Genomic DNA, 72089 nt, shown 5'->3' with positions numbered 1-72089 from the left:
CTATGAGCACCCCCTCTCGCCCGATCCGAAGATCGGCCCCTACTAACCGTGATATCCGTTTTTGAAAACGTTATGTGTTCTTATCCCGATTATTAGCCTAGAATTACTACGTTATGCGCACGACAAACAAGTATAGACTAGATTGCCTAATTTGGAAATAAGCATTGCATATTCATTTATTTTTAAAAAAAAAACGCTTTTGAATTTGCTACTCACAAGTAGGCTAAAACACAGATTTCAACGAGTTATCCCAACTCAAACAATCCAACCTTCAGCCACGGGCAATCAATCAATAATATCACGTAAGCATTTAGCCGCATGGCAAGCATACTGTCATGTTAACATCCACACGCATGCGGCATGCTAAAGCATAAAAATACTTACATCGTACTCCGTGCCAAAACAATAAACTAGTTAGCAAACATGCATGACCCTAGTCCATGTTAAGTGGCTAATGCATCGCATACAAAATGCAATTAGGATAGGCTCGGCTAATCCTAAAATGGCATGTGAAATGCAATCATTTGATGCACGTATTCAAGTTAGATTTGAAATACTAATGCAATTAGCATGATGTGCCGAGCCCGGTGCATGCAAGACAAAGGTATGGATGCACGCATGCATTGCATAAGGTATGCTAATTTAAACATGCCTTAATCTACCATCATAAGCAGGTAAATAAAAGGGAAGAAATATGTGGGGTTTGGAAGACATGCACACACACGCACCCACACTTATTACAAATTTGCCCCCGCTTGGAGGGACCAAAAGAATAATACAAATTAACTAACTCGCAAGCTAATTGATTATTACAAACCAACTAAATTAATTAAGCAGATTAATTAATCTAAGAGAAACAATAAACAGCAGCCTCGAGGAGAAGGCTCGAATGCACGCGTGCTCGGGTCCTGCTCGGAAGTGCACTGCCATGCATAGACTGCCTCTATTTTCCCTGCTCTGCCCCTCTGAAGACTACCAAAGTCTCAGAATTGCTTCCCTGGACATTGGGAGACACCACCGGCTGAGTAGAATTTCCACCGGCAGTAGGATGTGGTCATCAGCTGTTGATGAAGCTATCGGCCACCAATTGATTGCCGGTCGGCACTCTATGCAGTCGATCGGCAGAAAGTGCCTGCAGAACCTGTTTGACAGCAGCAAAGGACAGAGCCTTGTATGGCAATGCAATTCAAGCAATGTATGCCCTAACCACACCCCTTATCATGTGTATGACTCAAAGGGACATGATCCTTGGTTCTCGGACCATCAATCGCGCATTTCAATACGTGATGGCCCAAAGAATCAAGTGTGCACTTTGATTTCAAATATAATGCACGCAAACACATAAGGGCCCAATCCCTGTCACTAAATCAAAGGACAAGGCATGCATGTTCAATGCAACCTAAGCATGTTAACTAACATGCAACATGGTATAAAAGGGAGCATACAAACATGCAATGCACATTAGGTACACAACCTAAGCAACAAGGCAAACAAGCATGCCACAACTATGCAAACTACTTAGAGCATGCAAGATGTAATCTAATCATGCAACATGCTAGTAATTTGACCAAGGGAATGCATGCCAAATGCAAATGATTTCAAGCATGCAACACATGCAACCAAAGCATGCAAACATGAGATAATGTAATAGCACTTGAATGGCATACAAGGGATGGACTTACACTAATTGGACGGCTCTAAGTTAGGTCCAAAACAGTGGCCAAAGCTTAAGAAGATGGGACCAAACACACATACACACATGCACATGTTAAGGCCTAAACACTTAAGCATCAAAGGGCATCTTTTAAGCACACTTAAAAGGGAATAATCATGGACATGGGGCATGCATTAAGCTCTGAAAATCATGCAAGAACATGGTGCCAAACCAAGCAAACAAGATAGGCTAAACATGCAACAAATGGCCCAAGCATTCAAGGCAAGCTAATGAAGTATTGAACTACACTTGATATGACCACACATGGCAAGACTTAAATGACCAAAAACAGAGTTTTAGCACATAAAACAAAGCCCAAAAGACCACTTAGTTGGCATCTAAATGGCTTGAATTCAAAAGCATGCACAATGACCAAAACATGGAGCATACAACACAAGCTTTCATAGCATTAAAGAGGTGTCCAAGGCAAGCATACAAGCATGTCAAAGGGACTGAAATGATGCTACAAATGGTGCCAAACCACTGAAATAAAGCAAGTAATGCATGCTACACACTCACACACTTAAGGCCAACAAACCAAAAATGCAAAGGGGGTATATAATGCATGTCATGGCCGACCAAAATGACTAAAGACAGACCTCAAACATGGCAAAATAAGCACAAAAACTTCACAAAGCTAGGCCTAAAACATGCTAGAACAATAGTTTACAACCTAAGGCATGTTAAGGCCTAAACATGGCATTACAAGGTAGGTATGCTAAGCATGCATGGTGTACCAAAACCAACTAAAAATAGAGGCATATTATGACATAATAAGCACAAAAATCAGCTAAGGCATGGTCAACAAGAGCCTAAGCTAGGTGCTCCCTCAAGAGGCCAAAAATGGTCCTTTTCAAGGACAACAAGGAGAGGGGGTGGCCCTCTCCTTCTTGGGACCTCAAGGCACCATCATCACCTCTAAAATCCCTCAAGATTTTAGTGGTGAGGAGGCCCAAACACCAAGGTCTCGGAGCTCACACAAAATGGCACAAAATGGAGCCTTACAAGGCTTAAGAGGGGTCAAACAACCTCAAACCACAAAATACTCTAAACAAACTATTTAGAGGGCCTAAAAACAGAACTTTTTTATGTTATATACTAAACACAAAAACAATTGCAAGATAGGAAAAAATACAATGCAAGAAAGGGGTAAAAAGGAGCAAGTTTCTTACCCTTGAAGACTTTCTTCACAACTGAAGCTCTAGCAGCTTCTTCAGCTCCAAACCAGCTTCAAAACCTCCAAAACAACCCTCAAGAGGCCTCAGCTCCAAGGGATGGTGTAATGGTGGGTGCTTGTGAGCAAAACTAAGACAAAACACACACACTAAGCTCAAGAAAGAGAGAGAGAGATATAGGATAGATACAAATTCCTAACCCTAATATCAAAACTCTCTAAAATGTTGTCTAACCCTAAATCCAAGAGAGGAGACTCTCTCTTATAGAGCTCTCTCTTGTAAAGCTTGTCAAATAAGCTTGTCAAGAGAGAAATCCCTCTATACACGTGTATGGAGGGGAGCAGAGGGGGTGCCAGCTATCACAGCTGGCACAAAATATCTACCAAAAGTAGATGAACAGTGATCGGTCATTCAAAATTGCCATTTTGGCAAAATAAATGACCGACCGGCAACAAAGAGTGCCGACCGGCAATATACATTGCCGATGGCATAAAATCACTGGCCGGTGGCCTCAAGCCATGGCCGGTGATGTGTGGGGATGCCTCACAAGGCATTCCCTGCCCCTCCAAGGCAAAACACAAGTGTTTGGTGTAAAACCAGACACAACACGGTCGAGTCGAGAGATCCTGAGGCAAGGCGTGCAACCGAAACCTCCAGGAACTCAAGACGAACACAAACAAGGGTAATCACCAAGTGTTCCAATGGTGACGTCCAAGTCTTGAGGACGGTCAGAAATGAGGTGTCTACAGTGTGATGCATGTCTTCCAACCCCACGTCTTTCTCCCTTTTATTTACCAGCTTATGATGGTTAGTTTAAGGCACGTTTCAATTAGCAAACTTATGCTCGCATGTTTGCATCCATTTATCTATCTTGCATGCACCGGGCTCGGCGCATCATACTAACTGCATTGTATTTCAATTCTAAGTTGAATACGTGTATCTGTTGTTGCATTTCATATGCCATTTTAGAATAGCTGAGCCTATCTTAGTTGTATTTTTGCATGTGTTGCATTAGGCATTTCAGCATAGTTAGGATTCGTGCATGATTTCTAATTAGCTTCTTTCTTTGGCTTGGAGTACTCGATAAGTATTTATGCTTTAGCATCCTTGCATGCGTGTGAGTGACTGCCATGATAGCATGCTTACCATGAGGCTATTTGCTTATGTGATACAACTGCCTGAATGCCTGTGGGTGAAGGTTGGGTTATTTGAATTGGAACAATTCACCAATTGAGAGTTTTGAGCCCACTTGAGAGTGACAAAATCATGTTTTCTAAGCCCACTTGAGGGTGCAAATCCACGTCTTAGCCTACTTGCGAGTGGCACCTTCAAACCATTTTTTAAAATGAACATGAGATGTTTTGTTCCAATTCAAGCGACCCAGTCTATACTTGTATGCTGTGCGCATCACATAGTAATTCTAGGTTAATAACCGGGATAAGAGCACATATGTTTTCAAAACTCGATATCATGGTTAGTAGAGGCTGATCTTTGATCGGGCGAGCGGGGGTGCTCATGAAGTAACCTTCCCCAATCGTACCCAAGTTCCCGAGCCGAGGCAACTTTAGTGATGACGAACATGTGGCCTTAGGCAACGAGTCAGGATTTCCTAAATTCTTCAAAATAAAATATTTAGGTGGCGACTCTGTATCTGGCAAAGCAGTCCATGTTTGGCACTTCTTTCTAAAAATCAGTTTTTCAAAACGATTTGCCGAATTTGAACTCTTTGATGATTCATCGGTCTTGCATTGCACTCTGCGAGATTAGATACAGGACCGTGACATTGAGTCCTGAACTGTAGTGAACCCCAAATGAACAAAACGAGATTTTTCCCAAGACGTTTAGGGACGTCTACACTCGGCCATTAAACAAGTTGGGCATAACACCAACATTTCATCTTGGGCGAGCAACATCAGCTCGGCCCTTAAACAAGTTGGGCAAAACACTAACTGTTTGCACGGCCTGTCTTCACATGGGCAAGTAAAAATCAGCTCGGCCCTGCGCAAGTTGGCCTCTTTGCCCCTGCCATCCATAGTGGCTCAATATTCTTATGATGTCATTGTACAGAAACACATAACATAAGAAAAATGTAGGGGTATCTTTCATTACATGTCAGCGATTTACATCAAATGCCAAAAGGCTAAAGGTTCAAAATGCTAAGGAACAAAAATGAATACATTTCAAAAGTAAAAAAATTTAAGATTAGCTGCATTCCATGGTCTGGGGATAGCTTTACCATCTAAGTCTTCCAGATGGTATGCCCCTTTGCCTGCCAGGCCAGTTACCTTATACGGGCCTTCCCAATTTGCACTGAGTTTGCCTTCGCCAGGGACTACCGTGTTGCCCATCACCTTTCTCAAGACCCAGTCCCCGATCTTGAATAGCCTTGGATGTGCCTTGTTGTATTTCCTGGACAGTTCTTGCTGATAGGCTGCTATGTGGATCAGAGCCCGTTCCCTTCTTTCTTCAGCAAGATCAAGTTCCAAGGCCACTGCTTCATTTTTCAAGTCTGGCTGGAATCTTTCAGACCGGATGGTTGGCATGCCGATTTCCAGTGGGATAACGGCCTCCATGCCATAGGCCATAGCAAATGGTGTTTCCCCGGTAGAGCGTCTTGGCGTGGTGCGGTATGCCCAAAGTACATTGGAGAGTTCTTCAACCCACTTCCCTTTGGCTTTCTCTAGCTGCTTCTTCAACCCGTCCAGGATAGTCTTGTTTGAGGCTTCTACTTGACCATTCGACTGAGGGTAGGCCGGCATCGAGTTGTAGAACTCAATCCTTAACTCCTCGCAAAATTCGTGAAAAAGTTTACCATCAAATTGGGTGCCATTATCTGAGATGAGGGCCTTCGGTATACCGAAGCGAGTGATGACATTTTTCCAAACGAACATCTTCACATATTTTTCCTTTATGGTCGCCAATGGCTCGGCCTCAACCCACTTAGTGAAGTAGTCGGTAGCAACGATGAAAAACTTGCGATTGCGTGGAGCTGTTGGGAGTAGTCCCACAATATCCAACCCCCAAAGCGTGAACGACCAAGGACTTGTAAGGGGGAGCAGCTCTCTAGCCAGTTGATGGATTTGGTGAGCAAATTTTTGACATTTTTCACACCTACGAACGTATTTCTGCGCATCCGCCTGCATGCATGGCCACCAATAACCTTTGGAAATTACTCGGTAAGCTAAAGACCTTTCCCCAATATGACTCCCGCAGATGCCTTCATGAATCTCATAGAGGAAAGCCTCCACCTTATCGGGGTTGACGCACTTCAGATACGGTCCGATGAAAGACTTCTTGTATAAGGCTCCAGATGGAGAGAGCCAAAACTATTCTGACTTGGCCTGGATTTTGTTGGCCGCCTTCTTGTCTTATTATAGAATTCTATCTTTTAGGAAGGCGATGATGAGGTCCATCTAGGATGGTCCCAAGTCGGTGCAGAGTACTTCGGATACTTCTGGTTTCTCAATGCTTGGCCGAGGTAGGAATTCTATCATCAAAGGATTGGGGAAAACTGTTTGCGTAGATGCAAGGCTGGCCAGTTTGTTAGCCGTGTTGTTTTCTTCGCGGTTAATTTGTTTCACTCTTATCGCGGTGAACTTTTTGATTTCCGCGCGCACTAGTGCCTGATACTTAGCCATTCTTTCACCCCTGGCTTCATACTCCCCAGAGACCTGATTGACCACCAGTTTTGAGTCACTGAATACCATAAGAGCCGACGCTTTCATTCTTAATGCGTTTCTCAATCTGGAAAGGAGGGCCTCGTATTCCGCCTCATTATTGGACGCCAGGAAGTCGAGCGTAATTGTTTGCTCAATAACCAGCATGTCCGAGGAAGTCAGCACGATACCCAGCCTGGCACCATGTCTGTTGGAGGCCCCATCGACGAAGAGCTTCCATATCTCGCCGATAAATAACTTCCAGCAATCTGATGGGTTTTGGGAGCTTCTCAACTCCAAGGTACTGGTTGGTTCATTCTGGTCTCTTTCCACGTCTTGGTCGGGCCTATTTTGCGATAAGTTATTTGGCTTCTCCATGTGGGCTTCCATGTGCTCTTCTTCCATTTGTGGTCCGCTACTTGTCCCAGTTGCCTGAACCGAGGGCTGCGCCAAATCCGCGCTAGCTAAATCAACCGGGCAAACCGGATGCATTCCATCGGCAAATTCTGCCACAAAGTCGGTAAAAGCTTAAGCCTTGATTACGGTACACGGTTAGAACTTGATGTCGTATTGCCCCAATTCGACGGCCCATTTCAAAATTCTCCCGGTAAAGTCCGCCTTTTCAAAGAGCACCTTAAGTGGAAACTCGGTTAGCACAACTATTGTGTGGACATGGAAATAGTGTGCCAGTTTTCTGGAGGCCATCATCAGGGCTATGGCCAATTTTTCTAGCGGCAGATATTTTGATTCAGTAGAGAGCAAGGTCTTACTTACGTAGAAGATGGGAAGGTGCTAGATGCCTTCTGCACGGACTAGGATAGCGCTCACCACATGTTAAGAGACCGCCAAGTAGAGATACAATTCTTCGCCTGGTTTCGGTGTGACTAGGATAGGTGCTGAGGAAAGGTATGCTTTCAGGTCTGCCAACGCACGGTCACATTCGTCATCCCAGAAGAACTTGGCCTTCAAAGTTTTGAAGAAGGGCCTCCAACGATCTGAAGACCGGCTTATAAATCTATTCAGCGCGGCTGCCATCCCCGCAAGATGCTGCACGTCCTTCATGGAGTTTGGGCGCACCAGCTCTTGTATCACCTTGATTTGGGAAGGGTCGGCTTCGATTCCACGATTCGTGACCAAAAAACCCAAAAACTTTCCGGTGCCAACTCCGAAGGCGCACTTGGAGGCATTCAAACGAAGCTTGTGGTGCTTCAGTATGGCGAACATCTCTACCAGGTCGGCAAGGTGCTGGGACTTTTCCTTGCTCTTTACCACCATATCATCGATATAAGCTTCCATAGTGTGGCCTAGAAGGGGAGCGAACATCTTGGATACCATCCTCTGAAAAGTTGCCCCGGCATTTTTTAGTCCGAATGGCATGACTTTGTAACAATACAGGCCTTTTGGAGTAGTGAATGAAGTAATCTCTCAGTCTGGTTCACACATGGCTATTTGGTGGTACCCATGATACGCATCCAGGAAGCTAAACCTCTGATGGCCAGTGGTTAAATCTACTAGCTAGTCGATTCTCAAGAGAGGAAAGCTATCCTTTGGACACGTGCGGTTAACCGTCTTATAGTCAACGCACACCCGCCACTTACCATTTTTCTTCGGCACCACTACCGTGTTAGAGATCCACTGAGGATATTTCACTTCTTCTATTGCTCCCGCTTCCAACAAGTTCTTGACCTTCTCCGCCACTATCTCGGCATGGTGCAAGGCTGAGCATCGCATCCTCTGGATGACCGGCCGCGCAGTTGGGTAGACATTCAACTAATGGCAAATGAAGCTAGGGCCGACGCCAGGCATATCGTACGGCGTCCATGCAAAAACTTCCATGTTGGAAACCAAGAAGTCAACATAATCGAGTCGCTCGGCGCTAGACAAAGATGATCCCAAAAGAAAGAACTTAGTTGGATCGTTTTCGTCGATGCGCACCTCAACCAGATCTTCGACCGATTTCTCCTCGGCCTTTCTTCTTACGTCTTCCAGGACTTCCTTTCCCTCTGAGCCCTCTATCATTTGGACGAACCCATTGGCGGCTCAGTTGCCATTCACCGTAACGAAGCATTGTTTTGCCATTACCTGGTCTCCTCAAACCTCTTCTATCTGTCCGGTTGGCGCCAGGAAGCACAGAACCTGATGGTAGGTTGACACTACTACTTGCATGGCGTGCAACCAGCCACTGCCCAAGATTAGGTTATAGGTGAATGGAACCTTAAGTACCCAAAATTCCACTTGCTTCGTGACTGATCCTGCTCTGACCGGCAGTATGATCTTTCCGATCGGCTATTCTGGTTGTGAGTTAAAGCTAACCAATGGAGACGTTGCAGGGGCCAAGTCCTTGTCCTCCAACTTCATTTGTTTAAACCCGTCATAATACATGATTTCGACCGAGCTCCCCTGGTCAATCAAAATCCTCTTGATGTCGAAGTCTTTAACGCAAAAAGTCACTACCAAGGCGTCGTTGTGGGGCATTTGAATTCTCTCAAAGTCCTTGCTTGAGAAGGTAAGGATATCTTTTTCTTCAGTCTTTCCTCTCTTCACAGCGGGCTAAACAGAGAGCACCTCCCTCATGTGCTCGGCTTTTTTAATCATCCCTCTCAGCTCGCAGACCCTTGCTGGTTCAATGATGCCATGGATGACATTGATCACGCCTTGTGGTGCTGCGTTCAGGGCGGCTAGGCCGTTTGGCTCAGTTTGTCCCAATGGAGCGGCTTTCATACCCCCATCTATATACTGGTCCAGATGTCCCGCCGCCACCAGCTCCTGTAGATGTTGTTTGAGCGACAAACAATCCTCCGTTCGGTGCCCCCGTTCCTCATAGAAGGTGCAGCAATATCTTGAGTTGAAGCCTCTCTGTGTACTCCCCAACTTGACCGGCCAACAGACGAAAGGTTCATCTCGAATTTCACTCAAGATGCGGTAAATAGGGATTTTAAAGACCGTGGTAATAACGATTCGCGCTTTCAATTTTCTCTTGGCATCTTCCTCTTCATCACGGGGGGTGTTTGCTCGGTCGTCTCTGCGACCTTTGTTTCTATCATCGCGGTTTAAACCACGACGTTGATCTTTTGACCGGTCGTTTGGGCGCTTTCAATTTTGATGATAGTTGTTAGTATAGGGATTGTTAAATTATTTTTATATAAAATAAATATAAATAATAAAGCAAATAAAAAAAATAGAAAAACATTAAACATTAATGTTTTAAAAAAAATGCCCAACATGTGAAAATTTAAAAATAAAATAAAAATAAAATAAAATAATTTCCATAAAAAAATAAAACAAATAAAATAATGATTTTTACTTAATAAAAAATTAAACACTAATGTTAAAAAAAATGCCCGACATGCAAAAAATAAAATAAAAAATAAATAAAAATAAAAAATTTCTAGTCTGTCGGACTATTTTTCTAATACTAAGTCCTGGAGGCCCATTCGAATCCCCTTAGAGAGACCCATTTTAATCCGGAACTCATTATCAATCCCCTTCCTATCTCTCAAAATAAATACAATATTAATGAATCTCAACTCACACTACAAGAAAAATGAGATTTAACGGCGTTTGTTTTACGGCGTTTTTTAAAGCGCTACTTTTTTTAATTTTTAACAACGTTTTATAACCGTCACATATTTTTTTAATTAAAACTACACCGTTTTATAAATGAAGGCGTTTAAAAACGCCTCCAAATGCTGTGGATACACGCGCTTCCTCCGTGCTCTTTTTGAGACCCTTATTTTGATTCCGTGCGAGAGAAACTCAGAATGCTACAACTCTCTCTCTCTCTCAATCCTCTCGAAGCTCCATCGAAGCTCCATCTGCACCCGCGATTTCGAAGCTTCAGAGCAATTTCGAAGCTCCATCGCCATCACCATCTGCTCTCTCTCTCTCTCTCTCTCTCTCGATTTAGATCTACTAAGCTCCATTTTTCCAAATTTCGAGGTAGCGAGATCCACCGTTTCTCTCTCTCTCTAGATCCATGAAATCAATAGAGAGATCTATGAAATCAATGTTTGAAGGCATTCTTACTTGATCCTTATTTGCAGGGACTCAGAGATTCGGTGATTTCAGAGCGATTTCGATTTCCAAGCTCCAGCGCCACCATCATCTGCACCTGCGATTTTGATTTCACTAAGGTGAGCTCCACCGTGTCTCCCTCTCTCTCTATATATATATACCTACACTTTCTCTCTCTAAAACTCTCTCTTCTCGTCTTCCAGAAGCTCAGATCTGAACTCTGAACTTTAATCGGTACTCTCTCTCGCTCGCTCGCTCTATTTCTTTCGAATTTTGCTGCATGTATAACATTTGAGTTCTTGGATTTGTGATTCAAAACTCCGTCTTCAAATCCCTCTTTTCTTTCATTTCTTATCTGTATATATATATATATATATATGTATGTATGGTTTGATTTGTGTTCTCAGTCTCAGATTGCATCTTATAAAGAGGGGTTCGGTTTGATCTTGTTCTTGTTCGGTTTGATCTATGTCTCTCTTTTTCCCTTCTCCTTCCCCTTCCCTTCTCCATTCTTATGTGCCTGATTAGATGGGTTGATTATGTTAGAAAAGACCAACGATAAAGTGGGAGGGTTGCAGGGTTCTAGATAATGAGGGGCTGACTCAAAGGATAATGTTTGGTTAAAGTAAAAAGTATTTCAGCTCATTCAGTACAGGGCTGGAAATTGTTGTTGAGTTGTCTATGATAATAACTTTCTTACTTTGACTAACAAATTCTAATGCTTGTATTAGGAGATGTTTCATCTTCTTTTATGATTTAATATTTCTCCCAAAGCTCCAGATAACATGATATTAGTGGCGAAGTTATTTGCTACTGTTATATGTTTGCATCGTGCTCAGTTGATGAGATCCATTTAATGACAGAATAACAAAATTTAATGCCCCATCTTCCATGTTTTCCCGGTTTTTAATTACTCTACCATTGGCTCTCTATATACATATGCCTTTTAGAAATCCCCTATAGTCATAGAAGTATTAATTATGTGTATCTGTGTTGTTCCCTGCCAAACATCATGTTTTGTTTTACTTTTTGTTATTTATTGTCAAACTTGAGCCATTTTTGTGTTTGATTTGTAGAATCTGTTAAGTGGATCTCTGTCTGTCTGTCAAATAGTTTAACTGATACAAATGTTGCCTTGTTACATATTTTACCTTTAGCCTTATGTTGCATCTGAACCAAGACCTTGAACAAGATGAATCTCGAAGTTTCAGGCATCAATTGAGTTCATCAATAACCAACTCCCCTCCAGGTAATGCCTTCTGGGATTAATTTCCCTTATTTTTCAGTTTGTGAGAGTGTTAGTGTCTTCTCGTTTGAGTTATAATTTCTTGATCCTTTTTCTAGTTTATTTATCTGCTTTTTGACTTAAAAACTGAGTTGCTACCCACATTCCTGGCAGGTAGCTGGCCTCAGTTTGGCAGCCCTATAGAGCATAATCCTCTGCAAACTCTTAGCCATTCCCCTGGTTTCAGTTCTATGAGCCCTACAATTGGTAATAATTATCAAACATAGTCCAAAAATTGATCCAATATACCCAACAGTACCTTTCTAAGCCAATTAAGAATCAGAGAGAAGCTAGGCCCAATAAAGGTGGTATATGTCATTATAGGTGGTATTTGATAGCACATGTATATACTACATTTGTGAGAGACAGAGAGAGAGAGAGAGCAGGGGAAGTTCACAGTTGGGAGAGAGAGCGATATAGAGAGAAACATAGGCGGAGAAGGATCATGGTATTGGACGTGAGTTGTTATCCTATGCGGTTAGGTTTATAGTACTGCTGACTCTGTTTGGTTTAGAGTTTAGGTTTTAGATCTATTAAGACATGATGTTTGCTTAATGTTTAATAGTGAGTCAATTCAACAAATAAAAGAATAGATAACATGTAGAAAAGAGAGATGTGAAGTACTGGTCCAGAGCCTGTGATCACTCTATTTCTGAGTGCAGATTGCACAAGCTCTGTGATCACTTTGATGCTTCAATATACAGATTGCAAAGTGGTCCAGAGCCTCCCCATTAGGACTAACTATTATACTGGTCCATGGAAGAATTCTTGCTGCTCACCAATCAAATGGCATAAAGTAGATGAGTTGGTGAGGCATGTGATGGATATGAGACATTAATGTAAGATTCTGCCAATAATGAAAGATTTTTCATATTACATACTTCATTGATTGTCTTTGCATTATCAGCTGCTTATGTGTCTTGGTCTCTTAGCTTGCCAAAGTCCTACATTATAAGCAATATATGGTTTAATTTCTCAACAACATAGCTGTAATTATATTGAGCTATATATGGTATTTTGCTCACTTAAGTGCATTTCTTGCAGTTCATTGGGAATTATCAAGAAACCATTGGCATCTTATTTTTTTGCTGGTAAGGGCAAACTTATTTTTTTCTTTCTCATGTTCTCTATTAAATGAAATTAGATTAGTGAAGTTTAAATGACCAAAAGATGAATTTATTATTTATGTAAATTTAGAATATCGTACTGGTTTTCTTGAGTTTCAAACTCAACTTCTTATTTCATGCCCTTTCTTCTGAAGTCTCAGTACAAATAGTGGACTAGACACTCAATCATGCACATGCCACTTTTATTGAGGGACAAATAAATTAAATTGTGGCTGATGGGGATCTAGCCACTTGAATATACTCAATGGCAGGGACATGCTAGTTATTTTACAGCATTGGCTATTTAATAAAGGATTGAAGCATTTAAATAAGATAACCTTGTTATTGTTTTGTTTTGGTAAATCTGATTTCAGTATATGTTCTGATGCAGACGTGTAGACCAGTGAAGATTAACAATGAACTCTCTCATCAATTTGAATTTAACTCATCCAAGCTTGAAATTTATGTTATAAGCAGGAATATATTTTTGAGTTGGGGATAATTTTCTTGGTAGTAATTTGCCATCTCTTGTATAGTTGGATCCATCATTATAGCTCAACACTTTTCTCTACTAATGTCTTTGCTAAAACATGATTTTTGGATATGTTATTTTGTGTTTAATGGTGATTAGATATTAAATTGAATGGAAAAGTGAATTAATGTTGCATTTTGAATGGGAATTATTATTTCATACTAGTGCTATTTTTTAGTTTTATTTATAAGTATTTTTTGGTTCAATCACATAAAATTAGCACAATTTAAAAATAAAAATAAAAAAGGCTGTCACGGCGTTTCTAAAAACGTAGCTAAAGGATTTTTTAAAAAGAGATATGACGGCGTTTTAAAAACGTCGCTAAATAGCATGGTGACGTGACGGAACTATTAGTAGAACTTTTAGCGGCGTTTTTAGAAAACGCCGCCTATAGTCATATAGCGACGTTTTTGAAGCGCCACAAAGTTATAGCGACGGCCGCATCTTCGGCGTTTGGTGCTAAACGTCACGAAAGGATTTTATGGCGTTTTTTAGACCTATAGCGGCGTTTTTTAAACGCCGCTAAAACCCTCATTTCCAGCAGTGTCACTACCATTCTCAATTTTTCCTTTAATTCTCCAAACAAACAGGCCTTAGTGTATTAGTCCTACAATCGCAAAGACATGCCAAATCACCAGTGTGTTGCCAAGTGTTTGCGCTATTCACGCTGCTCGGGCCCAACTCTTTGGCACGCATCGATGGTACAAATATTTTGAAGAAATAAAAATAAATAAATAAATAAATAAGGAACGTCAAGTAAAAAAACACATGAAAAAGCCTAAAACAATTTGGCTTAACCTGCTTACTAAATAAATGATTTTGAGCTCAATTTTTGTATTCCTTTTCAAAGATGCTCAAGTTCAAACTTAACTTATTTATATAATTGAGTTAGCTTGAGCTAAACTTGAATTTATAAAAAAATTGACCAAGCTCAAGCTGAATTATTTAAATTTGACTTGAATTGAACTAGAACTATTAAAAAACAAGTTTGAACACTTAAAAATTCGATTTAATTATGTTCATTTGTAATCCTAATTAAAACTGAACTCTTTGGCGCACATCAATGGTACAACTATTTTGATGACATTAAAAAAAATTAAGAATAATAATAATAAGTTTTTCAAAAAATAAACAAACCAACACATGTAAAAGCCTGAAATAATTTAGCCATTCCAACTACTAATGTCCACATTAGTTTTGCATTTTTTAATGGCACGTCTTATTTGCAAAACTTACAATTATTATGTCCCATTAGGCTTACTGACTTTCTAATTATTATTGGACTTAGTGGTCAATATAATATAATAATTCTTATATTTGTAATTACTTTCATATCAATTGATAACAATAAAGAAAAATTATTATTATTATTTTGATATACAAATACTTCACACACACTAAACAACATATTTGTAATGTCCTGTAAACTTTCTCTTAATTATGTAATTGGCTTGCACTAATTGCCTAATTATCTTACTATTTATGATTAAATGACAAGAGTACTTGACTCGACTAATTTAGTAGGCTATTTAATTGCAATTATTTTAGATTGAATTGAAGCCATTTACATGTATATATTATCAATATAATACTGGCCTTAATAGACCCACTTTGCAATTGATTACCTCTGCATTAATTGGGCTTTGGATATTAAGCCCATGATTTCAGAATATTTATTTGAGGCTTGTATTATCTTAGTATCATGTACGGGACAATATAATTTTACATATATATAATATAATTTTTATAATAATTAATTGAAAACTAATTGTTACTTATGTTTAAAATAAATTGGAAGAACAGATCATTAGATGTTTTGCCAAGGGTGGAAAGGGTTTCACCCTGATGTGTTAATCTAATAATTAATATTTGTTGATAAATAAATAAATAAATCAATCAATAGATTGTTAATCAAATAGAATTAACAACACTAAGTCCCACTAAATAAATAATAATAATAATAAACTAATTTTTAGATTTATACAACTTACCATGAAAAGCTCAACCAATAAAATCTTTTTCAACCTCATCTACAAAAGCCCTGAGGTTCATATCCACGGACCCACCTTCCTTTACAGCTTCTTTTGCCAAATCCCTCCATTTCTTGGCATTTTTGTTCATTTCTTTCCCCTTCTCTCCACCACCCATAACCACTTCTATGCACCTCTGGATCTCTTCACCTTCCATTATTCCTTCTTCATTCATTGTTACCCTCACTCCTGTCTTGAATACATCTTCTATAAGTTTTGCATTCGTTGGTTGATCAAATGACTGTGGGAAACATACCATCGGAACACCAAATACCAAGCATTCCAATGAAGAATTCCACCCACAATGTGAAACGAAGCACCCTAAAGATGGGTGTGCAAGGACCTCCACTTGACAACACCACGGCACAATCATCCCTAGTTGATCGAGTTCTTCTCTACAGCTTAGTTCATCTTCTTCTTTCTCACCATTTTCTGTAGCCCTTAAGACCCACAAGAAAGGTCGATGGCTTTCCAACAACCCGCGTGCTATCTCCTCCACTTGTCGCTTTGATAATATTGCCATGCTTCCAAATGATACATAAACAACCGATGATTCTAGCTTTGAATCCAACCACTCAAGATAATCCCTTGATTTTTGGAATAGGTCGGCCCCAAAAGAAGTATTAGAAGGATGTTTCCTATCCAAGAATGCAGATGGGACTAATGGACCTATTGCAATCAAGTTGAGCTTCTCAATGGCTCTTAAGACCTCCGGTTCTAATGCATCGAATGTGTTTACCAGTATTCTAGGGTTGGCTTCTTCGTTAAGCGTATCTAGCAGTTCTTTGATTGATAGCAGTAAACCTTTGTACGGTTTTGAGTCCGAGTCAGGGTTTGAATGGACAAGAAAAGAGGGAAGGTCACGGCTGGAGAGCTGTGGGAGTACCAGTAATTCAACCAAGCAGGAAGGATCATTGGTAATACTTCTAATGATGTCACCATAACCATTGAAGTAATAGAAGTAGATATGGAAAAGGGTTGCTGGTTGAGGCCAAAGAAGTGTGGATGGGATGTGAAAGGATTGAGCCACTTTGGCTACCCATGCTTGAAGCGGGGTGTAGATCAAACCTGTGACAGGGTTGCCTTCCTCGGCGCTGGCAGTGATGAGTTGGGCTAGTTTTTTAGAACCGCGATCATTGAGCTCAGAGATAAAGTGTTCATAGTCAATATGGCCGAATTTGAAGCCATCATCGTAGCCATCGGAGAAGAAAACAAAGGTTAGGCCTTCTGGGGTCATGCTGGTTTTGGCCATGCAACGATGGGCAGAGATACAGGTGACTATGGTGACCTTGACACCCATTCTTATGAGCTGATTGGCTAATTGGAGTGCAGGATTGATAGCCCCTTGGGATGGAGAAGGAACGAGGAGGATGTGTTTGTGCACCATGTTGGCTCTACTCAATGTAAAGAATGATAAAAGTATCTATTTTGGTGTTGCTACAAATGATGAAATATATGTACGAAAAGCCTTAAGTACCACAAATTGAGATAGAAAAATGACTCAGAATGTGCAACTATGGGTGGGATTTAAATAGTGAAGTGTGGGTTTATGTATTGATTCTATTCCAAATGTGGATCTAATCACGTCCATGTAGCTTCCATACCCACGAGACTATGGCTGACATTTAGGCCACGTTTTGAGATAGGCTATTTTACTTTAAAAGTTGAAAAATCATTATAAATTATCAAATTATTATTATTATTTTTTTTACATATTTTTTTTTATAAAATGTTAAAAATCAATTAAAATAATCAATTCTCAAACCATCCCTTTGGGGTCATTCGGGATGTGGGTTTGAAATTAATTTAGCAATAAAGAGAAAATAGACTATTTTAACTAATAAGATAAAATATTATATTTAAAGCATAATTATTTCATTTTTTTCTTTTACAATCACCAAATCAACTAAAAAAAAGACAATCATCATACTAAATATAACTTTTTTAACTAAAATAAAATAGCCAAAAATTAAACCAAAAAAAGTTCATCCCAAAGGCCACTATAATATATAAGAGTTTTAGAGACCAAATGTTTTGGTCTTTAAAAATAAAAATTTTATTACAAAAGATATTTAAGGATCAATTTTTATCGTCATAAGGATAGTCACTAAAAAATTGTTCCGAAAAATTCATTCTTAAATTCAGTTTTTAAAACTTTAATTTTTTTTTTTTTAGTAGGCTTAGTCTCATCGTCTAATTTAACTTATAATCAACTATCACATTTAACATATGAGAAATTTCAATTCACTGAGTCTTTGAAAAATATCTTTTTTTTTGGAAGTGCGTGCCTAGCCTTCCACTGGAGTTTGGTTAACACCAAGCAAACGTTTGCCATGACGCATTTAAGGAATTATTCTTTATTGATAGCCTTTTGTTTTTTAGTTGTGTAAATTACACTGGTACCCTTCGAGATTTGACTTAATTACAGTCTATTCCTTAATATTTTAGAAATTACATTCTCACTTTTATAATTAATAGTTTCATTTCTTAAACTTCCTACTTATATAGAAGGTAATAACTTCTACAACAATGATAGAGACCACTAATTTTGGAACTCTAAAAAGACCACTAATGACATGACACTCAATAAAAAAAGAAAAAAAATACAATACCAAAACTAAAACATCAAATCATTCTTGGTGGGGCCCACTGCCACATCATTAGTGATAGCACTAATTAGTGCTCTCACTCATTTTTCTAACTTCCAAAAGAAAAATACAAAAAATTATATTGAAAAAAAAAAGTAAAGCAAAGAAAAGAGAAAAAAAAAAAACAAAGAAAGTAAAGCAAAGTAAAAAAAGATAGAGTGCATAAGTTCAATATTTTCATTCTGTTTAAATAATTATAATAACAAGAGATTAATGTAATTTTTTAAACGTTATGAAATGATATGTATTAAATTTAAATTTCAAATGGTTTAAGTGTAATTTATCTTTTTTAATTTGTTTTATATTTGGGTTATTGTCTTCTATAATCACTCTTCCAGGTCTGCTGATATTGACATAGATATATATTGGTATTAATGTTACAATCACAAAGACATGCCAAATCATCACTCTGCTGTCAAGTGTTTGAGTTATTCGGCTGGAGTTGATCTCTTCGGCACATCGATGCTACAAATATTTTGACAAATAATAATAATAAGCTTTTAAGAAAAATGAGCAAACAAACACATGGAAAAGTGTGGAATAATTCAGCCGTTCCAATCCAACTACTACTGTCCACGTTTTTATTTCAATTTTTAATAACATGTCCCATTAGTAAGACTTAGTTATTATCTTATAACCCAATAACCCATGATGTCTCACGAGTATTTAAAAAATTATTGGAGGATTTCTCACAATTTGATTTTGGATTAGAGGGCGTTGTTTGAACTCATGAAATTACTACAGGTCTTATTTCTGTAAAGCACTTTATATATTTCATTCACATAAAAAATTAAGTTGATCGGATACTCATAACCTATTTAATTTTATCCCGTTTGTCACAAAAAAATAAACAATTGTATTTTTAAAAATAAACAATCAATTTTTTTTTTATGAAAAATGCAATAAATTGAATAGATTAAAATTATTACATCGACCTTTTTTTTTTTGTTGATAAAATACATAAAGCGCCCGACAAAATAAATGATTTAAGTTATTAAAATGAGATCCATGGTGGATTATACAGGCCCAAATAACTCCCTCTCATTTGGACCGGAGGAAATCTACCTCCAAACTATAATACACATCAATAAATTAAGTCTCATTAGTGGTGATTGTTGGGTTTGAACTTGCGTCTTATAAACTTTTTCTCTTAATTAAGTAATTGACTTGCACTAATTGCCTAATTATCTTACTATTTATGATTAAATGATACTAGTACTTGACTCAATTAATTAGTATGCTATTTAATTGCAATTATTTTAGATTGAATGGAGGCCATTTAATTGGCCTTAGTAGACCCACTTTGCAATTGATTACCTCTGCATTAATTGGGCTTTGGATATTAAGCCCATGATTTCAGAATATTTATTTGGGCTATGTATTGTCTTAGTATTATGTACTGGACAATTTTTATAGGTAGATTTTTGACCCAATACCCATGACCCACCCAATTAGAGTTTGTGTAGAGACTTGGAATTTTTTCATATCTCTTGTTTAAAATGAATTGGAAGAACAATGAATGGAAATATATATTGCAAACTACACCAAATTTTAATTTTTTTCAAATAAAATAAAATAATTATCTTTAGTAAACAAGAACCAAGAGAGAAAAAAATAAATTCACTAACCAGTTCTACGGAGACAAATAAATCTCTTACCATGGATTTCTTACTGAAAATGTTCTTTAACCTTGTCAACAAAAGTTCTAAGGTTCTTGTCTAAGAATCTACCTTCCTTTGCAGCTTATTTTGCCAAATCCTTTAATTTCTTAGCATTCGTACTCATTTCTTCCCCTTCCTCTCCACCTTCCATAACCATTTCTATGCACCTATTGATCTCATTACATTCAACTATTCGTTCTTCATTCACTCTAACCCTTACCCTGGTCTTGAACACATCTTCTATAAGTTTTGCATTTGTTGGTTGATCTGAAAATTGCAGAAAACCCACCATTGGAACACCACAAACCTGTTAAGATTCAAATGTTTTATTTTATATTTATTAATATTTATTGGAAGCTTTAGTCATGGGTAGGTTTGACCGAGTCATTGGGTATTTGGTTATATGATTTCGTGGCTGAGAAAGTGGTATGTGTGATCCTATTTTATAGGAGTTGTGGTTAGTGCTAAGATGTAGTGTTCTGATGTAAAGCCTATTTATAGGTCCTTTCCTTTATCAATAAAATACAGAGCTTTACCATTTCAACACATCTCTTTTTGCTTTTGTTTTAACTTGCTATCAGTTTGTTTTAACTCTGTATTAGTGGTATCAAAGCAAAAATGTGTGAAAGAAAGCAAGAGAGAAAGAGAAAGAGTTCCCAAACAGCATCGATGGCTTCCGATTCAAATTTTGTGCAGGCAGCGATCCCACATTTTGATGGTCACTATGACCATTGGAGTATGCTCATGGAGAATTTTCTACGGTCAAAAGAGTATTGGCCGATCATTGAATTTGGAGTTGTAGAACCAACAACAAATACAGTCTTGACAGATACCTAGAAAACAGAGTTGGAAAGGAGAACGCTCAAAGATTTGAAGGCAAAAAATTACCTTTTTCAGGCAATTAATCGTCCCATCTTGAAAACAATTCTTAGCAAAGAAACTTCTAAAGATATTTGGGATTCCATGAAGCAAAAATATCAAGGCTCTGCTAGAGTGAAGCGTGCACAGCTTCAAGCTTTGAGAAGAGATTTTGAGACTCTACAAATGAAGAATGGGGAATCTGTCACCAGCTACTGTGCCAGGACTATGGAGATTAGCAACAAAATACAATTTCATGGTGAGAAGATGGACGATGTCATCATTGTGGGAAGATATTGCGTTCCCTAACCCTAACATTTGATTATGTCGTGTGTTCAATTGAAGAATCAAAAGACATAGATGCATTATCTCTTGATGAACTGCAGAGCTCCTTGCTGGCCCATGAACAGAAGATGAACCGAAGTTCAACATTAAAGGAGCAAGCTTTAAAGGCTTCTACCTCTACTCATTTCTCCAACTCTAGAGGAAGAGGTAGAGGTTGAGGTAGGGGAAGGGGAGATCAAGGCAATAGAGATGGCAGCAGGTATTTCAAAGGCAATGATGATCAATTTCAAGAAAAATACAGAGGACGAGATCACCATTTTGAAAAATCCAAGGTAGAGTGCTTTAGATGTCCTAAATTCGGACATTATTGTTCTGAATGTTATATTAGGATGCCTAAAGACAAAGAAAAGGAAGCGTAATCAAATTTTGCCGAAAAGAAGGAAGTGGAAACTTTGTTAATGGCTGTTCAAGCTAATCAGGAACCTGAGTCTGATGTTTGGTATGTAGATACGGGTTGCAGTAACCACATGTGTGGAAGTAAGTCTTCTTTTTCTTATTTAAATGAACGCTTTCATTCTACAGTAAGTTTTGCTGATTGTTCCACTGTGACAGTGCAGGGAAAGGGTGATATTGCGATAAGAACCAAGAATGGTTTTGTAGAAACAATCTCTAATGTTCTTTACGTTCCTAACTTGAAAAGTAATTTGTTAAGTGTTGGTCAATTGCAAGAAAAAGGTTACGTAATCACTATTCAAAAGGGTGTTTGTGAGATTTATGATCCTACTAGAGGTGCTATTGCTATTGTACAAATGAGTTCAAATAGGTTGTTTCTATAGCGATTCAGGTTTTTCCCCGACTTTCATTGTTTCCGGACTCGGGTTTAGTGGTTGTATGATGTTGTCTGTATCTTGTTTCCATTCTTTAATTCCTTATATTTGAGTTTTGGGATGTGTTGGCCGAGTTTGGAACAAGTTGGTTGTGAGTTGGTGCAAGGGGTTGCTATTCAGGTTTTGGTCTCTTCGCTCGAGCGAGCCTTGTTTGGTGTGTTTCTTCGCTTGAGCGAGAACTCTTGCGCTCAAGCGTGCGTCTGCGTCTCTGTAAGACTTGAAGGTTGGTGTTCTTCGCTCGAGCAAGCATTCTTGCACTCGAGCGAGCCCTGTGTTATTTGTTCCTTCACTCGAGCGAGAACTCTTGCGCTCGAGCGTATGTCTATGTTGGTTGCAGACCTGAAGCTTCTCATTGTTCGCTCGAGCAAGGTCCTTGTTATGTCTGGTCGCTCGAGCAACAACTCCTTCGCTCGAGCGAGCCTCGCATATATCAGTTCGCAGTAGCGTGATTTTTATCACTTTTTCATCTCCTTTTCACTCCAAACCCTAAATCTGGCTATCTCTCTCTCTACAAATACACTTAGATCTTGGGTCTCTCTACCCTAGTCCCTTTGTTAAAAAGGTAGAGCATTGTACGAGCTTCATTTTGATTTGAAGAAATTCAAGTTTGGAGCATCTTCAATTTTCACTCTTCATCTCCTTTGAGTTTCTCCATTTGAGGTAGGGATAATCTACTCCTTAATATGAGTTTTGACATAAATATTGGTCATTTTGTATAAATGGTGGGATTTGAAAATTTTGGGTAAAGTTAGGGTTGAGTTTGAAATTATAAAAGAGGGGTTTCCTATTGTTGGGTTCCATATGAATGTGGGGTCATGGAAATGGAGCTGTTTGTGTATAATGGGTGAAATTTGGCCTTGGGTGCAATATTTGAGAAAGGGGAAAAATGCCCTAATTTGAATTATATAAACTATTTGTATAAATGATGAAATGAATTGTGGAAATATGAAATTGGTTTAAGAATCATGAAATTGGAGGAAATTGTGATAAAATGGTGTAGTTAGATTGATAAATCACTCACCTATGGAAAATATGATAAATTATCTGTTGATAAAGTTATTTATCTGTCTAGATATATCTGTTTTGGGCTATCGGTGGAGGATAGCCATGATTGTTGTAGAAACTGCATGATGATTAGGTGAATTGAAACTAATCAATTGGAATATGTCATTGAATATGACGGTTGGATATAAATATTGAATATGTGATTGAATTGGTCATTGTATATGGCATCGTGTTTTAATACATTGTATATGTATCTTTGTTTGGGAGGAGATAGGGGATGTACTCCATTATTTAGGAGGAGATAGGGGATGGACTCCATTGATAATTAAGTTGGCCGGAGTGTCTAGGGTGAAAGTCCCGAAATCTTATATATATATTTGGGTGCCGGTTCCCTCGGACGTAGTTTCGTAAAATGGCAAGTGAATGGAAGTGTATGAATGATGTTTATGATTGAAGTGTTGATAATATGAGTTGTAGTCTCATTTTGAATTGTTTGGATAAATAAATGGAAGTGGATTGAAATATAGATGTAAATGTTGATTAGTTATGAAAAGAATGTAAGTTGGTTTACAAGTGTTAAACATTTATCAAATACTAATGTTTTAATTAATTCTCATATTTGGTTTAGCATATCTCTACTGGGCATTGGCTCACCCTACTTGTGTCACTATTTTTCAAGTACAGGAGACATGTCGCCTCCAAGGTCTTAGCTTGGGAGGTTTAGGAGTTAAAGGTTCCATGTTTTGTTATTTTGTTTTGATGATTAAATGTAAATTCAAGCCGAGAGCTTTATATGTAAAGAGTTAAAACTCTTCTTTTGTTGTGACCAAGTTATTACTTGGAAAGATGTAAGCCCGTAGGGCATTCATTTTGTTGCTAACATGTACTATTGTTTGTAAAGAAGACTCTGATGAATAGAAATATAATATTTCTTCTATGTTCATGGATTATATGAATGGTTGTCTTATACTTTATTTTGAGGGCGTTACAGTTTCCATTGAAGATTGAAAGTGTGCAATCTTGTTTGATGGCTGAAGTAAAAGATCCTTCTTGGTTATGGCATTTTCGTTATGGCCACTTGAGTTTTGGTGGATTGAAGACCCTCCAACAGAAAAATATGGTGACAGGTCTTCCTTAGATTAGTATTCTTTCCCAAGTTTGTGAAGAATGTGTTGTTGGCAAACAACATCGTTCTCAATTTCCCCAAGGGAAATCATGGCGAGCAAAAGGTGTTTTGGAGCTAATTCATTCCAATATGTGTGGCACGATAACACCAATCTCTAATGGAGGTAAAAGATACCTAATTACCTTCATTGATGATTATACTCGAAAAACTTGGGTTTATTTTTTACAGGAAAAATCAGAAGATTTTTGTGCATTTAAAAGCTTCAAGCCTCGTGTGGAAAATAAACAAGAAACACCATTAAGACCCTCCGAACAGATCATGGTGGAGAATATTACTCAACCGAATTTGAAAATTTTTGTGAAGTTCATGGCATTCAAAGAGAGCTGATAACTGGTTATACACCACAACAAAATGGTGTATCAGAGAGGAAAAACAGAACCATCTTCAATATGGTGAGAAGCTTGTTGGCAAGAGGGAGAATTCCAAAACCTTTTTGGCCTGAAGCAGTAAATTGGAGTATTCACATCTTGAACAGAAGTCTTACATTTTCTGTTCAAAATATGACACCAGAGGAGGCTTGGAGTGAAAAGAGACCAGCTGTAGATTATTTTAAAATTTTTGGTTGCATCGCTTATGCACATATCCCGGATGAGAAAATGAAGAAACTAGATGATAAGGGGGGGAAAGTGTGTCTTTCTTGGTGTTAGTGAAGTATCCAAAGTGTATAAATTGTTTAATCCACTAACCAAGAAGATTGTGACCAGTCGGGACGTTGTCCTTGATGAGGAAAACACTTGGCAGTAACCTACTCAAGTTCTTTTTGACAATGATTCTGAAAGAGAGCCAACTCCAGCAGTCATTATGCCTGAAAATTCATCAGACGCAACTCCAACAACTGTTGAAATTTTGCCAACAGTAGCAGAAGCTACTGATACAGCAACTCAATCTCTTCGTCGTATTCGAAAAAGGCCCGCATGAATGGAAGACTATGAGGTAAATGAAACTGAATTTGAAGATCCAATCACTCATTTTGCTTTATTTTCAGATTGTGATCCTACAACTTTTGAAAGTGCTGTCAAAGAAGCAAAATGGCGGAAGGTGATGGATGATGAAATTGATGCCATTGAAAGAAATAATACTTGGGAGCTTACTGATCTTCTGAAATGGTACAAAACCATTGGTGTAAAGTGGGTCTTCAAAACAAAACTAAAGGAAAATGGTGAAATTGACAAATATAAGGCGTGTTTGGTAGCTAAGGGATACAAGCAGGAATATGGGATCGATTATACAGAAGTTTTTGCTCCCGTTGCAAGACATGATACAATCAAATTGGTGATCGCATTGGCAGCATAGAACTCGTAGCCTATTTTCCAACTAGATGTCAAATCGGCATTCTTGCATGGGAACTTGGAGGAACAGGCATTTGCAGAACAACCCCTTGGTCATATTAAGATCGAAAGTGAACATAAAGTGTATAGATTAAAAAAAGCTCTTTATGGATTAAAACAAGCTCCACGAGCTTGGTATAGTCGTATTGAGGCTTATTTTTTGAAAGAAGGCTTTCACAAATGTCCATATGAGCACACACTTTTTGTTAAAATTGGAGATAAGGGAAAACTGCTCATTGTCTGCTTATATGTAAACGATCTTATATTTACTAGAAATGATGGTGTCATGTTTAAAGAATTCAAGAAATCTATGATGGTTGAATTTGAAATGTCTGACCTTGGTATGATGCATTACTTCCTTGGCATAGAAGTAGTGCAATCAGCTAATGGGATCTTTATATCTCAAAAGAAGTATGTGCAAGATATTTTGGACAGGTTTCGGATGAAGGATTGCAATCCTATAAGCACGCCAACTGAGTTTGGCTTGATGCTAAACAAAGATCATGAAGGGAAGAAGGTGGATAGTACACTTTACAAGCAAATTGTTGGTAGTTTGATGTATTTAACTGCAACAAGACCGGACATAATGTATTCTGTGAATTTAATAAGTAAATATATGGAGAATCCAACATAAATGCCTTTGTTAGCTACCAAGAGAATCCTTCGTTACTTGCAAGGAACTAGAGATTTTGGGTTATTCTCAAGGTTCTGAAAAGCGGTTGCGGTCTCCGTAACGGTGGCGGTGGCGTGGTTGCGGGGTATAAAGGCCGCAGTGTAACGGTTACGGTTACTGGAACTGTGAATTTTTTTATTTTTTGCACAATTTGCAAAAAACTTACTGATACGCATATTTTTTTTTTAGAATCATATTTATTAGGTTTTAAAATAAATTTTGATAAATTTTTTATAATTTTTAAGTATGATCCAATATATTTTATATTTTTAAATCACTAGAAAATGAATTTTTTTACATTTTATTTCAATAATTAATGACTTTATAAGTCATAAATCTATATTACACTTATGGCAAAAAATTCTTTTATTGGACTTAGATGTATAAAATTATTTTTAATTATTATACTTGTAGACGCATATGTACATTTTAACTCAAATAATTTTAAAAAAGCATACATCCTTAATTGAAGAACTTGACAAAGTACATAACATCATACCATAAATCACAAATAACAGAGAGTACATTTTACATAATGTTACTACTAAAATTACATAATGTCACCACCAAAATGAGTGACATGGTGCATCTTAGGATTCAGATTGTTGAGCTTGATTGTTGCTGCTACCTTCACCCCACCAAAATGAGTGACGTGGTGCATCTTAGGAATCAGATTGTTGAGCTTGATTGCTACTACCTTCACCCCATCCAGTAGGAAATATATAAGTAAATGTGCTCATCATGTTATCCCTTTCTGTTTCGTGCATTGGGAGAGAAAATGGATACCTTGGCTGAAAAGGATCAACATACTCTTCTTGGGCTTGTTGATAATTTGGCAAACCGTATCCTAGAGGACCATGTTGTTGAGGGGGCCAAGGATAGTTTTGTTGAGGTGGGTAAGGATAGCTCTGGCTATCACTGCTATAGGATGGATAAGGGTGATATAGATAACTATAACTACTATCAAATGAATCAAGTTGTTATTCTCTACTTCTTATTCTTCTTTCATTCCTACGTGTATCACTACTACGAAACCTCCTAGGTAGTTTGGGTAAAGGTGCAACAGGTTCTCCAATACCCTAATGTTCCCTAACATCACATAATCCAAATCCTCCAATAAAATCTTCATTTCCTGCACCAAAACTAGTACCATCATCGCCATCACCGCCATTGTCACCGCCACCACCACCACCGCCACTATGAGAAGTGCCTTCACCATCACCATTATCACCTCCTCCATCAGATGGTGTTAAACCACCATTATTATCACTTTGAGTTGGAGTAGGAGTTGAGCTTTGAGAAGTGCGTCGAGCTTGATATCTATGGGTGCCACCACCATCGTTTCCATCGCTGCCATCGCCATTGCTGTCGTCGTCGCCACCACCATCATCATCTGAGACCAAATCTCGCCATTCAAAATTATCCATACCATCTAGTAAAGGATTTTCTCTTCCTTCTATCCATGGACTTATTGGATCGTCTTCTTCAAATATGTAATCCAAGTTAATAGGATTAAAACTCCTATCAATCTCCTCTTAGCTGCTTCTTTTAACGTGTCTCAATTTTAATCTCATGTTGTAGGTGATGAAGACTAATCTTTGAATTTTCTTATATTTCAATCTATTCCTCTTCTTTGTATGGATGAGACTAAAAGTACTCCAATTACGTTCATAGTGAGATGATGTGGTGGTCTGACTTAACATTTTCACAGCTATTTTTTGAAGTTCAGGAGCACAACTGCCATGAATAATACACCACTCAGCTGCAAAAAATTACATTACATTAGACATAAATCAAAATATGATAGAAAATTATTTAAGTATTTATATATTGTAAATTTGTAATTTTGAAAATAAAACCTGAATTTGATTGTTTCCATGCTCTTTGTGCTAAAGGAGTGCCAAAAGTTTCCTATTTATCTCGAAACAGCAACAAGTAAAATTTGGAGAATCATTACAAGTAACATTTGTCGAAACAGCAACAACTACAATTTGGAGAATCATTACAAGTAACATTTGCAAAATAGATTATTACTATTAAAATTTAAATAAGTGGTACGTACTTGATTTGTTAATTTCACTTGAACATCTATATTAGGCTTCAGTCTGGTAATTACTTTTTTAAGTTCATCTATCACTTCTCTTATCATTTCATTGGATGAGGTAACACCATATTGGAATTGAGGATTTAAAAAATATCCTTCAAAAATAAGAAGACAATTAATAATTGTAAATAAATATACATTTTATAATTGAAATCGTAAAACTTACCAGCCGCATACAAATCTTGATGCAATTGAAAAGACCATCGAGTATCAATAATTTTCCAATAATCGGTGTAGTAGCGACAATCTCTTTTAATTGCCAACTTTATATATGAAACCCATTGTTGGCTTCTCATCCCCATCAACCAACCTCAATACTCTAACTAGGGGCTCATGAACTTTACAAAGCTCTGTTGCTTTCTGCCAAAACTCCTTTCCCAAAATAATTTTTTTCACATTGTAAGGCTGCCCAGTCTTTGCCTTCCTCCATCGAGAATTCTTCCACTCATCACTATTAAACATAGCTCTCAATTGTTGTTTATATCTAACAATACTCTCAATAGTAATAAAATTTGTAGCAAATCAAGTGATGGCAGGTCGAATCAATTCTCTATCTCCAATGAATTTTCTAATTAAATCCAACACCCATCCACTATTATAAATGAAATTGGTGATAGTTTTATCATCTTCAATCACATTTGCTACACTTTTCTTATTGGCTATGTCTTTTAGCATGAGATCGATACAATGTGTTGAACAAGCTGTCCAATATAAATGATTTCTTTTTCTCATTAACATTTTACCGGCAGCTTTTAGTACAGGTTCATTATCAGTTACCACTTGAACAACATATTGTTCTCTAATTTCATCAACTTTATCTAACAACTCAAAATAATATTCAGCAGTCCTACTAATAATATTAGAGGCATCAATTGATTTGTGAAATATAGTACATCTATTGCAGTACACTAAGAAGTTGATAATGTGTTGCCGAGTTAGACTGCTCCAACCATCACACATGATGGATACACCTCTCTCTGCCCAAATTCCCTTGAATGATCTTATTCATTCTGTCAATTCATCATGCTCCATGCCCAAATATACTTCAGAAACTTCATAAGCACTAGGACCCTTTACTTCTGGCCCTACTTCAGCAGCAACATCAAGCTTGGGTTGTGTATACTTTGAATCAACTGCATTGAATGGAATACAATTATAGAGCATAAACTCGGACACTGTCCGTCCCAATCTCTCTCTCAACTTCTGTAAATTCATTGTAGAGATTTTTCACTGCTTTATACTCTTGCTCTTTTGGAGTTCTACATCCATTGCCCTAAACCTTGCTTCAGGAGCATTGGGCTTAATCCAATTACGTCCACTCTCACCAGTTTCACGCACGGATTGTGATCGACGAAAAACATTAACAATACCTGACCCTTTTGGCATTCTTTGACCACTACCCCTTGCACCAGAACTCCCACCTACATCGTATTGTGAACTATGACTTGCAACACCTCGTCTAAATTGTTGTCTTTCCTCCCATTGTTGTTGTGAACGAATACTTGCTTGTCTAGCCCTGGTCATCTCTGGATCAGAGTCACAGTCATCATCTCGAAGATCTATAAAATTTCTCCCTTCATCCTCATCATAAAGATCATCTCCTCTAATATCTGCTTCTAATTCAGCTTTTCTCTTTTGTTTGTCTGCTTTACTAATTTTCTTGTTTTGTAAATGTTTCATCATTTCTTGCATCACGTCTCAATTAACATTAGGACAAGAATGCACTTGCCCCGTTTGATGTACTAAATGTTGTTTGAAACGTGTAATCCCACCTTTAATGTGATGTCCACAAAATTTACAAATAATATGATGCCTAGTGTCTTCAACTTGAGTTCCAAATTTCCAATCAATATCATCACTTGGGGGTTCATCATTAGCACCTTTTTGTCGTGACGTTTTTGAATTTGAATTCTGCGTCATTGATACATTTTTTTTAATTTATTTTAAATGTTTACAAAATTATTTTTCAGCAAAACTTGAACTAACTAAATAAACAATATTTACATTTATTAAATGAAATGATTGTAAAAAAAATGCAACCACTATTTATACATTTAGTTTTTATATGCTAATGTAATCATATAAAAATTTAAAAATAAATTATAAAGATTTTTTTTTTGAACTATTGATTTTTTTTTTAAAGAAAATTTAGCCATAAAAATTGTTGGCACAACACATTACAATTTAACATTAAAAATATTTAAAATTAAATACTAAATAAAATAATTATAAAAAAATGCAACCACTATTTATACATTTGGATTATACATGCTAATGTAATCATATAAAAATTTAAAAATAAATTATAAAGATATTTTTAAAAAAAGAAAATTTTGCCATAAAAATTGTTGTCACAACAAATTTTGTCATTAAAAAAATAAAAATTTGTTGTCACAATACATTACAATAACAAAATAAAAAAAATATTTATAATTAAATGTTAAATTAAATGATTATAAAAAAAATTCAACCACTATTTATACATTTGGATTTTACATGCTAATGTAATTAGGAATAAAGACATTTTTCATGCCATTGTTTGAGCTATTGTTTTTATTTTTATTTTTTTATTTTATAGAAAGACATTTTAAAAAAAAAAATTGTGCCATCAAAATTGTTGTCACAGCACATTACAATAACAAAATTAAAAAAAAAATATTTCGAATTAAATACTAAGTAAAATAGATATAAAAAAATGCAACCACTATTTATACATTTCGATTTTACATGCTAATGTAATCATATAAAAATTAAAAAATGAATTATAAAGAATTTTTTTTGAGGTATTGATTTTTTTTTTATAAATATTTTTAAAATAAAATTGTGCCTTTAACAGTGTTGTAATAACAAAATAAAAAATATTTATAATTAAATATTAAATGAAATGATTATAAAAAAAAAATACAACCACTATTTATGCACTTGGAGTTTACATGCTAATATAATCATATAAAAATTAAAAAATAAATTATAAAGAATTTTTTTTTGAGGTATTGATTTTTTAAAATATATATATATTTAAAAAAAAAATTGTGCCTTTAACAGTGTTGTAATAACAAAATAAAAAAATATTTATAATTAAATATTAAATGAAATGATTATAAAAAAAAATGCAACCACTATTTATACATTTAGAGTTTACATGCTAATATAATCATATAAAAATTAAAAAAAAATTATAAAGAATTTTTTTGAGGTATTGATTTTTTTTTTCTTTTAAAAAGATATTTTAAAAAAAATAGTGACTTCAACATTGTTGTCACAACACATTACAATAACAAAATAAAAAATATTTATAATTAAATATTAAATGAAATGATTATAAAAAAAAAAATACAATCACTATTTATACATTTGGAGTTTACATGTTAATATAATCATATAAAAATTAAAAAATAAATTATAAAGAATTTTTTTTAAGGTATTGATTTTTTTTTCTTTAAAAAGATATTTAAAAAAAAATAGTGACTTCAACATTGTTGTCACAACACATTACAATAACAAAATAAAAAATATTTATAATTAAATATTAAATGAAATGATTATAAAAAAAAATGCAATCACTATTTATACATTTGAAGTTTACATGCTAATGTAATCATATAAAAATTAAAAAATAAATTGTAAAGAAAAAAATTCATACATAGTTATTTTTTGGACTTCAATCACTTGAGTATTTGTTATCTTTTTGAATAACCTGCAAGAAAAAAAAAAATTCAATAAAAACTGGCATATATAAAATGTATTAATATAATTATAGGTGTTATGATTTTTAGATATTATAAAAAAAATCAAATAATTATATATAAAATACTAAAAATAAGTGCATAGCTCTCTCTCTATATATATATATATATATTTAAATTAAAATTATTAAATATATCACATAAATTTTGTAGGCTTTACAAAATTTAAAGCCTGGAGATCATTGTTTAAAAAAAAAAAAATGGCAGTTAGAGACCACACACAAAGAAAAACAATTGCTATATATCTTTCCAAGGTCAATAAATGATATATATCTTTCCCAGGAAGCTAGCCAGAAAGGCAGCTGAACAAACAAAATAATAAAAAAAGGCAATAGATCAAACTATACACTTACTTCGTCTTCAACACAAAAGGGCAGCCGGAGAGTCACTGGTTTCAACATAGAACAGAGACAGCCTTGAAGACTCAACACAGGTTCATCTCTTCCCTCTTCCTTCTTCTCTTTTCTCTCTCTCTATTTCTCACTCATCCGTATTTCAAATCTGAAAATTTGTGGATGGCCGATACACCTATGGAATCTCACTTCAAAGTGGTTCACGGGCTGTAAAGACGAAAGACGAAAAACAAAAGCTCAATTATAATAAAGGTATGTACAACATCTTCAGCCTTTTCTTTTGTTTTTTTTTTTTTTTTGTGAAAAGAATCAGCTAAAAAATCCCTGTAACGTGCGTAATGAGCCGTTACGGCCATTACAGCACCGTTACGACTGCTACGGCGGCCGTAACGGCTGATACACCTATGAATTTCAATCACACCGCAAAATCGGGGGTAACGCGTGGTGCCTACTGCCGCAACCGTTACGTAACACCGCATTTTTAAACCTTGGTTATTCTACAAAAATGGTGAAAAGTTAGAGTTGTTCGGGTTTACTGACAATGATTATACAGGAGATCAAGATGATAGAAGGAGCACTTCGGGCTATGTTTTTACATTGGGCATAGGGGCTATTTCGTGGTCTTCTAAGAGTAACCAATTGTCACCTTGTTAACTACAGAAGCTGAATTTATTGCTGCAACAACTTGTGCTTGTCAAGCTATCTGGTTGAGAAGAATTCTTGAAGAGCTATAGTTCGAGCAAGTTGAAGCTACTACAGTTTTTTGTGACAACAACTCAGCAATCAAACTCTCCAAGAATCCTGTGTTACATGGAAGAAGCAAACATATTGATGTGAAATATTATTTTTTGAGAGATCTCAGCAATAATGGAACAATCAAATTGGTTTATTCTCAAAGTGAAGATCAAGTTGCAGATATACAGACCAAGCCACTCAAGTTGGCTACATTTGTGAAGTTGCGTGGTCTACTTGGAGTTTGTTCACGTGCTGCTGTAAAGGAGGACTTTGCAGAGGGGTTTTTTTTTTTTTAAACTGATTTTTGTAGATTTCAGTTTAAGAGAGGGTGTTAAGATTCAAATGTTTTATTTTATATTTATTAATATTTATTGGAAGCTCTAGTCATTGGTAGGTTTGACCGAGTCTTTGGGTATTTGGTTATTTGATTTCGTGGCTGAGAAAGTGGTATGTGTGGTCCTATTTTATAGGAGTTGTGGTTAGTGCTAGGATGTAGTGTTCTGATGTAAAGCCTATTTATAGGTCCTTTCTTTATCAATAAAATATAGAGCATTACCATTTCAACACATCTCTCTTTGCTTTTGTTTTAACTTTGTATCAGTTTGTTTTAACTCTGTACACTTTCCAACGAAGAATTAATTCCACCCACAATGAGTCACAAAGCATCCCAAAGAAAGGTGTGAAAGAACCTCCACTTGGAAACACCATGGCACTATCATCCTTTGTTTTTCCAGTTCTTCTCTACAATTTAGTTTATCTTCTTCTTTCTCAACTTTTTCTATATCTCTTATCACCCACAAGAATGGCCGATGGCTTTCCAACAACCCACATGCAATCTCCTCCATTTGTTGCTCTGATAACACTGCTATGCTTCCAAATGACACATACACAACCGATGATTGGGGCTTCGATCCCAACTAGCCCTCAAAAGTAGTATTAGAGAGATCTTTTCCATCTAAGAATGATGATGGAACTAATGGTCCTATTGCAATCAAGTCAATGGCTCTTAGAGCCTCAGTTTCTAATTCATCGAAAGTGTTTCCTAAATTTTTTTTGGTGAGCTTCAGATAAATTGTATCTAGCTGCTCCTTAAGTACATGAATTGCAATACTATATGTGTTCGATTCTTAAGGGAGCAGAAAAAGGGAAAGGTTATGGCTAGTGAGTTGTGGCAGTCTTGGCAATTTGATGGGGCATGAAGGGTCATTGTCAATTCGTCTAATCCTATCACCATAACCATTTACAGAATAATAATAGACGGTGAAAACAACGGCTGCTTGAGTCCAAACAAACACCGATGGGATGTGAACATCACGTGCCACTTCGGTTGCCCATGATTGAAACATGGTGTAGACCAAACATGTAACAGGGCGGCCTTCCTTGGCACTAGTAGTGATGAGTTCTGAAATTGCTAGTGAAGCATGTTTCTTGAACTCGGACCTAAAGTGTTCGTGGTCATCACCATCTTTGAATCCATCATCGTAGTCATTGAAGAAGGTAAATCCTTCTAGGGTTAGGGAGGTTTTAGCAATGCGGCAATGGACAGAGAGACTTGTGACTATGGTGACTTTAACACCCATTTTTGTGAGATTTTTGGCAAATTGGAGTGAGGGATTGATGGCTCCTTGTATAGGCAAAGTTAGGATGAGGAGGTGGGGGTCTAACTCAATACAAAAAAATTGTCTATGTGATGGAAAAAATGTACACTAGCATAGAAGCAAGGTTTAAAAATGCGGTGTTACGTAACGGTTTCGGCCATTATGTAACAGTTGCGGCGGTAGGCACCACGCGTTACCCCCGATTTTGCGGTGTGACTGAAATTCATAGGTGTATCTATCGTTACGGCCGTCGTAGTGGTCGTAACGGTGCTGTAACGGCCGTAACGGCATGTTACGCACGTTACAGGGCTTTTTTAGCTGATTTTTTTCCAAAAAAAAAAATGAAAGAAAAGAAAAGGCTGAAGATGTTGTAAATACCTTTATTATAATTGAGCTTTTGTCTTTCGTCTTTTGTCTTTACAACCCGTGAGCCACTTTGAAGTGAGATTCCATAGGTGTATCGGCTATCCACAAATTTTCAGATCTGAAATACGGATGAGTGAGAAATAGAGAAAGAGAGAAGAGAGAAGAGGGAAGAGATGAACCTGTGTTGAATCTTCAAGGCTGCCTCTGTTCTGTGTTGAAACCAGTGACTCTCCGGCTGCCCTTTTGTGTTAAAGACGAAGTAAGTGCTTAGTTTGATTTGTTGCCTTTTTTTTATTATTTTGTTTGTTCCGCTGCCTTTCTGGCTAGCTTTCTGGGGAAGATATATATCATCTATTGACCTTGAGAAGATATATAACATTTGTTTTTCTTTGTGTGTGGTTTCCAGCTAGCATATTTTTTTATTTTTATTTTTATTTTTAAACAATGATCTCCAGGCTTTAAATTTTGTAAAGCCTACAAAATTTATGTGATATATTTAGTAATTTTAATTTATATATATATATATAGAGCTATACACTTATTTTTAATATTTTATATATAATAATTAGTGATTGATTTTTTTTTTATAATATCTAAAAATCATAACACCTATAATTATATTAATACATTTTATATATGTCAGTTTTTATTGATTTTTTTTTTCTTGTAGGTTATTCAAAAAGATAACAAATACTCAAGTGATTGAAGTCCAAAAAACAACCATGTATGAATTTTTTTCTTTATAATTTATTTTTTAATTTTTATATGATTACATTAACATGTAAACTTCAAATGTATAAATACTTATTGCATTTTTTTTTATAATCATTTCATTTAATATTTAATTATAAATATTTTTTATTTTGTTATTGTAATGTGTTGTGACAACAATGTTGAAGTCACTATTTTTTTTAAAAAAATATCTTTTTAAAAGAAAAAAAAAATCAATACCTCAAAAAAATTCTTTATAATTTATTTTTTAATTTTTATATGATTACATTAGCATGTAAATTCCAAATGTATAAATAGTGGTTGCATTTTTTTTTTATAATCATTTCATTTAATATTCAATTATAAATATTTTTTTATTTTTTTATTACAACACTGTTAAAGGTACAATTTTATTTTAAAAATATCTTTTTTTTAAAAAAAAATCAACACCTCAAAAAAAAATTTATAATTTATTTTTTAATTTTTATATGATTATATTAGCATGTAAACTCTAAATGTATAAATAGTGGTTGCATTTTTTTTTATAATCATTTCATTTAATATTTAATTATAAATATTTTTTATTTTGTTATTACAACACTGTTAAAGGCACAATTTTATTTTAAAAACATATTTTTTTTTAGAAAAAATCAATACCTCAAAAAAAATTCTTTATAATTTATTTTTTAATTTTTATGTGATTACATTAGCATGTAAAATCGAAATGTATAAATAGTGGTAGCATTTTTTTATAACTATTTTATTTAGTATTTAATTTGAAATATTTTTTTTAAAAAATTTGTTATTGTAATTGTTGTGACAACAATTTTGATGGCACAATTTTTTTTTTAAAAAAAAATGTCTTTCTATAAAATAAAAAAATAAAAATAAAAACAAGAGCTCAAACAATGGCATGAAAAATGTCTTTATTCCTAATTACATTAACATGCAAAATCCAAATGTATAAATAGTGGTTGAATTTTTTTTATAATCATGTCATTTAACATTTAATTATAAATATTTTTTTATTTTGTTATTGTAATGTGTTGTGACAACAAATTTTTATTCTTTTAATGACAAAATTTGTTGTGACAACAATTTTTATGACAAAACTTTCTTTTTTTAAAAATATCTTTATAATTTATTTTTTAATTTTTATATGATTACATTAGCATATAAAAACTAAATTTATAAATAGTGGTTGCATTTTTTTTACAATCATTTCATTTAAGAAATGTAAATATTGTTTATTTAGTTAGTTCAAGTTTTGCTAAAAAATAATTTTGTAAACATTTAAAATAAATTTAAAAAATGTATCAATGATGCAGAATTCAAATTCAAAAATGCCACGACAAAAATGTGCTAATGATGAACCTCCAAGTGATGATATTGGTTGGAAATTTGGAACTCAAGTTGAAGGCACTATGCATCATATTATTTGTAAATTTTGTAGACATCACATTAAAGGTGGGATTATGCGTTTCAAACAACATTTAGCACATCAAACGGGGCAAGTGCATTCTTGTCCTAATGTTAGTAGAGACGTGATGCAAGAAATGATGAAACATTTACAAAACAAGAAAATGAGTAAAGCAGACAAACAAAAGAGAAAAGCTGAATTGGAAGCACATATTAGCGGAGATGATCTCTATGATGAGGATGAAGGGGGAGATTTTGTAGATCTTCGAGATGATGACTCTGACTCTGATCCAGAGATGACTAGGGCTAGACAAGCAAGTATTCGTTCACAACAACAATGGGAGGAAAGGCAACAATTTAGATGAGGTGTTGCAAGTCATGGATCACAATACGATACAGGTGGTAGTTCTAGTGTAGGGGGTAGTGGTCAAAGAATGCCAAAAGGGTCAGGTATTGCTAATGTTTTTCGTTGATCATAATCCGTGCGTGAAACTGGTGGGAGTGGACATAATTGGATTGAGCCCAATGCTCCTGAAGCAAGGCTGAGGGCAATGGATGTAGAACTCCAAAAGAGCAAGAGTACAAAGCAGCGAAAAATCTATACAATGAATTTACAGAAGTTAAGAGAGAGATTGGGACAGGCAGTGTCCAAGTTTATTCTCTACAATCGTATTCCATTCAATGCAGTTGATTCAAAGTATACACGACCCATGCTTGATGTTGCTGCTAAAGTAGGGCCAGGAGTAAAGGGTCCTAGTGCTTATGAAGTTTCTGAAGTATATTTGGGCATGGAGCATGATGAAATGACAGAATGGATAAGATCATTTAAGGGAATTTGGGCAGAGAGAGGTGTATCCATCATGTGTGATGGTTGGAGCAGTCTAACTCGGCAACACATCATCAACTTCTTAGTGTACTGCAATAGAGGTACTATAATTCACAAATCAATTGATGTCTCAAATATTATTAGTAGGACTGCTGAATATTATTTTGGATTGTTAGATAAAGTTGTTGATGAAATTGGAGAACAATACGTTGTTCAAGTGGTAATTGATAATGAACCTGCACTGAAAGCTGCCAGTAAAATGTTAATGAGAAAAAGGAAACATTTATATTGGACAGCTTGTTTAGCGTATTGTATCGATCTCATGCTAAAAGACATAGCCAATAAGAAAAGTGTAGCAAAGGTGATTGAAGATGGTAAAACTATCACCAATTTCATTTATAATAGTGGATGGGTGTTGGATTTAATGAGAAAATTCACTAGAGATAGAGAATTAATTCGACCTGCCATCACTTGATTTGCTACAAATTTTATTACTATTGAGAGTATTGTTAGATATAAACAACAATTGAGAGCTATGTTTAATAGTGATGAGTGGAAGAATTCTAGATGGAGAAAGGCAAAGACTGGGCAGCCTTACAATGTGAAAAAAATTATTTTGGGAAAGGAGTTTTGGCAGAAAGTAACAGAGCTTTGTAAAGTTCATGAGCCCCTAGTCAGAGTATTGAGGTTGGTTGATGGGGATGAGAAGCCAACAATGGGTTTCATATATGAAGCTATAGATAGAGCAAAGTTGGCAATTAAAAGAGATTGTCACTACTACACCGATTATTGGAAAATTATTGATACTCGATGGTCTTTTCAATTGCATCAAGATTTGCATGCAGCTGGTAAGTGTTACGATTTCAATTATAAAATGTATATTTATTTACAATTATTAATTGTCTTCTTATTTTTTAAGGATATTTTTTAAATCCTCAATTACAATATGGTGTTACCTCATCCAATGAAATGATAAGAGAAATGATGGATGGACTTAAAAAAGTAATTACCAGACTGGAGCCTAATATGGATGCTCAAGTAAAAGCAATAAATCAAGTACGTACCAATTATTTAAATTTTAATAGTAATAATCTACTTTTGCAAATGTTATTTGTAATGATTGTCCAAACTGTAGTTGTTGCTGTTTCGAGATAAACAGGAAACTTTTGGCACTCCTTTAGCACAAAGAGTATGGAAACAATCAAATCCAGGTTTTATTTTCAAAATTACAAATTTACAATATATAAATACTTAAATAATTTTCTATTATATTTTGACTTATGTCTAATGTAATGTAATTTTGTGCAGCTGAGTGGTGGATTATTCATAGTAGTTGTGCTCCTAAATTTCAAAAAATAGCTGTGAAAATATTAAGTCAAACCACCACATCATCTCACTATGAACGTAATTGGAGTACTTTTAGTCTCATCCATACGAAGACGAGGAATAGATTGAAATATAAGAAAATTCAAAGATTAGTCTTCATCACTTACAACATGAGATTAAAATTGAGACACGTTAAAAGAAGCAGCCAAGAGGAGATTGATAGGAGTTTTAATCCTATTAACTTGGATTACATATTTGAAGAAGACGATCCAATAAGTCCATGGATAGAAGAAATGGAAAATCCTTTACTAGATGGTGTGGATAATTCTGAATGGCTAGATTTGGTTTCAGATGATGATGGTGGTGGTAGTGACGACAGCAATGGCGATGGCAGCGATGGAAACGATGGTGGTAGCACCCATAGATATCAAGCTCGACGTACTTCTTAAAGCTCAACTCCTATTCCAACTCAAAGTGATAATAGTGGTGGTTTAACACCATCTGATGGAGGAGGTGATGATGGAGGAGGTGATGATGGTGATGGTGAAGGCACTCCTCACGGTGACGGTGGTGGTGGCAGCGGCGGCGGCGACAATGGTGGTGATGGTACTAGTTTTGGTGCAGGAAGTGAAGATTTTATTGGAGGATTTAGATTATGTGATGTTGGGGAGCATTATGATATTGGAGAACCTGTTGCACCTTTACCCCAACTACTTAGGAGGTTTCGTAGTAGTGATACACGTAGGCATGAAAGAAGAATAAGAAGTAGAGAACAACAGCTTGATTCATCTGATAGTAGTCACAGTTAACCATATCACCCTTACCCATCCTATAGCAGTGATAGCCAGAGCTATCCTTACCCACCTCAACAAAATTATCCTTGGTCCCCTCAACAACATGGTCCTCTAGGATACGGTTTGTCAAATTATCAACAAGTCTAAGAAGAGTATGTTGATTGTTTTCAGCCAAGGTATCCATTTTCTCTCCTAATGCACGAAACAGAAAGGGATAACATGATGAGCGCATTTACTTATATATTTCCTACTGGATGGGGTGAAGGTAGTAGCAATCAAGCTCAACAATCTGATTCCCACGATGCACAACGTCACTCATTTTGGTGGGGTGAAGGTAGCAGCAACAATCAAGCTCAACAATCTGAATCCCAAGATGCACCACGTCACTCATTTTGGTGGTGACATTATGTAATTTTAGTAGTAACATTATGTAAAATGTACTCTCTGTTATTTTTGATTTATGCTATGATGTTATGTACTTTGTCAAGTTCTTCCATTAAAGATGTATACCTTTTTAAAATTATTTGAGTTAAAATGTACATATGCGTCTACAAGTATAATAATTAAAAATAATTTTATACATCTAAGTCCAATAAAAGAAATTTTTGCCACAAGTGTAATATGGATTTATGACATATAAAGTCATTAATTATTGAAATAAAATGTAAAAAAATTCATTTTCTTGTGATTTAAAAATATGAAATATATTGGATCATACTTAAAAATTATGAAAAATTTATCACAATTTATTTTAAAACCCAATAAATATGATTCTAAAAAAAAAAATATGTATCGGTAAGTTTTTTATAAATTGTGCAAAAAATAAAAAAATTCACAGTTTCGGTAACCACAACCGTTACGCTGCGGCCTTTACATCCCGCAATCACAACCGCGCCACCGCCACCATTACGACGACCGCAACCACTTTTCAGAAGCTTGCATAGAAGAAATCTGTCTGTGATTTCATGGAATGAACAAGATTATATATTAGATTGGATCTGTTTCTGACCATGAATGATGTTTGTGATGACGAATATTACATGCGGCGATTGGAGCTGTTTGATTATATAGGTAGATTGGAGTTGTTTGAGACATGAATGACGTTTGTGATGACGAGGATTTATATGAAATGGATTTGCTTTGTAGTTTTAGCTTAAAATTCAAAGTGCACTTTGACGGGGTTGATGATATTGATGTTTATTGGTATCTTTGACAATTCCATTCCTACACTACACATGCTAAACTTACTAGAGTTCTGATGTCATAGCAGTAGGTGTGCACGGGTTGGTGCGGTGCGGTTTTAGAGTGAAAATGTCAACCAAACCGCCACTGGCGGATTGAGTATTTTGCCAACTGCCGCCAAGCTGCAGTTCATCCAAACAATCGGGTCGGTTGACTTATACAAGCAGTTTGGAGTGAGCGGGTTGGGTGGGTTGAAGAGAGATTGCCAACAAAATCCGAAGAAAAAAAAATTCAAAATGAAAAACAGAGTTTAACACTACTCAATTAACAAAATGGAAGCAAAATTCACCTTGAATCCCTTATTGATGTTGGATGTAGTTCCTTGATTGTTGAGCATGCACCTTGAATCCCTGATTGATGTTGATCGTGGACAGTGGATTGGTCGGCTGCAGCAGCGATGGTGGTGGTGGCCCTGGTGTGGGAAAGGGGCAGAGATGGTCTTCGGATTTGCTGACTTATGGCGAAAACATTGGGTGTGGAAGGGCATACATCATCATATATATTTATTAATAAAATTTTTATCAAATGTTTCACATGGACATGAAGCCAACATTTTTAATAAAATTTTTGAGATCTCTAACATTACTTTTTATTAATTGTATTATAAGCAGGTCAGTTCAGATGATCTGGCGGGTTGGCATGCTTCCAAATTGCTGGGTAAAGCCAACTGTCCAAAATGACTTGTCATCCGCCTAACCCAAACCGTATAGTCTTTTTCAAACTGCTGGTGATGGGGTGAATCGAAGCAGGTGGGCGGGTTGGATGCTTTTTTACGCAGCCCGCTTTTTTGTATAGATTAGGAAGACCCAAATTAAAATTAAGTGACAGAGCAAGTTTGCAGAGTCTCTCAATTTTCTTTATCCAAATTCTTTTTAAAAAATCTTCCTATCAAAAAGTCTATTCCCAAAATAAAAACTTTGTTTATAGTTTCACAAATAAAACATTCTTTGTCTAAAGTCAGGCATGAAAAATTAAATCCACTTTTGCATGAAATTTTTACATGTCACTAGACGAAATAATCTGCAGTATGGTGTAAGAACCTTTGATTGGTGAACTTATTACTTAAGCTAGATTGCCTAGATGACAAGAAATTGAAACTGAAATATGGTTTAACCAAGGAAAAAAAATAATAATAAAAAGTGCGCGTAAATTGGTCCGAACATTCGGTTATCAAAATATATATATATATTTCAAAATTTATTTTATTTTTTTATCAGCACATTTTAGCATTGTTCAAGGCATAGTCATGTTATGAAGTAAGTTATTCATGGATTGGAAAATATAGTTAGAGTTGATACATAGCATGTCACACAAACACATATAAATGCAATTGAGGGAAAATTTGGGATTACAAACTAGAGTACAACAAAAAATTGGCAATGTAGTGTTTCACTTGGCAATCAAACAAAAACAAAATGACAAAAGTGTTTTTCGATAAACAGTGGACAAAAAATAAGATTAAAAAAAAAATACTCTGTTTCAAGGGAGGCTTACATGTGAACTGTTCAAAGGAATGTTGGGGCAAAGAGAAGCAAGATATTAATTTATTTGAAAATTCAAACATATTGCCAACCTCACAACTGGGACAAATAGGCTTTGTACATTCTTTAATTTACAAACAAGAAACAAAGAATATATTTATTTGGCATCATACAAAACCGACTGAAATTCAAAGCGCAACACAGAGAAAAAAAAAAAAAAAAAAAAAAAAAAAAAAAAAAAAATCTTCAATAAAATCTTACAACAAACAAATTCTTCTAGAGGAACCTCGAACGTTTGCACTCTGGAGGAAGGCCTTGAGGGAAGCGTTTCAAATCCGTGCAGTAATTGTAAATCATGAAATTCTTTTGAACCCATCTTAATCGCCTTCGACTGTATGCATCAAGTTCCTGGCTCTGCCATGTCCTGCCTGAGACCGAAGAAGTGCATGAACCAGTACAGGTTTGGACATTGAAGCCCCGGTAGTATGCTGTGAATGGTGCTTTTGTCCAGTCAGCTTTTACTAACCCGCCTCTCGTGGCCCAGTCATCAGCATTCCAGAGGCTAGAGTAGATCTTCATGGGTTGGTTTTTAGGGAAAGGGACACCAATTGATTCACCATTCTTGAATACCCTTATGGGAGTGTTATCCACCAAGAAACTGTAAAGAAAAAGACAAGTAATTTCTGTTAGAAATTGTAGTTTGATTTGACACATATTAGTGGTCATGGTTTTAAATAGTGATATTGAAATACATATTAATATCAGTCATAATATAACAATACTAGGAGTATCAAGTGATACATATTACAAAATGGGTTATTTTTTAAATATCACCTTCAAAAAAAAAAAAAATTAATGTTACGAGCTGAACCGGTTCAATATAATAATTTTATTTACTTAGTATTTTTAAATAAAGAAAATATAATGGAAGCTTCTCTTACATGATTTGCTGGGAGGTCCAGACAATGGAGTAGGTGTGAAAATTTCTGGTAGGGTCAAACCAGAGATAGAACTGTTGCTCTCTATTTCCTTTCCCTTGAGTGAACACATTAGTATGAACAATGTAAGGGTCACCACTAAGGTTTCCCAAAAACTCAAAGTCAATCTCATCATGTGTTGGCCCTTGAGAAGACAACTGCAATACAAATAGCACCCATAGGCTAAAAACAAGAAAACACTGTAAAGTTTTATGGTATCAAAACAAGTTTCAAGAACTGTTAAAATTCACTATTCAAGCTAAAGCAAAGAATGCTTGCAAATGATTGCCTGGTAAACTTTCTTGCAAGGCTTTTGAGGGAGTTTTATGGGCGGTGGTCAAATATTATAAAGGTAAAACAACTTCTACATTAAAGTTGGGGAAAAAATCATTAACTTAAAGCAAGTCTTACAATTTCAAAGCAGAGAATTAGTTTTGATAAACAAAAATGTTGGCAGCTCTAGTTGTTGTTAGTTTCTATTAGTGCTTTTTAATTTCTTTTGACTTGTCAATTCATTGGAACTCTATTTAGAGCTCTTAAATTAGAGGTATCTATCATTACTCTTTAGTAAAACCTAGCCTAGTTTTTTTTTTTTTTTTTTCTCACTAAGGTGTTCAGGTTTCATTCTAACTAATCACAAGTTTCATTGCCCGTCTCATAAGAGGAAGTGGAGTATTAAATTGTTTACCGTTGGTCAACCTTTTAAAGTTAGAATTTGTGAGCCAATTGAGATGACTCGATTAACAATAATATTAGGGATACAAATAAAAAATATATATATCAAATAATCTTTACATATATGATCAGAATTCGAGATTAGTTCTTACTATTCTCAAAAACAAAACAAAACAAACTTGCCCTTCCATCTGAAAGATGAAACAGTCCAAAATTTTATTTTTTGGCCAAAAGCCAAAAAATATCTGTATTAATATGCGTTATGCAGCAACAAGGACTTTCAACTAATTCATTAATCTTATCTTGATAATAATGTCTTGCCACCTTTACTTTTATTAACCTTGTCAAGTCAAGTAGGATATCTAAAAAAAATTAATGTTTATTTTTCTTTTTGTGAAAAAAAGTAGCTTTCAAAGACATATACTACTTACCAAGTCAAAAAAAAAAAAGTAAAACAAGTTCAGAAACATACGTAGTAGGCAGTAACAGTGCCAGCAGAGTTGCCAGCAACAAGTTTGAGCTGCATATCAATTCTCCCAAACAAATACTCTTTCTTTGATATAAATCCAGAGCCAGAGGTCTTGTCTAGAGACAGAGACAGAAGCTGACCTCCACTGAATATCTTTGCTCTTTGATCACCCCATGTTATGTCAAAGTCTTGGTAGAAGTTTCCACCATAGCTAACCATCAAAGAGCTCATCACTATTAGACTACCCAACAAGAGTTTAAATGGAATGGCCATTTTAGAAGGTAAGAGAGAGAACAAGAGAGATTTTTGAATTGAGTAAAGGTGGTGAGAGGGTGATGGGTTGTGAAGAGGTATATATAGGGGAGAGAGGGAGTGTGAGAAATAAAAGGAAAAGGAAAATTCTTGTGAAGTTGGGAGAGGAGAGAGAGAGAGAGGGGGTGATGTGAGACTTGTGAGCACCAACTGGGGGCTGAAGCTGGAGCCAGCTGAGCAAACCATGAAAATTGGAACCTTTTTTGTTTTGGCATTTTGGGTTGGCTTTGGATTTTTGGGGTTTTTGATAAAATAGTTCACAATAATAATTGTGTCCTTAAAGAGTGTAGGTTGGCTCCTTTTGGTATGATTGGATTGGACCATTGGGTGGATGACAACTGGGTAATAATGCCCAACACTCTTGGTAATTTTTGACATCACCAATTACTAAAGTGAACGTTATACTCACATTCACCGTTTAAAATAATTTTAAATCGAATTGGATCATAAAATAGAATATAGTCTTTTTATATAAGGTGAGACTATACATTTAGTACGTCATATATTATGGGAGAGAATTATATTTGATTTTGTATACTTAAAATTTTTTTTTTTAAAAAAATTCATAATGAAAGAATCGATTAAAGAGTAAGTAAAGAACTAAAGATATATAAAAACCAAATGAGACTACACAAAAATGTATAGTTTTGATATCGAGAGTTACACATTTGACAAAATTAAAATCTAATTCATCTTTATACATGCCATAAACTTTTCATATTTTTTGAGTTAAATGTTTTTCAACTGGGGTCACATGACCATTGTTAGTATTCACTAATCCTAAATTTTAGACCCTGGCATGTCATATCCATTTGACCATTGCCAAAAGAAAAAGGAAGTTTTGTATATAATGACTAATTAAAAACGTGTCAAAACATATATATTAGACATTTCTTGTGTGAAAACCTCTGTCATTATAATTAACTTATTCTATTCTAAGATCACATGAGCCTTAAAACCAATCATGCAGTTTTGGCAAATTCTATGAATTGGTGATTTTTGACTTGCAAGCTTACACCAAAGGAATACTTATCTTCCAAAAAAGCTGCATTTTGTAAACTAAGATAATCTCCAGTGCACTACTATTTTGATATTCTCTATTTCATAAATGTAATAAAAAAAATTATTTCATTTTATAAGATTGCAATAAGTCATCAAAATACAAAATTAATGGTCTACCATTAATTTTTTTTATCAGAAACTATTTTTTAATTTAAAATAAAGATTTATAGATATGAATTTTCATAACCATTATTAATAAGAAAAATGCTTGGGAGCACTAATTAGTGCTCCCACTAATTAGGTGGCAGTGGGTCCCGCCAATAATGATGTGATGTTTTGGTCTTGGAGTTGTATTTTTTTTTTTTTTTTTACTTTTTTAATGTATTAGTGCTATTAGTGGTGATGTTTTTAGTGGGATGAATCATTGTTGTATTAATAATGAATGGAGATCTCAATTTCATAACCATTGATGTGATTTTGAATTTGAATTCAAGATTGCATTAATTATATCTGAATTTAATAGAAATGCAGTGGAATTGCTAGCCTAAATAGGATTCCCTTTTGTGGGTATTTCTCTGATAACTTTCAACGAACTTCAAAAGAAAAATTTAGGAATTTCACATAAATTGAAGCTAATATTCAGTTTGGACAATTAGATCTATTCAATGAGTAGGACACTCCAGTTGGGTTTTTCAACTGGAATGTATTGTTGGGCCTACCACGGAACTCACATTGATAATCCGAATTGTTCAATGCATAGAACTGATCAAATATTTTATCCCTGTAAAAAATTATGTTGATCGAATATAAATAGCTACTTTGTTAGATCAATTTATGTTAATAATTTATTTTTAAAATTATAGTTGCCATTAACACGAATTTGATCTGATCAAGTGGCTATTGATATCCAATCAACGTAATTTTTTACAGAAATAAAGTACTGTACGAAGGCTATCAATTAAACGGTTTAGATTATCACTATGGATTCCATGGTGGACCCATAGAGTCTAACAATATACTCCAATCTAATTTTAAATTGGAGAGAAACCTGAGCCCAAGCAATGAAGCAATCCCCTTGTTTTTCCAAGTTGTCATGAAGTTGACAAACTGAAAAATTGTAAAATGCACCATTCGAATTTTGGAGAGAAAGTGACTTTAACCCATGCTTTCCTTTTCTTTTCCAGCTAATGCAAAAAGGATTCGAAATACATTTCGGAGGGAGTCTATGAAAAAATCTTGTTCCAAACAATGCCTTATATGTTTTTCTTCCTTTTCTTAGGTCATATGATTCCAAATGTACACACATAAAAATAAATGATTTTAAAGATTGGTTAGATATTTTTCAAGAAAGCCTGGTACATTATGGTGATGTAGCAATATCATAGAAAAATATTATCAGGACTCAAACGAATACATATTTTAATTAATAATTTAAGTAATTTTATTATTGTATTAGAGAGTAGTTAAAATTCCAATCTTTAGTTAATTACGTTAAATTAAAAGTTTTGAAAGGAATATTTGTAACTTTTAGAATCATAGGAGACGGTCCATATTTTAAGCAAATTTTAAGAAATGTCTTTACAATTTACCATTTAATTAAATGATAGTGAATTCGTCACTCGCAACACTGAAAAATGTAAACAGGAGTTTTGTAAAAGTCAGCAAGATTAACCAAATATTTCAAGAGGTGAAGAATCTTCTCTAGTCCTCACCCAAGAAATTTAAAAATAAAATAAATATTAGAAAACATCAACAGTATTGCATACTTAGAAAAAAATAGCATGGAAAATATCAAGAAAATAAAATTTGTGACTCAAATTTATTCTCCTTGTGACCCATATTACACAAGTTTGAAATACACAACTTAAACTTTATTTTCATTATACTTTTGGTAGTACATAGTTTTTTTCATTATTGAAGGGCTTTATTGAAAGTGCATAATTGAAGGGGCTTTTTTGAAAATTTGATGAAATAAAATCAAAAGTGAACTGTAGAATGATAAAAGCAGTAGCAGAGTGCCATAATAGCACTGTAAAAGAAAAATAATAGTAAATTCAGACAAAATTGAATTTTGTAGATAACCATAACTCCAAGAGGATATGAAATAGAAAAGGGGAAAAAAAAAAAAAAAGTAGTGAATTCTGACAAAATTGAATTTTGTAGATGCCCATAATTCTTATCTTCAAGATGATATGAAATAGGCTCCACAAGCTAATGCATGGGCATTAAAATACAAAACAAAATACTCTCTCTCTCCCTGTGCCTTTTGTACTACTGAATTTGAGTCCATTAGTAGAGCACCCACCATCAACCTTACTCAAATCTATCTACCAGTCTTAAAAATTTTAAATTATGTTGGACAAGATTGATATAAAACCAATCCTTTCCCTTTCATCCGCAATGAGACACAATCTATCACTATTACATCTCTATTATGTTACCAAACCTCTCAAATTCAAGGAATTTTATGCCACTTTTGTCTTTGCCCAATAATTGATGTCAATGCTTTTTTGACTACTTAATTGTATTTTTTTTTAATGAGGGACACACAGTTTTATCCAAGCATACAAATCTCATAAATTATTTTTACTCACATATGTGGCAGTTGAATTGCTCCTATCATATTATTTAAGTCAATTTTTAGTGAATATTCAATGCTACCTAGGTAATTTGAGAAACTTGATGTGAGCTGTCCTGGCCAACTCATAAAAGAAGTTGCTAGAAACTAAGGCCAAGTTTGATAAGTTAAAAAAAAGTCAAAAGGTCAAAAAGTTATTCAAAAAGTTAAAAAGTTATCACTATTCACCAAAAGTCAAAAATTACGGCTGCACAACTCCGAATCCTAATTTTCTCCTACACACTAATTTATACACTTTTTTAATACACATTTTTCCATAAAAAGTCAAAAAGTTAACCCAAACATTCATATTTTTTTCCTCAATTTTTTAGTCTAAAAAGACAAAAAGTGCACTTATTTAAGATACCCCAAACGCCGCCTAAATTCAGACCAATATAATTATACAAAATAAAAGGAGATAATATGAGACCCTATAGCCAATGGTCTTAGATTTCTTTTTCCTTCAAGACCTACATGTGTCCTTGTATGTTTTGTACCTCAGGATCAGTTACTACCCACATGTAGTTGCACCACATGGTCGTGATAGACTTCAATCCATTTCCTGACTTGAACCCAAGATTCAATGGCTATGAATTTCGCATAACGTCATCACAACAACCAAATGGGCTCTATTGCCCTCAGCTCATCACCACAATTCTATCAATCTTTGATTATCCATTAGCCTAGTTAGTCTCACATCTTATAAAGTTTAGTTTACTCTCTATCCTTCGACAAGTCATGAAAAACTCAAGTCGCTTACAAATTTTCATCCTTAACGAGTCAGTCGTGACTAACCTAATAATTCACCCATTATAAAATTTTATAAATTTTTTCACTTATACAAGTATTGAAGTATATGAACAAAACACATATCTCATACCACTATTCCGGACTATTTTGAGAACATGGTTAAAAGTTAATTTTTGACTTTTAATCTATTTTGAATTACATCATCTTTCTATTTTTTTACACGTTTTTTCAAAAAAAAATTAAAAAATTAACTTTTAATTAACTTTTCAAAACAACCATCAATCATTCACTTTAAATATTCATATAATTATTATAAAACTCCAACCTCAAATTCTTTGATTTCAAGTCTTCTCTTTCAAAGGGCACCTTACCTAATTCTTTTATATTTGCAAAAGCATTTCGATGAGGACCCCTCAAGAATGGGTAACCCTATAGGGAGTTGGAAAGCGGGCCATGAAAGTACCATTGAGCTGGTAAAGATGGGCTGACACCAACGAGGAATATGGTACCAACCGGGTCGACCCCTTCGGTAACGTCGCTTTTGTGTGGGCCTAACTGACTCATTATTGTTTTTGTTGTTACTTCCTTATCAGATTCCTCTTAATTAAAACTCTCAACTATAAACTCTTTTTTTTTTAGGAAAAAATTATAGATAGGTGATAGTTTACAAAAATAATTATAAATTTATAAAAAAATTTAAAATTTTAATTATTAATATTTATAAATTTATCATTGATTTGTAACAATTTTTTGAAAATATCATTGATATGATATTTTCTTTTTCTTTTTTTATTAGTATTATTTTTTTTTTTGAAATGATTATATAGCCTCAAAATAATGCATTGATCTTTGACTAAATGACGATTTTATATATTTGTCACTGAATGAATTTTACTTCTTTTTGTTAATTTTAAGTTAGGAGAAACAACTAATCAGCAGGAAGCTAAAAATATATTTATTAAAAAATGATAGTTGTAGGATCAAATGCTTATCATCTTACTAAAATTCATAGATGGTGAAGCCGTAATTTTATTCCCTTAAAAAATACAACGTCAAGAGTCACAAGTCGACTGTGACTAAGCCTCAACTCAGACCTCCATCACGGCAAAATGCTAACCAAAACTCAAGCCAACGGTAATATTTTTTGGGTTGCAACTTTCTGTGTGTTTTTACACACGAAAGAAAAAAAAAATAGTGGACAGGATGAAAGTTACATATTTTTATCAATCTCAAAACTGGTCAATGTAATTTATTCATAAACAATTACTATTTCGTTAATAAAATACATGGTCATTTAAAATTAATAGGTGGAAAAATAATTTATCTTTAAAAATTTTAATTTTAGAAGCTGTCCCCAAATTGTCAAACCAACTCAATGATCATTTTTCATTAAAATTCTTAATAGTATTGTTAATTAAAACAAATTTATTACAAATTAAAAATGCTGAGATCAAAATGACACAAAAAATAAATATAAGGATTTACTGGTGTAATTTTCTCTCATAATAATGAAGAAGAAAGAAGAAATAATTCTAACAGGAACTGTTGTTCAAAATACTTTTTCTCGAGAAACAAACAAAATCCGGTGCTTTCGGTGCTTTTTCATTGCAAGATGATGAGCACAGAGAAGTGGTTGTTAGTTTGTGAAGCCATTGCTGTATCAATCATGTCTGATAACAGGACATTGGTAAAACAGAGGTACAGATGATCAAATAGATCTGTCAATTTGATTTTTGAATATTCAGTTTTGCTAATTTTGTCTTCAAAATTTTTAATTTGAATAAAATTATCCAATTTTAGATCACCATTGAAATTATTAAAGAAAAAATAATGAAATACACCATATTTTATTTTAGGAAAAATTAATGAAACATCTCTCTCTAACTTTGTGTAGTAGCAGAGGTCCAAGATTTTTTTTATTAGTTAAGGTCCTTCGATGAAATTTCTCTATAATTATACCAAAGAAATTTTGAAATGTCTGAAAATTGAAATTTCTCTGCGAAAATTAAAATTTTTCTATGTTAGGGCCAAAATTTCTCTAAGTTGGGCACAAATTTCTCTGAGTTGAATTAACTCTTTGAAAATGTTGAGGGACTCTAGCTATTGTGAAAATATTGTATTTCTTTTATCTTATAAAATCTTAATATAAGAGATTTTAAAATTAAAAATTAAAAAAAAAAATCTCCTCTATTTTATGGGTAAATTACACTAACCATTTTTGAGATTTTTTTTTTTAAACACAATATAAATCTCATAAATTTAATATAATTACACTAACTTTCTTTTAGTAAGATTAAAGCGGCTAAAACTAATCAAGATTATGTAAATACAGAAATAATGAAGAGTAAAATATATATTTTAGTGTAAAAGAAGTGACAGCATCTTCTTTTTATTTTTATTTTTTATCAGTACTACTAACAAATGATTAATAAAAATAAAGAAATGTATTATATGATTAATAAAACTTGTGAGATTTCAATATATTTTTTTGAAACCTCATTATAAATTAGTGTAATTTACCCTTATTTTATAGACCACTGGTTTATTATCTTTGTTGAGGACAACCACTGGTTTATTATCTTAAGCTAAGCAATCTAATTATGATAGGCATAATAAGATGGACCCAAGCGAGCATCTTCTTTTTGATTATTGCAAGTGGATGACACATAAATGTGAATAAACAAAATAAAGAATGAAAATGGACAACTTAAACATATATAGATCAATCTTAGCGGAGAAGCTTATTAATTTAAACAAAGAAAACAATTATGAACTACTATGGTGGGGTAAAATAAATGGGGGAAACATTATCATAGGAAACTACTATTTAATTCAACAAGACCATAGTGGAAGACACTTGGATTTTTGGAAGTTTCTGAATTAGATTTTTGGTTGATGAAAGAAAACAATCATGTGGAACAAACCCCACTTTGAAAGTCCTCTCCATGGCATGTTTTAGTGATGCAAAATGTGCAAACATATTTTCAATTGTTGCTATGCTACGTTGGCCGGAGGGGGATGAATGAGCAAAGTTCAACATGGGTTTTTTAGCAAAATTATTGTTAATTAGCAAAGAGAGATGGGTGTTGTTTGATAAAATTGAAAATTGAAGACTAAAAATTAAGTATTGAAAACTGAATACTGAATTTTTTAAGTTAAAAAATTGTTTGATAAAATTTAAATACTGAATTAAAAATAAGTTGCTTGATATGTATAAAATCAAATTTAAAATTTATTATTTTTAAATTATATATTTTAATTTTTTTATTGTGACAATGGTGGTGGCAGTGGCAGTGGCATAGTGGTGGTGGTGGTGGCGGTAGTGATAGTAGCATGGTCGTGGTGGTAGCGATGGTAGTAGTAGTAAATGATGATGGTGTTTATAACAATAATGACAATAGTGATGAAGATGATAGCAGTAGTAGCAACGGCGCTGGCATGGTGGTGGTGGTAGTAGTAGTGGTAGTAATAGTAGTAGTGTAGTGGTAGTGGTAGTGGTAATAGTGGCAATGGCATAATGGTAGTGATGGTAATGGTGGTGGCATAATAGTGGTGGTGATTGTAGTAGTGATGGTGGCGGTGGTGGCGGTGGTGGTGGTGGTAGTAATAGTGACAGTGGCATGATGGTGATGGTGGTAGTGGTGGTGAGTTTATAATAGTATATATTGATAGTTTTGTTTAGTATTTATAAATTCAGTCAAAATTAAATAAATTTTATATGACTTAAAATTTTCTTAAATTTGAACTTACATTTTAAATAGTACTTAAATTTTTAAATGATATCAATTACGGTTACCAAACGGACTTAATTAATTATCACTTAATTATCAATTTTAAGTATTAAATCATGTTATCAAACACCCCCTTAGACTATCCCTTAATATTTCAGCTCATGTATAAGGTTTAGGAATGATAATTTTTTCTCGTCCCATTCTGATTTGCATGGGTTTTTCTTGGCCTAATAAGGAAGCAAGATGGAACATACTTTGTCCATACCTTAATTATATTTATTAAATTTCTTCGATGCATGTAATATATATATATATATATATATATATAATTTAATTATTTTAAATACAGTAAAACTAAATCATCAAAATATTTTACTTAACCCTCCTTTTTACTTTCTTATCTATCATCTTACATATTTTAATTTTTAGCTCTTATCAATTATTATACCTGATATATTATATCATCTCTTACTTTTATTAGTGCTACCATTCCTAAATTTGCCCTGCCCCAACATGATTTGGGGAGAAAGAGGGGCACTACAAACCCCTCCTGCCCTATTCCCATCCCTAACAAGGTTCAATCCCAACTTCTCCTTCCCCTTCACCTTAGATTAGACTAGAGTAGGAATTTTCAATGAAAAAAAAGAAGCATACTTTTCTCTACACAATACTAATATTTGAGTAATTTTTTCAAATAGGCTTTGGATTAATTTAACTAGATTCAATAATTGGGTATGGCTCTACCAATATGGGTGCAGTAATGAGCCCCGCAACAAGCTCAAAGAATTAGATTGATGGTTGTGGGCATCATTAGCATCTTTGGCATTAATCTACTAATTTTTCACTCCACTTCTTCATAAATGTATTTTTAAATAATTTCTTTATATAGGCATTGGAAATCAAATCATACAAAATTTTGTACATTTAAAAAGAAATAGAAATAGGAATAACAATTCCCCACCAATTTTGGTGGGTAAACAATGGGCATCAAAGGCATCATCTTGAGTTGTTGGAAAACACATTTAAAATTCAGTCATAAAAGTTTACAGGATTGCATCTAAATTGGTGACCATTAAGTTATGAGAAGCATAATGAAATGGACCCCAAGAGGGGAATTTAATTTTAGATTAAAGTAAGTGGATAAATTATATGCAAAAGGCGGCCGGAGTTAAATTAATTGTAGATATATACTAAACAAAGAAGAGAATATTACTTTTACTAATTATTATTAAGAAAATTATAATAATAAACACAAATAAACTATTAAATATTCTGCTGCCAAATCCAAGTAGGAAGACAAATATTTAATTCACAAAGCCCATAATGGAAGACAAATTTTATTGTAGAAAAAAGCCCAACAGGTATTTTGGAACTTTCTATTGTTTTGTTTCTGAAAACTATTTTTGCATAAAAATGAAAACGATTTCCATTTCTTCTTCCTCCAGAAATACATAGGCTAAAAGGAAGGGGGAATTTTAAAAACAATGCAAACACCATCCTTGGTGCATTTCATGATCTCTAATGCCAGTTTAAAGGAAACTGTCACTGCAAGTTATGAAAATAACAGTGTCAGCATGAACTTTTCATTTTACAAACAGTTAACATATCTGTTCTGGATTTCCACAATTTCTACAATTCCACAACAAAGTTCAACATACGACAAACATAGCGTAATCTAAAACGATTTGACAGATCAGCTCAAACGAGAAGAAAAACACCTGCAGTTTTTTTTTTTTTTTTTCATTTAACATTTTTCATCAGCTGAATTTGAATCCACAAGCCAAAATTGTCCCATTAAATCATAAAGCCTACATACGATTTCAACCAAACCAACAAAGGATATAACACGTACTGAAACAATTCTCACATCAGCACCCAAAAAAAAATAATTAATCTGTGAGATGATATGGGATGGTACATCGCATTTGGATTGACCAGTTACGCGCACACGAGAATCTCATCCTTGGTGTTCACTTTCCAGTCCCATCCCCGGTGGTTAATTGCTTTATCTGTATGATATTATAAGCTAATGGGAAGAAAGGCAAACCAATAAAATAGCCATAACATTAAGCTAAGTCGGTGAATGAAATTACCTATTTTTGGAAGGGATTCGTTGAAACATCAAAACCAGGAGGAATGAAAACAACATCATCCCACATCGTCATTTTACTATCCTGTGTAAATTTCAATAATGCTCAAATTGATACGGGGAAGGGAAAAAGAAAAAAACAGACCATTCCTTGCTTTCATAGTCCCCATCTTCTTGGTAATTAAATAAAGTAAAAGACGGAGAAATATATAGAAGTTCCTTACCTTCATTCCTTGTATTATCTCCTCAAGAACAGCAACCTACAAGATGGGAGTACAAATGGTGTGTCATGAAACAGTAAGTTGCACCAACTCAGGAAGATCCAAAAAAACCTCTTACTTGAATATCACCCTCTCTGAAGGCAGGATTCAATTGCTTCTGCTGGCGGGAAGCTCTCAATAGCGAATTTTCCAGGTCCTCCTACATAATTCATGGGTACAATAGAGCACGTGATTAGACTAACCCAGTGCGACGGCTAGGAGCCGCCCTTGTTCAGCCAGAGTTGAACTCCCTATAGGGGGTCCAAAGGGCCTGGGGTATCTTTCCATCACGAAAAATATAAATAAATAAATATATAAAAATATTGCGTGTCAAGATCACTCCCTTCTCAACTAACCTTCCTGAAAAAAACAGGCCGGTATCTCTTATCTTGGCTCCTCAGAATCAAGCTCCTTGACTGCAAATCAAAGATGTTTAACAAGATTCATAGCATTGGACTGGGAGACGCAAAAGGCAGATGCTACTTTGTCCACAAATTAATTCACTCAGTCAGTCGGAAGACTTGGTTGCAAGAATTGGCAACAATTAAGTAAACCCAGCTAATGACTTTTTTCAACCATAGCCCAAACATTGGCATATTCACAAATTTCACCCAAATCCTCAGAACAGTCAATTCTATGTCCTAAGCTTCATAGTCCATCATTGAAAAGTCCTTGGGCTCATGCAATGGGCCAGTGTCACCAAAGAGGCTCAGCTACTTCTAGGATATATGGGCGTTTGCTTTGGTGGAGATTATTTTAAGCTAAAAGTTGATAATTAGAAAGCAACAACTAAAAGCATCCCTCACCCCAACTTATGAAAAAATCAGTTTTTTTCAGCTTATTTAAGCTATTTCTCCCTAATAAGTTATAAGCAAAAACTGCACCAAACAGTCTGCACAAACTCCCATATTAAAATAAGCTATAAGTTGCTTCCAAAATCTCCACCAAACACTCCCATAATTGCACTCCAAATTTTGTCATTAAGTGTGTATTGGGTATGGTGTCATGAGTAAATTTTGATACCCCCAAAAAAAAAATATGGAGTGCAATTATAAATAATTGGAGTGCTAATAGCACTACAAAAAAATAAATAAATAAACACATAATAACATGTATGCAAACAGACTCTGAAAGTTTGGACCAGTTGAAGTGAGATTAAGTCCACGAGACCCTTATTGCAAATGGGTTATGCAAACTGCGCATTTAGAAAGAAGATATTTGATCTGATTGTAGAGGTCGTAACATGAGACGATGACAATTGTTCATTCACCACAGGCATTGTAGCTCGGGTGCGAGTCACAATACTTATCTAGGAAAATCAAAAGTAAAGCTGCCTATATCTATTGCCTCTCCCAAACCCTGCTATAAAGTGGCATTGTACACTAGGTGTGAACTTTAAGTTCTGTCTGATTATGCGCATTTACTATGATCCCACTTCTAGTACTACCTCGAGCTTTTATTGTTTATCAAGTCCCATCACATTGTACATTACTTTCTTAACAAGGACATCATCAAGTTGAAAATATACAAGATGGGCTTATTATCTTCTTCTTTCAATGCATGTTTAAAGTACATGAGAGGAAAATTTTAAGTCTATAGAAACATAGGACATAGATCTTTGTAAGGACATATCATCTCAAAATCATTCTAGTTCCTGAATTTATAAGTGACGAGAAAAGGCAATTGAGGAAACCAAGTACGGCATTTAAACAAGGTTCAAAAGGTTGTCAAGATCTCTATCAATTTTTGAACTCTTTGTACCCTTTATATATCATAACACAATCAAATTTTCATACTAATCTAAGAAAGCTTCAACTCAAATATTTGAATACGCACCGTGAATAATCTGTCACAATTTTGCTCTATCTAGGCCATATCTTGTATTAGACTGAAAGCAATTTGCATGGCCTTCTACTTGTCATTGTTGGAGGCAAGTCAGATCAAGGGATGGAGTGGGTGTTTGTGGTTGAGGTGAAGGACACAGTGGTGGTGATGGCGTGGTCATGGGTACGATTTGGATCTTGGGGAAGTGTAGTCATGTAGGTGGTAGTGCGGGGAGGTATGGCTAGAGTAATGGCAGTAAAGAGGGAAACCAACAATGGAAGAGAAAGTGATGGTGCGGAGAGGCCATGGTGTAAAGAGAGAGGGAAAGGAAGAGAGAGAAAGAGAGAGAGAGACAGAGACGAAAAGTGTATCTGGTATAAAAAGAGGGGCAATATGGAAACAACATATGAAATGTTCATGGCTCCAAACAAAAGCGTTGTGGTATTAGCGCCACCCATTCCCACTTTATGCATCAGCAGTAGTTCTTTTGTATAACACAAACAGTTTTATATAAACATCTTAATCTTAATACCTTCATAACTAAGATGTAAGAAACTAAAAAACCTGTTTCATAACCAGTCAGATGATCATATAGATGACTAAAGAATTGCAACTAAAGAACAATCCCCAAAGAAATCAAGAATAAGATATCAATCTCCACTACCATGAAACCTTTTTTTTTTTTTTTTTTGAACAGGAATTGCCCCCAACAACTTGCCACATTGGACTCATGGCTGCGACGTGAACACTGGAAACATGCATTGACCCCATAAGACAAGCATATCTAGCAAGCCCAAGTGGGTACCTCAGGGATGGAATTTCAACTTGGGGCCTAGAGGATTAGAGATGGCAATCGGAACCCGACTAGACGGGGACCCGATCCCCCAACTCCGAATTGAGCGGTTATTTCCCGAAAAATACCCCCGACGGGCCGGGGATGGTATTAAAAATTGAATCCCCGATGATATTCGTGCCGGGGACGGGGATATACATGTTTCAGTCCCGGCCCCGGCCCCGGCCCCGGCCCCGGCCCCAATCCCCGTCCTGCTTCCCCCCGACATGAAATTACTATTTTGCCCCTATTTAAATATATAATATATGTGTATGTGTACGGTTTGGATGAACAAACACTCACACACAGACACAAAAAAGCTCTCTTGCCTCTCTCTCTCTCTGCAAGTGCTCCTCCCTCACACACAAAAACAACTCTCTCTCTGTCTCTGCAGATGCTCCTCACACACAAAAACAAAGCTGTCCTCTCCCTCCTCCCATCTCGCCGATCTCCGATCTCACCGATGGTGGTGGCGGCGGCGGCTCCTCCGACGTCTTCTCCTTCCTCTCATCTCGCCGATCTTACTGATCTTTCCGATCTCACCGTCGCCAATCTCCCTGCTCAAGGACATCACGGCGACGCCCTTTCCCTTCCCTGCCGAACTCTGACGCCTTTCCCATCTCCTTGTTGATGTATGATGTTGATCTGTTGATGATGTTGTTGATCTGCCATATTTTTTTGACCGGGGAATTTTCAGTGTTAGGGAAACCCGATCCCCGTTAGGGGACAAGGGTGGGGGTGGGGGTGGTCATAGGTTTCCTGTCGGGGATCGGGGCCGGGGACGGAGAAATTTTTGCCGTCGGGGATCGGGGACAGGAAATGTGATCCCCGGCCCCGCCCCGCCCCGCCCCGCCCCGTTGCCATCCCTATAGAGGATGTTAACCAAACATCTTGTCAACTCATCCAACCCATGGGGGTACTATGAAACCTTTTTTTCCTCTTCTCTTTTGAAGCCTTCTTGTTTGCATGATAAACCTACAAGTTTCTACAGGGATTGATCACTAATCGCTAAAAATTAAGAAGTACAATAAGTGAGGAAGACTATTTAATCAACAATTGACAATATGCCAAGTCTCAAAGTATCCTCCTCCTGAGTGCCACATGTTCAATCCCGCTACCTCTTCTGTGCTACTGAATTTTCACCCAATTCCTCATCTCTTTGCATATTTGTTTGAATGTCAATCAATCCTACAATGGCTTCTCTAGGTTAAAATTTGTTTTGCATTTCAATAACTGTTCAAGCCACATCAACTCTCTTATTTTCCAAGCATAGTTCACAAAAAGAAGGGATTGGTCCTAATGCACAAAGCCCAAGAGGACTTTAAGAAAAAAAAATGTCAAGCCTCAATATTTCAGATAAATTATATACCGCCAGACATCCTCGGTTTGATTACTTAGTTCATGAACTAACCTAATAAAAAAATAAAATAATAAAAAGCCTCATGCCTGAATTTTAAACCATCAATTTGTATAGATTCCAAAATTATAAATAGAGCTTCATAAGATGTATAAATTAAGGCTATAAACAAAGTAATAATGATGCTGCAAATAAAAGACTCAAGTTAGAGAACCTGGAAAACAGGAACCCCAGAGAAGCTCTCATCTGAAACACCAGCCTTTTCTCTCACCTACGTATAAGCATAATATAAAAAAAAAAAAACACATTAACTCTGGGTGTGAAAAATAAAAGTTAAGGAGTTAATTGGTAGCATGATGTCTGTATATTTCCATCTAAAAATAACTTTCACATGGAGAATATGCCAGGCAATGATATAACCCACAATTATTTCAATCTTTCAATATTTACAAATCATGGTTTTCAACATTCTACAAAATGGGGCAGCTTGACAGTTTTGTTCCCCTTTAAAAGTCCCTCACTTGCTCTATATAGATGACACCATTATTTTTTGTTGGTCTGAGACAAAGCAGTTAGGTTATCTATATTGTGTGCTTCTATGCTTTGAGGCAGTTTCAGGTTTGAAAGTAAATTTGGGAAAGGCCAACTTTATTCCGGTTGGGGAGGTTCCTTCATGTGGGGGTGTGCTGGCTAAGATTCTTGTTTGTGAAGTTAATCATTTGCCTTCTTCATATTTGCATCTACCTCCCAGATTTTCTTTTAGGGTGAAGCCAATTTGGGACTTAGTGGTCGAGAGGTTTCAAAGGAGGCTTGAGTGGGTGGAAGAAACAGTACCTATCTAAAGGAGCAAGGCTAACTTTGATCAAGAGCACATTAATTCAGCAATACATTTGTGCTATCAACACTGATCATACGAAACTTAAAGCAGAAGTGCAAATTTATCTTATGCCCTAAACCTTCAAACAAACAAACAATCAAAAAAGAAACAATATATATGGCTTCTATTGATAATTAATTATGTAATGACTCCCAAACTATCTACAACAATATCACTTTCTCAACATTTATCAGACTTGCATTAACTGAGGGTGTTTGGCAAAACTTTTAAATTGGATTATTTAGATTATAGATTTTTTTATAAAAAATAAAAATAAAAAATAAAAAACAAAAAGCTGTACAGCTTATTGCATTCAACTTAATTTAAAACAAATATCTATAATTTCAAGAGGCACTTACTAATCAGTCTTATTAACTAGACTTATTTACCTACAGGTCCTGACTAATAAATTTATCACTATAAATTTATTCATAAAAACAAGAGAAACCAATACTTAATGGGTAATAAGTCCCAAAGGATCTATTGGTAATTTACCCTAATTTCAATTGGATCAATTTGACCGTGAACTTTTGATTTTGTCTCCAATTAGTCCAATTGCTTCCAATTTTTAGCATTTTTTTATGGCAAATGCTCACATGAGCAGCATGTGTCATCTTTTTAGGAGCAAAATTGTAAGCTTAATCAATTTAGTGGCGTAAGCTCAACCAATTCAATGAAAATTCTATGTCAAAAACTCTAACGACATTATCAATTGGACCAAATTGAAGCAAAATCTAATATTACGTGTCATAATTGAAAATATAGGGTCTAAAATGACACGCGCAGCAAAATGTAGAGACTAGCAGTGCAATTTGTCCGACATAATATGTATGGCCAAGTGACTCACCCTAAGTGCATTCTTGATTTGGGACGACTCTGGTATCAACCTAAAAGCCACACCATCAAGCTTAAGCTGAAAAACCTGAAAAATAGTAATCACCCATTAGACTCCACCATTCTTTCCTGGTAATCTTTCAAGCATAATAGAAAAAGAACCAAACTTGACTACCTTATTCAGAGCCACGGCAACCACTTCCGAGCCTTGTCGCATACCGGGGTCCATGGATGTCATCTGTTCAAGGAGAGTCTTAGCATCCTCTTCCTTGAAACAAAACAACCCAAGTGATTTTTCAGTGTTTTCGCCCGAAATCAACACGAATTCCTGCGAAGCATTGCTCAGAGCGTACACAGGCACGCCGGCCAATCGCTCTTCGATAGCCTCTGTAGACATGGCAAGACCACTTTCACTGATTTTCTCAGCAATTCGAGCCCATGCTGGGTTCTTAATAGCAGGAGAACCAGAACTGGGACCGAAGCGAAAGCTCGAAAACCCGGCTTCAATTGTTTGTTTTGCGTTGTTGAAGAGGTTTGAGAAGGTGGAATCGAGATGGGTTTTGATGCAAGAAGGGTTGGGGTTGAAGAGGACATGGTGGGTATGGTGGTGGTGGTGGTGGTGGTGGTGGAGGAAGGTGGAGAAGTGGTTTTGGAGGTCGGTGAGTGCTTGTTGGATGAGGAGGTGTGGGGGTTTGGGTTGCGGTAACGATGGTTCAGACTGTTTGGATTTGAAGAAATTCATATTATTTTCTCGCGAAAGTTTTGGGGTTTTTTGGAATACACAACACCAAGTAGAGGGGTTTTCTTGGAAAATAATGATGAGAACGGAAAAAAAAAAAAGAAGGAAATAAGAACATGAGATTTTGGGCTACAACACAAACTAAATGAAATCGGTATGGGCCTTGTGTTGGGCTTGACCATAAAATTGTGCAATTTAAATCAAATCCAATCGGACCAAGCCCACAACACCCACTATGAAATCTTTGTAGGCCTATGTTTTTTGGTCTAAACCTTTCCATCAATTCTGTAATTGCAAATCTGGTTAGTATTAAGGCATTGTTTGGGAAGTTGGCTTTTTGACGGAAAAAAATTAAGAAGTCAAAATGTGTTTAATATGCACTAAAAAAATAAGGAAATCTTTGTATTAGGTGAAAAGACTGAACTATCCTTATGAGTGCATAAGTGTTTACATCTTTAAAAGAGTAAACAAGAAATTCAAGCAAATAATAAAAGTATGACAATTATATTTTTCTATACAATGAATAATTTGAATTATCAAATAAAACATGTGGCAATTCCTACAAGTCCACACTTTTTTTAAATTAATGTTTTTAGTTTATTTAAATTATTTCTACATATTAAGTTATAAGTAGATGATACATCAAATAAATTTTCAGAATAAAAAAAAATTATAAACAATTCAAATAAGTTACACCAAACACTCTAGATATTCTGGGACTAATGTGCTATCGGAAAGAATTGAGACCTATGTTTTAATGCACATTGCAAATAACATTCATCATGTTTGGTTCCATTTTTCTAAATCCTTTTTTTTTTTTTTTGAAAATTTTAAAGTTTTTGTTTGGTTATTTTGAAAATGGGATAAAGTTTTCAGAATCTTGGTACGACTTTTGGAGGGAAGTTTGACAAATTTTTTAAATGTAACAAATTTGACAACTTTTTAGAATCTTTTTCAGAATGTAACCAAAAAAAAATTATATAAAGGCCAATTACCAAGAAGTCTTCTTTGAAAAACGTGTAGTCTATTTAGTCCCATAACTTTTAATTTATACTCAAAAGTCCTATAACGTTATTCTTCTTCTCTGTCTCTTTTGCTCTTTGTGATTTCCGACGATCGTCGATGGTAACCACATCTTGCTTTTTCTCTTTCTCTTTCTAATATATAGTCACTGGCGACTAATGACTACCATCGATTGGGATTCACTAGCAACCACCGACCGCCGACTCCTTACTTCACTCTCACCGACGGTAAAGAAAATATATTTTTGACGAAGAAGATAAGTAGATCTACTTAGATCTGTTGTAGACCTACATCAGATCTGAGAAGATCTACATCAGATTCGGTTAGATCTAAACAAAAAATAGTTATCAGAGTACAATCCTCTCTCTATATCTGCCTCTCTCCTTCGATCTCTTAATTTTTCTACATTTTATCTGCTATACACTTCTCTTTTTCTGTTTTAATGGAGAAAATTTTCAAGTTCTGAACAAGTTGTTTTCGAGTTTTAGTTACAGGCGATGAAAACTGTAAAATTTTATAGTTTCAATTTTTTTTTTTGGGTGCTGGAATGAATCATGGTTTAAAACTATAAAATTTTATAGTTTCATAAAATTCTTTAGAACTGTGAAATTTTGCAGTTTCATAACATATTTTCCAGTTTGATTGATAAAGATAAATACTTAATAGATTTTTGCTTTGAAACTATAACATGTTACAGATTCAAAGCTTGCTTTTCAGTTTAATCAATATTAGAGATTATTTGCTTAAACCCTACAAAAATTTAAAAAATAACATATGTTTTTTCCCATTGTTATTGTTTTTTGTCGTTACATTTTTTTTTCTTTTAGTTTATCAATATTCAGCACATTTTGCTATGTTTTTTCTCTCTAATTTCTCCATTTATTCTTTTTTTCCTGATAATATTCTGAACATTCCGGTGAGTCTCCAATAATGTTCTTAACGTTCAGCGAACGATCTGGACATTTCGGCGACTTTCATTGACGCTCCTACACTCTTGTGAACTTTCGACGATACTCCCGCGACTTCCCAGTGATGTTGAACATTCCGCCGAGTCTCTGGTGACCGTTTAACAGAAGTCCGACGGTAGTGGGATGTAACAGTGTCTGTAAATTTTTTTTTTTTAAAAAAGATTTTTTTATAACAATTAAAAATATATAGAACTAATTGGTGCAAGTGTTTTGTTTTGGGATTAGATAAGTTTTGAATTTTGTATATGGGACTTATTGGTAAGTTTTTCATTTTTTAATTGGTCAATGTATCTAGCCCTCTCTCTCATTTTTTGGAGGGAAATTTGATCTTTGATGGAAATTTGACAAATTTTTGGAATGTGACAAATTTGACAACTTTTCATAATCTTTTTCAGAATGTGACAATTTTTTTTTTTAATTGGTCAATATATCTACTAGCCCTCTTTCTCAAATTTTGAAGGGAAATTTGAAATTGCAACGTGTAGTTTTTTGAAGAGATTCTTATTGATAAATCCATTTTAGAGTTGTTGTAGCCCATTAGGTCCACAAAAGATTATTATAGCCTGATTAGTCCAATGTACTTATCTTTTTATTTCATGAGGTCCATTTTATTAATTTTATATTTTTAAATAAACTATTATATGGTGTTGATACACATACCACGTTCGCTTTTTTTTTTTTTTGTATATTCTATTTTGGTAGTTTTTACCTTCACGCTTTTGATCATTGTTCTAATTCAGATAGATACGTTTCTATTTTGTATGCTCGTTTCAAGGCTTTGATGTGCTAGGGTTTCATTGTTGCTGTTGTAGTATGGTTCGGTGATTTTGGAGTAAAGACGACAGATTGGACAGTGTTTGGTTGTGACATTTTCTAGAGTATAACTAGTTGAAATTAGTTGTTTTCGAGTTACAAGACGAGTGTAGGATTGCATGATTAAGGTTAGTATCATTTTGGATATGAATACATGTTTAGTTTATGTTTTGATTTATATGATGGATAAGATACTCTGTTTTTTATTGATATGGATCGGATGCTTTATTTGTTCAATTATATGCATTTTACGTGGCCCTGTGGAGGGGAGGTAATTTAGATTATGTAAAGAATGTGGATGTTCACATTTTATTTGTAATGATGGTGGTGATATTTTGAGTTTGGTTTTGGCAGTGTAAAATTTACATATACGTATATACTTTGTATGTTCGTTTTATTTTATGTTTTGATTTATGTGGTGATGCAAGTGTTTGTTTGGTGAGCTTTTGATGCTTGCTTAATAAGACTCTGTGTGGGCGAGATAATTTAGAGTATATGTAATAATGTAAATGTTCACATCTTGTTAATATGAAGTTATGGAGGGTTGATTACATGTTGTGTACAACCTTATTCTGGTGGTGTCATTTTGATATTGTAAAATGTTTTATGTTGTGTAAAGATAGTGGTGATAGTTTTCATTATGGATTTAGCAATTGAATTGTACACATAGGCATTTAATTTTGCACAATGTGAATTTCACATCGTTTGGATTATTGTATATGTTGTTGTTCGTATAGTTGTAATGTGGTTGTTGATTGTTGTATTATTGTGTTTTTACAAGAGATGGATACCTTTATGATGTTGGTGTACACATATGGTTGCAGTATAACTGTAATAAATGTTGTCCGCGCATTATGTTATTCGCGTTTGGTGAAGTGTTTGTATGAAAAATGGGGTGAGTTGCCTGCTTGTTCTATTTCATTGTTCTGTCAGCTACCTAAGATTAATAGGTGTGATTTGAACAATGAAGAAGAATTTCAGAACATGTTATTGCTTGCTAAATCAATGGGGGTACAACATGTAGAAGTTGTCGTTAAGTTGAAAAGTGATATTGATCAGTCAAGTAGCTCTAGGTCGTTGCGTGTGGGGGGTGAGGAAGAAATTGATGCACTCCAGAGATTTTACCACCATAAGGAGAAGGTCTTGTTGTCAACCCCTTAGGCAAATGGTATTACGCATGCGGGACAACGGTTTGTTAGAGGTGCACAAGAATTTCATAATATTTTATGTAAGTATGCCATCCAATGTGGGTTTCAGTTTACATATGTTAAGAATGAGACAACAAGGGTTACTGTGGTGTATGCGATGCGCGAGGAGAGAGGCTGCTTGTGGGCTATACATTGTAGAGCATAACAAGCAAATGGTTTTTTCTACATCAAGAGGTTCAGTGATGTGCATAGTTGTGGTACGGATGTTCGAACATTGAAGAATCTGAGAGTTAGTTCTGATTTGGTGTCAAGTACTATATCTGAAACTATGAGGGACAAGCCATTGACTTGGCCGTGTGAGGTGGTGACTATTTTGAAGAGGAATTATGGGCTAGATGTGAGTTACCATGTGTTATGGTTGGGCGTGGAGAAAGCAAAGGCTGTTATTCATGGAGATCACTCATTATCGTTTGATCAGTTACGGTGGTATTCGGATACTGTGATGTGTTACAATCCGAGGAGTTATGTCAATATTGACTATGATGCGAGTAGTCAACAGTTTTTTCATTTCTTTTGTATCATTTGCTGCGTGTATTTCTGGGTACAATTCTTGTCGGCCTTTATTATTCATAGATGGAACATTCCTCGAAGGAAAGTACAAATGTCAGCTACTTGCGGTAACTGCGAAAGATGGAAACAATGGTTAGTATTTTTTTTAGCTGTGTATTCGTGTAAATATTCACATTGAGCGGCATAGTGTGGACATATGACAGACCATTACACAGTGTAAACATTCACATAACCTATTTCCTTTATAGTGTTTTTGTAAACTACTTGTGTTACTATTAACATTGGAATATTGAGAACAATTGTTTAATGGTGTTGTATTGTAGGTCTATTTCCTATTGCATTTGCGATTGTTGATTCAGAGACCATGACTAATTGGTCGTGGTTCTTGTACAAACTTGGGAAGGTTGTTAATGGTAAGCCTCAAATTACTTTTATTTCGGACCATAATCTTGGTCTGTTAGAAGCGATGCCGAAGGTGTTCCCATCGGCTCGCCACGGGTATTACTTACAACACTTGAAGAACAATTTAAGAGACTAGATGAAGGGAATTGATAATAGATTTAGGGACCACCTCATTAGTAGTTTGGCTGGCTGTGCTTACGAGCCAACTGTAGTAGGGTTCCATGAAAAGCTTGAGAAATTAAAAGAGGAGGGTAAGCAACGAGCACATAGTTTTTTTTAAGGAGTTGGCACCTGAGCATTATGCGAATTCATACTTCTAGTAATAGTAGTTTCCTAATGTATTCCATTTGTCAAGTTTAGAATGGTAGCAATGTGAAATTTCAGTTATGTTTTGTGACGATATGAAATTTCATATTCAATTTCGAAGATATTTAATTCAATATTGTACAATATTTGTAATGTTGTGCAGGGGCATGTGTTATAGGGAGATGACATCCAATGCGACGGAGTCATTTAATAATTGGATTAAAGAAGCACGCAATCTTCCTATCACCCAGATGGTAGACACAATTCGTACTCAATTAATGCAGCAAATGTCTACGCGGCGTGACCAAGCAAACAAGTGGAATGAGCTTATTTATCCTACATTCGAAACAATGCTTCTTGATTCGTTCAATGACAGTAGGTCTTAGCCAATGAGGATGTGTTTGAGGTTCATTCTATACCACATGTTATAGTTGATATTGCAAGACGTACGTGTTCTTACTTCAAATGGCAAATCAACGGATTCCCATGTAACCATGTTGTTATTGATATTCAAAAGAGTCGCTACAATCTCAATGATAGTGTGGAACATTACTTTCACGTAGAGACGTATTGTACAACCTATTTGGGTGCCATATTCCTTATACCGTCGGTGGAAAAACCGCCTTTTGATCCCACGAACTTTACTATATACCTCCACCAACTGTGAAAAGACCACCCAGCAAGCCTAAAAAGAATAGAATCCCGTCAAGAGGTGAGAAACTGAAGCAAATACGGTACGGTATATGTGATAAGTTGGAAAACCACAATTGGAAATCATGCAAGGAGCTGATATAGGGTGTACATTTTTTCATTTCAATATTGTGTTTTACATGGGATTCTTATATTGACTTTTGAAATAAGATTGTGTTGCAATAAGATTACGTTGTGTTGGCAAACATAATAATACATTGGCAAACCTAATAGTGCATTAGTATTTGATTTGTGATTTTTTTTTTTTTTTTTTTTTTGGGTAGCAAACTGACATTTTTGTTAGTGTGTTAAGGATGAATACATGATCTAAACATTCACACTTGTGTAAGATAATTACATTATGTGAATACTTGCAAATGGGTTGAACTTTTTAACATTATTGTGGCGTGAATATTCATATTCTTGTTACCATTGACAGTATCAAAGTAAATGACATAAATATTTGCATCACTATAACCATTCACATAATCAAATCAAAAGATGTGAATATTCAGGTATGTATTACAAAATGTAATTGTGAATGTTTTTTGTTAGCAAAAATAAGATGTTCTTGTGTATATTATGATGCATGCATGGGCGTGGTGTGAATATTGACATCGCTGCTACCATTCACAGTATCAAAAGTTACGATATGAATATTCACATTATCAGAATATTCATATCATCAAATTATTTGCTGTGAATATTGACTTATGTGTTAAGAAATATCATATTCACACCTGTCATATTGTGTTACAATAACACTTTAAGCAATATTCACATCCATGTAGTAGGGCTTTAAACATAAGAATGTGTATGATCCTTCCATGATGTGGAAATTCACATCATGCCATGTGTAAAAAAAAAAAATACAATCTCAATGTGCACGATCAATACGAAATAAACCTCAAAATGCATATATATATATTGAATGAAAAATAATAGTACAAGCTGTGATATAGAATTGATTTACAATCAAGCTAGTCTACTTCAATATGTTAAACCTATTGATACTAAATTGTCTTAAATGTGGATAACAGTGATCGGTGGACATTCCCCACCTATAGGTTTTCACATTGCACTGTCTTTCTGTGATTCAGAAAAAAGTGTACTAATGAGTCTTTTATTTGACACCATTTAAAGCGATTAAGGCTGTCAATAATTTCCTTATGGTATATATGCGCTCTCATGATGTAACACACTGCGGGCCCACAATCCACCCTGAAAATGCAAAGTTGTTATTGTTAGATTCTAAAATTTAGGTGTGTATAATGATCGTGGAAGATGTGTACAAATTGATTTAAAGCTTACGAATCGGATGCTTGCTGAGGACAGGCGTCTACTGATATGATTGGTTGCAATGGATTTTGGCCTGATGATTTAGTCCATAGTGGTGATGATGGTCTGATGTTGCTCACCACTGCCTCGATGCAGTCCCTCTGCTATGGGGGGAACAATGAAATTTCATATTAGGCACAAAGCAATATAATGCGTACGTCGAAGTTCAAATATTACACATCATGACAAGTATTATATGTGTAAGCCACTTACGACTATTTGTGCTTTGTTAATAAATGGGTCATGTATGTTGGGTCTTGGTCGTAGTGAGTTATAATGTCTCCATAGATTGTCTTTGACGTTGTACACAACAATCGTCCGGTGGAAGTTGTGGTGTATTGGGAAGATGAAGTATCTCTGGCCTTGATAGTTATTGATATATACATCAATTAGTTTATTTCTCTTGTGGGGGGGGGGGGGTTACTCTTGCATGACTTTCTGCACACAATGAGCATACAATAATGTACCAAGTATTAAAATCAATGTTCATTGTGAACGATGTGAATGTTCACACCTGTTAATTTCTCAATCAGTCATATTATATTATTGTTAACATTCACATATGTCTAGCAGTTAAGTTAATAATATAAGCATATAATATTCAGATGAACTTTCACATCTATTCAACATGCAAATCAAATACTGTTCATGTGAACATTCTCATCAACATCGAACATAAACAAACCAATAGTCTAGTTGTTACCAAACATGAGCTTGTAAAGCTGAATGCCGAATCCTCGGGTTGACAAGCTCTTGTAGTTCGAGTAGTATTTCACCATATACATCTATCACCTACATAAACAAAAATGTGGAAGTACATTATTTCTAGTGTCTTTACAGTGTGTATGTGTGTGTGTGTGTGTGTGTGTGTGTGTGTGTGTGTGTTTTGTACACATTTACGAGTGTCATACGTTGTTGTATATTGATTCTTCATTGATGATGTGTATGATGTCATCAAAATACACGTTTCTAGACTTTGAGTCCCTTCGCCACACAAGCAATCTGTACATTGTGATTACAGAAAATGTGAATGTTAACATTGCACAATTATAAAATGATCTAATAAATTAAGTACATATTTGAAGCTTAACATCATCATTAAAAAAAAAAAAAAAAATTCAATCTCAATATGTATGATCACTTACTCATCACCGCCGTTCTTGTGCAAATTTTGGACCTTCTACTTATTGAGTTTGCTTATGTTGGCCCAAACCTTCAGTTTGTTGGTCAATGTTAACTTCTTGTACTTTGTTGGGTGCTTTTTTTGTGGATGTTTGTCTAAATCTTGTACAATGTAGACTATATGAGATTGTTCTTCAGCTCCCTATTTCCCTTTCTTTTGACCAGGCAAGTCGGGGTATTGAAACTCATCCAATCGGTGCTCTCTCCTTACCTTCTACTTGATGCGTTTTACCCTAGATGGTGGGCTGAGAATGTCTTTCAGTGCTGCAATAGGATGCTTCTTAAGGCTGTCATGAGCCTTTTGTGCTTCGACTTGCGTGATAATATGGACGGACTGATCATCGTAAAGGTCTTGAAGAATCTTTTTTTCGCATTCTAGGTTAATGACCAATTTTGTTAACCACTGAATTTTTGTATCCTTCCACTCAATGCAATTCTTGATCTCCATGTCCATATTAGATGGGCCCGATTGGTCGAATAATTTGGCTTCAAGTAGAGCGATCACCCTTGCCCTCAACTCCCATGATTCTTCCAACTATTTGTATTTTGCTTCCCATAGTCGTACGAGACCCCAAGCTTTTTGGTTTTCTTTTATAAGTACATCCACGATGTTCGGTTTACTTGGTTGTGCTACGATGATACCTTTCTCAGCATTGGGGTTGTTAAAGTTGGTGTTGATGTCATATTTAACATCATTTAGATCAATTGCATCGCCAGAAATTCCATCACTGTTGTCACTGCCTTCATTGTCTTTGCTTTCATCGTCATTGCTTTCATCTTGCTTTGGTGGTGCACTCGACAAAACTTCATGTTTGGGCTCCACATTCAAATTGGTATGATGGTACATTTTTGCTTCAGTTAGGGATGCCATCAGCTCGCCGCCATATACTTGGAGTTGGAAACATTATGTTAGTTACATAATTCATTGTCTCACTATGTGAATGGGCACAACATTTTTTGTTGTACTTTTACCTCATTTAAACCAAGTTTCACCAAAGATATGTTTGGTTTGAGTTTTGGAGATGAGTTTTAGAGATAAAAAGTACGAAAAGTTATTTGGTTTGGTTTTTTTCAAAAGATGTTTTGGAAAATTATTTTGAGAGAGAGTTTTGAAAAAAAGTGATTGATTTGATGTGTATGAGAGAGAGATTTGTTTGGAAAACTTGTAAACCAAACAAGTTTTGGAAAAAAATTTTGAGAAAATTTGTTTGGTTTGATTACTTTTGAAAACTTATTTGTAGAGAATTTTTTCCAAAAATTTTTGAGAAACACAAACCAAACAAGGCCATGGACTTCATGTTGGTATGTAAGGCTGTGAGGTCCCACTTCACATACCGCGGAATGACATTAGGTTTGCGGGGTTGTAAGATGATTGTGTGCTCACACAACTAGTACTGAAACAAATAACAAACATCAGTAATGTGAATGTTCACATTAATAAACACTAATGTGAATGTTTACACTAGTGTCTACTAATGTGAGTTTTTCCATTAATGAACAGTAATGTGAATGTTCACATCATTGATGTCAACTTCCACACCATTGCTTAGTAATATGTGT

At 35.1% G+C, this 72089-nt stretch overlaps 4 protein-coding genes and 1 pseudogene across 5 annotated transcripts; 1 reads left to right on the top strand and 4 right to left on the bottom strand.

The window, feature by feature from the left end:
* Positions 1-15332: 15332 nt before the first annotated feature.
* Positions 15333-17068, bottom strand: LOC114316162 (UDP-glycosyltransferase 75C1). Its single transcript, XM_028262820.2, has one exon. The coding sequence runs from the start codon at positions 16897-16899 to the stop codon at positions 15484-15486; it is 1416 nt and encodes a 471-aa protein (XP_028118621.2). The 5' UTR covers positions 16900-17068; the 3' UTR covers positions 15333-15483.
* Positions 17069-19828: 2760 nt separating this feature from the next.
* Positions 19829-34561, bottom strand: LOC114316228 (crocetin glucosyltransferase, chloroplastic-like; annotated as a pseudogene).
* A 3065-nt stretch (positions 34562-37626) lies between these two features.
* Positions 37627-38376, top strand: LOC114308620 (uncharacterized). Its single transcript, XM_082876575.1, has one exon. It carries the CDS (start codon positions 37627-37629, stop codon positions 38374-38376), a length of 750 nt encoding a protein of 249 aa, XP_082732701.1.
* Positions 38377-42779: 4403 nt separating this feature from the next.
* On the bottom strand, positions 42780-45444 carry LOC114316212 (xyloglucan endotransglucosylase protein 1). The gene is made up of 3 exons (XM_028262879.2): positions 44869-45444; positions 43686-43879; positions 42780-43402 (listed from the first exon to the last, which is right to left on the bottom strand). Exons 1-3 carry the CDS (start codon positions 45361-45363, stop codon positions 43021-43023), a joined length of 1071 nt encoding a protein of 356 aa, XP_028118680.2. The 5' UTR covers positions 45364-45444; the 3' UTR covers positions 42780-43020.
* Positions 45445-54982: 9538 nt separating this feature from the next.
* Positions 54983-62199, bottom strand: TIC22-III (Tic22-like family protein). 2 transcript variants are annotated; one of them, XM_028262877.2, is made up of 8 exons: positions 61526-62199; positions 61364-61438; positions 59854-59910; positions 55983-56042; positions 55706-55786; positions 55591-55626; positions 55371-55451; positions 54983-55286 (listed from the first exon to the last, which is right to left on the bottom strand). In XM_028262877.2, the coding sequence occupies exons 1-7, from the start codon at positions 62090-62092 to the stop codon at positions 55371-55373; spliced, it is 957 nt and encodes a 318-aa protein (XP_028118678.2). In that variant the 5' UTR covers positions 62093-62199; the 3' UTR covers positions 54983-55286. The 2 variants fall into 2 exon arrangements, with proteins under 2 accessions (XP_028118678.2, XP_082731248.1); XM_082875122.1 differs by lacking the exon at positions 55983-56042.
* Between the last annotated feature and the right edge of the window lie 9890 nt (positions 62200-72089).

Source organism: Camellia sinensis, chromosome 6 (genome assembly GCF_055761805.1).
Source record: "Camellia sinensis isolate YWXY chromosome 6, ASM5576180v1, whole genome shotgun sequence".
NCBI classification, from domain to species: domain Eukaryota; kingdom Viridiplantae; phylum Streptophyta; class Magnoliopsida; order Ericales; family Theaceae; genus Camellia; species Camellia sinensis.
Note: the sequence above shows the minus strand (reverse complement) of the source record. Positions and strands in the feature narration are given on the sequence as shown.

What these genes read in the sequence shown, in the direction of transcription:
- LOC114316162 (XM_028262820.2), bottom strand. Translation starts at nt 16,899, where the DNA reads ATGGTGCACAAACACATCCTCCTCGTTCCTTCTCCATCCCAAGGGGCT.
- LOC114308620 (XM_082876575.1), top strand. Translation starts at nt 37,627, where the DNA reads ATGGATGTAGAACTCCAAAAGAGCAAGAGTACAAAGCAGCGAAAAATC.
- LOC114316212 (XM_028262879.2), bottom strand. Translation starts at nt 45,363, where the DNA reads ATGGTTTGCTCAGCTGGCTCCAGCTTCAGCCCCCAGTTGGTGCTCACA. An exon ending in GCACTGTTACTGCCTACTAC is followed by an intron (nt 43,880 to 44,868) that starts GTATGTTTCTGA and finishes TTTGTATTGCAG; the next exon opens with TTGTCTTCTCAAGGGCCAAC. An exon ending in TGGACCTCCCAGCAAATCAT is followed by an intron (nt 43,403 to 43,685) that starts GTAAGAGAAGCT and finishes TTTTCTTTACAG; the next exon opens with TTTCTTGGTGGATAACACTC.
- TIC22-III (XM_028262877.2), bottom strand. Translation starts at nt 62,092, where the DNA reads ATGAATTTCTTCAAATCCAAACAGTCTGAACCATCGTTACCGCAACCC. An exon ending in TTGCCGTGGCTCTGAATAAG is followed by an intron (nt 61,439 to 61,525) that starts GTAGTCAAGTTT and finishes ACTATTTTTCAG; the next exon opens with GTTTTTCAGCTTAAGCTTGA. An exon ending in AAATCAAGAATGCACTTAGG is followed by an intron (nt 59,911 to 61,363) that starts GTGAGTCACTTG and finishes GCTTATACGTAG; the next exon opens with GTGAGAGAAAAGGCTGGTGT.